At 42.2% G+C, this 72,089-nt stretch overlaps 1 protein-coding gene across 3 annotated transcripts; it reads left to right on the top strand.

Annotated features, from left to right (window-relative positions):
* The first annotated feature begins 17,307 nt into the window (after positions 1-17,307).
* nicn1 (nicolin 1) lies at positions 17,308-31,591 on the top strand. Of its 3 annotated transcripts, XR_007450127.1 has the most exons (8): positions 17,308-17,427; positions 20,291-20,440; positions 21,042-21,221; positions 22,848-22,961; positions 24,674-24,742; positions 24,955-25,059; positions 26,852-26,975; positions 30,672-31,591. XR_007450127.1 is itself a non-coding variant. In XM_049586733.1 (7 exons), the coding sequence occupies exons 2-7, from the start codon at positions 20,294-20,296 to the stop codon at positions 26,891-26,893; spliced, it is 657 nt and encodes a 218-aa protein (XP_049442690.1). In that variant the 5' UTR covers positions 17,308-17,427; positions 20,291-20,293; the 3' UTR covers positions 26,894-30,228. The 3 variants fall into 3 exon arrangements, 2 of the variants coding, with proteins under 2 accessions (XP_049442690.1, XP_049442702.1); XM_049586733.1 differs by lacking the exon at positions 30,672-31,591 and having other exon boundaries at positions 26,852-30,228; XM_049586745.1 differs by lacking the exon at positions 30,672-31,591 and having other exon boundaries at positions 20,294-20,440; positions 26,852-30,228.
* The last annotated feature ends 40,498 nt before the right edge of the window (positions 31,592-72,089 follow it).

Raw genomic sequence — 72,089 nt, forward strand, 5'->3', positions numbered from 1 at the left:
AGAAGTGTATTTTGAAAACAGACAATGCATGTAACAGGCTGAAGTTGACACGGCGTCCCAGAACGTCAACAACCAACACACCCAGGGTACCTTGGACGCCATATGTGGACGTGGAAAATCCATGACCAAACGTCAATATTTGTGGATTGAGAATTTGTTATGTCACCTCAACATGCAGAGCAGTTTGCAGTGTGTTTCCTCCCCTCAGTGGTGCAGGTGTAGTTCCGACCATCACCAGCTGAGGACAGGAGACCAGCCTCCATGTAGCGTGTCTTATTTTCCATCTGCTGCTTTAAGGTGTGTGAATGAGCAAATACTGACGGTCATCTTCTTTGTGCTCCCGTACTCACTGCTGCAGATGCTCTTCCTGTTGTAGCTGTTTTGTGACTGTTCACGTTGTTCTCTGTGATCAGTTTATTGCTAACCAAGCTAGCCACTACAGCTGCTGTCTACCGGTCTGTGTGGTGACATTTGATTGGATTACTAGAAGAGTGAACACCTGTAGTGGTGAGGTGTGGGGTGAGCGCATAGTAAGACTTCCTGAGTGAACTTCGGCTGAGCTTCATGAAGCTTCAGTATTTAGGTGTGTATTGTATCATGATAACTCGTCTGCCCTCAGGAGTGATTATGTGATTATTTTTACCCTCCTTCTATAAACTTTATACGCGGTTGCATTTTGTTGTTGATCATTCATTTTTACAGCGCACTCAGTCTGAGTCTTGTTTGTAGATTCTCATCTTTTCCTGATTTAATCTCATTGAATTTGTCGTCAAGTTTGTTTTATCAGTTTCACAACTGCTCCCAGTTAAAAGCTCAACAGCCAGCTGCTGTTTCAGCCTTTATTGGCGCCGTGTTTAGCGCGCTGCGTATGGCAGAGGAGCCACCCTGGGAAAAAGTCCTCTGAGCTGCAGCTCTGTGGATACTTCAGCTCTGTGGAAATCATAAAGGCTTCAAATGATGACAGAGAGCACTGCAGATCTGACTTGAGCTCACCCCCTGAACAAAGTTTGACTTTTCAAACATGAAAGAACTCCTCAATGAGAGAATGCATTGAGTTACAGAAGCTGGCCTTCAAGACAAAAAAAGGAGTCTGTAGAAATCTTAATGAGACTTTCCAACATAGACACATCATCATCTGTGCTGCAGACGTTCAGCTTAATCAAGGAGGGAAAATGGCACAAATTAAAACAAACTACAGAACACGACTGCTTCACTCCATCTCCACACGCAGCCGTTTTCAGACACTTACAGAAACTGTATTTCTCAATCTCTTACTCGACACTGACACCTCAGCTTTTAATAACTCAACTCCTTTTTTCACCATCATTTGTCTTTTCTTTTAAGGAGCGGAGGGCCCGAGACTGCTCCTGACTTGTCAGCTGTGATTTACCGCACCATTATAGGACCCAAGTATAAAACACGGGGCTGATAACAAATGCATGGAAAATAAAAATCTGCAGGTGTTTGCACTGGTGGCTTTGTGTGCTTCTCCAGGCGAAAAATCAGACGGAGTTCCCAAGATCATTTCTCTTCTTCTTTGACGATGCCACCAATCTCTTTCTCTCCCTCTCTCGATGCCATCTCTTTTTTCAGCCTCAATCTTTCACTGTTTCTCTCCTCCTCGCGCTCTGTTCTCTCTCCAGCAGCAATGTGCATCCTTCACTGTATGATTAAGAGGAAGCAGCAGTCAAAAATAGACCTAGACATCACTGAAAACCACAAAGATAATACATTTGCCAGAGGGGGGAACAATAAAGCATTGTTAGGGGATCTTATTCAGTGTGTGACACTGTGTAAACGCAGTCTGTCTATTAAAGGGGGCGGTTCAGGGCGGGCGTCAGGTGGACCAACCTCAACTCAGCAGATTCATCTTGTTATTGTGTCTGTGTCATAAAAGTGCCATGAAGTTTAATGTTTCCTCACTGTCAGGTCCAGGCCTCCAAACATATCAGACTGTCAAGGTTATGTTTGTTTGTTTGTTTGTTTGTTTGTTTGTTTGATATAACTGCGCTGCTGTTCCCCTGTCAGACCACCATACATGTTAACTGCATGTGCAGATGAAACGTACACATGTAACGTGTCTGTGTTTTGCAGAAACACTCAATGCAAACTCAGGCGACTGGGCTGGAAAGCATCACTCAGTGACCTGCTCAGTTTAAATTATGTTATGTGAAAGGACCCACACTCAGTACTGTCCCTGAATGCATCCTGTGTAAACACTGATGGAGCATTGAAGCTGTTGCTGTGTCCATGTCGTGTTAGGGTGCGAACATGTGGCTACTTCCCACTGCAGACCAGACGCATGGTTTTAAAAAAAAAAGATGACTTGGGGAGTTCCTCTGCCAACACGTCTCATAAAGTGGAATCCCATCAGTTAAATGTGGAACTTTGGTGAGAGACATAACTCAGGTTCTTCTAAGTAAAATGAAAACAAATGAACTATTTTAATTTGTCTCTTTTTAATGGAGTTCATGCTGTAAATTACCGATACATCACTGACTGGAAATAATCTGGTCATTGACTGTCTGCCAGAGATCCTCTGCTCGGTACCTTTCTTTCTTAGAGTGCTTTTCATTTCATGACAATCAATAAAGCCTTAAATCAAACCAGTCGCAGCTCTGCATTGCTGCAGAGAGGTGCTTGCAAATCATCAAGGTGTTAAGAAATGTTGATGGGGAAGAAAATTACACTGAGGAGGTGGCGGGTGGTGGCGGCGCTGCCAGGCCTGTTTAATTCGGTGATCTCTGCTTTCACACTGTGCCACGAAACATTTTAACAAAATCATGATGTAAAAAGAAAGAATTTAATTTAGTTGTGCACATTTTGTGACAGAAGTAAATCAGATGTTGTGAATGAACTGAAGATAAAAAGAGAGCTGGATGTGTGATGGAGAGGCAACGTCTGAAATTAAGTATTAACCTGAAAACATTCCTGCGATCTTCAACAGGTCGCAGTGCAGATTTAAGAAAGCTGAAGACAGGATGTGGACCAGTGTCCCATTCTGTAGATTTATCATGACTCGGCGCCAGAGGCATTATGTTTTAGGGTTGTCCATATGTACGTAAATTTGTCTGTTCCCTTCTCATGAATGCTGTAACTGAATGTCTTGTTGGAATTTCTCCTAATTTGGCACCAACTTCCACTGGGACTTTTGGTCGTCAAGGGGCAAAGGTCAAGGTCCCTGTCATCTTGCATCCATGTTATTCTCCTGAATGAGATATCTATCAAACATTGACTTGGACTCATTAATGAACTGATTAGTTTTTGGGGGTCAAAGGTCACCGTGACCTTGCATCCATCTCATTCTCCTATACGAGATTTCTCAAGAACAGCTTGAGGGAGTTTCTTCAAATTGGTCAAAGGTCAAAGGTCAAGGTCAAGGTCTCCGTGACTTCAGCTGTCTCATTCTTGTGAACGCAATATCTCAATAACGCCTCAAGAGAGTTTCTTCAGATTTGGCACATTCAGTTGTAGTCAGTGATGATCTGATTAGATTTGTCAGTCAAAGGTCAAAGCCACTGTGACCTTGCATCCGTCTCATTCTTGTGAATGCAGTCTCTCAAGAACACTACAAGGCACAAAGAATTAACTGATGAGAATTCTGTGGTTGAAGGTCACACCTTCGCACCTCACAAAATGTGTTTCAAACAGCTAACTGTGACAAAACTTCTAACAGGATAAAATAATGACATTTTATATCCAAGAGGTCAAAGGTCAGCCTGACCAGCTGAGTGTCAGGTGACACCATCAGCCGGCTTGAGTTGAGCTCAGACCGGCCTGTTCACACCGCTGACACTTTTCTCTGCAACGTTCTAAAACTGCTTCATCTCATCGAGAATCTTTGGTCTGAGCTGGACTAGAAAGCGGACGCTAACTGTGACAACACTTGACACAAATGTCTGACAGGATAAAATAATGAAGGTCAAATTTTCTCAAATTTGGCAGTGAACTGATTATAATTCAGTGGTCATAGGTCAAGGTCACTGTGACCTCACGAAACATGTTTTTGGCCAAAACTCAAGCATTCAAACAGTAATTATGACAGAATTTCACATGAATGTCCGTCACACTTTCAAGTACCTTTGAACACTTTGCAGATACTGAATTGGTGACTCTAATCTTGAAACTATGCTGATTGTGTAGACTTTACAATCCACCATGGGGCGATAATGCTGGATTATTTTATTTGGAAGTGCATCTTGTCACTTGTTCTACTTCACTTAATAAAATATTAGTATTTTCTAGTTTTTTGACTGAGTAAGTAAATATAAATAACAGTGGCTCATTTGAAGAAAAATATCACAGTGGCTCTGTCAGATGATCTTCACCTTTTATTCTCTACAAAAAAAAAAAAAAAACCTGTGATGGAGGAGCGGGGGGCGCAGCACTGAGGAAAAAGTCTTGAGAAAAAAAACACAATATCCGTCTTGTTGTAGAAATGACAGAAAAACTTGGAGGAAAACCCCTGACGTGTCCCTTTAATGAGCCCACTGCATCCACAGGCGATGCTCTAAAGCCACAGATCGATAGCAGGGGAGATGGGCCTGACAAGGTTGACTCACTGAGGTTAAGACAATCACAGCATTTTTCAATCTGCAGGCCAGAGCTCACTGATCTTTACAATGAAACGGGGACTCGCTGCTTCTGCAGAGTTCTTTGTTACTTGAATCGATGTTTCAGTTTTTTCCTCTCATATGCCCTCTGTGTCTGTCATAGCGCTCCCATCAAATTGTGACCTATTGCTGCACGACGCTGGCACTCTTCTTCACAGCACTCACTTTGACTGCCATGGTTATGAAAAAACATGACAAGTTCTTTGTTTCTTTTGTTTTGTCATTTTCAAAGTGACCAAATCACCAGAATAAATGTTGACATTGTTCATTTCTGCAAACCACAAATATGTTTCATTTGTTCATTATTATATAACAGATAGATTAAAACTCAACAATTTTCAGGAGGGCTGTCAAACGATAAAAAAAATGAGGCAAATTAATCACATACATCAATTTTTGCTGTGAAAGTCTCAAAAAAATTCAGTTCAACTGAATGTTGTCAGGTGTGTCGTAGTGAAGCTGCTGGATGTTGGACACAGTTGTCCCCCTGTCCTCGACCACCCAAACTGTCTGCAGTCCATTCTGTGAGGGAGTCAGTGAGTCGGTCACAGGTAGACTGACTCAGTCTGAACACCTGGTCCAGGCTGGCTGCTAGCGTTAGCATCAGAGGCTGTGCTAGCTCTGACCTAAAGTCTTTGTGCTAAAGTGATATTTCAGACTGAAGTTCTCTGATGGTACAAAAAATCCTAACTTAACGCTGCTCCTATCAACAGTTCCATCTGGGCGTTTGTAAAATGTAAATGTTTTGTTGACGGTGCGGAGCAGTGTCGTCTCGTCTGCCTCCATCATGTGACAAAGACACTGTGGCCCTCAATGACGCACAGGATCAAATGGCATCAAGTTATATTTTCAGAGTTTTTTATGTTTCAACAACTCTGTGGTTAACATGGTTAGGGTTAGGCAAAGAAAAAATTAGTTATGTCCAGGAAAAGATCATGTTCTGGCTCATCATACTCAGTTTTGGTGCCACAATCCTGGCCAGAAAACAAAACAGGTTGCCAAAAAACATTCCAGTTTAGTGGCTAAAAAGCAGCTGGAAACAGCAATGACAGGTTTTGGTATTTTGTGGGTCTCAAGGTGGCGCGCCATCCACCATCTCCTCCACCCCCTGATGACAGAGTCAGCTCATTTACCACGTCACTTCACAAACACTGATATGATACGTATGAATCATACAGATGGAGTGATGGTTTGCAGAGACGTAAAATGCAATACAATATTCAAATTTTTTTTTGTCTGTAACTTGTTGCAACAATACACATCATTGACTTTAAACTTAAGTCCAGCTCAGACCAAAGATTCACGACAAGAAAAGTTGAAACAAACAACTACTGTCAACGCTCCGTTCTGTAACGTTGAAAGGAAGTGACCACCACGAGACGATGTATCATCTCTAGTCGACAACTCTCTGTGCTTCTGATCTGTAACGTTGACAGGAAGTGACCGCCATGAGACGGCGTATCGTCTCTAGTCAACGACTCTCTGTGCTTCCGATCTGTAACGTTGACAGGAAGTGACCGCCATGAGACGGCGTATCATCTCTAGTCAACAACTCTCTGTGCTTCTGATCTGTAACGTTGACAGGAAGTGACCGCCATGAGACGGCGTATCATCTCTAGTCAACAACTCTCTGTGCTTCCGATCTGTAACGTTGACAGGAAGTGACCGCCATGAGACGGCGTATCATCTCTAGTCAACAACTCTCTGTGCTTCTGATCTGTAACGTCGACAGGAAGTGACCGCCATGAGACGGCGTATCACCTCTAGTCAACGACTCTCTGTGCTTCCGATCTGTAACGTCGACAGGAAGTGACCGCCATGAGACGGCGTATCATCTCTAGTCAACGACTCTCTGTGCTTCCGATCTGTAACGTCGACAGGAAGTGACCGCCATGAGACGGCGTATCATCTCTAGTCAACAACTCTCTGTGCTTCCGATCTGTAACGTCGACAGGAAGTGACCGCCATGAGACGGCGTATCATCTCTAGTCAACAACTCTCTGTGCTTCCGATCTGTAACGTCGACAGGAAGTGACCACCATGAGACGGCGTATCATCTCTAGTCAACAACTCTCTGTGCTTCTGATCTGTAACGTCGACAGGAAGTGACCACCATGAGACGGCGTATCATCTCTAGTCAACAACTCTCTGTGCTTCTGATCTGACACACTCTCAGTTACAGCAGGTAACATCACGATTATCCATAAAACATTTATATGGCAGATTTGCTCCCAACCTCCATACCATATTCTGTTTCCACGTGTTCAGACCTCCTCACTCCTCCTGTGCAGCCGTGTGGTTTATTACAACACCTCAGTCTGAAAGGTTTCTTGGAAATGCCAAGACGTGATTCCAGGAGTGTTTCTGTGAAGAGGTCAGGGTGCAGCATGAACAGCCAGAGTCTGTACAGCTTTAAAAATGTTTGGATGTGTGTTGTGTTTTTGTACTTTTTCCCTGCTCGTGCATTTCGTATATCACAGGAGCCACTCGCTGTCCAAAACAATTTTTCGCTGTGGGGCAATAAGATATACCTTATCTAATCTAATCCTCTTTGCTTCACTTAATCTTTACTTTGCTGCTCCTCACTGTGTGTGTGTGTGTGTGTGTGTGTGTGTGTGTGTGTGTGTTGTGACATATAAGAGGTTCAAAAGGGGCCAAGGTTGAACAACGGCTGTCAGGCCTCTGTAACTACACCGCCCCCCTTTAACCCACCTGACCTACATCACAGAGGCCGTTCAGTTTGACGAGCGCATCATTTTTGTCGTGATTATTTTTATCTGTGGGGATAAATTGAAAGCTGTGTAGAGAGATTGTTGTGTGAGGAGGTCGAAGATGTGCGCCCTTCCATGTTATCCACACCAAAGAAACAACAGAGTCAAGAGTCAGAGCCACGTCTCTGTTAAAGAGGCTCTACTTCCTTGTCTCACTGCTGTATGTGTTATAATGATTAACCAAATCTATACTGCATATGAGCTGTGTGTGATCAAATATCTGTTCCTTTTGTAAACTTCAGATTAGATTTTTCCAGCCCAGTGATCAGAAGAAAATGTTGGCATAGTACATTTCATACGCATCAAATAAATATTTCTAAAGTAATGCAGATCTGATTACATGTTTATGAGCTGAATTCATGGTGGGGAGGTGGAGGGGATGATGGATGGTGAGACACCTAGGCAAGATGGCTGCCAAGCTGCAGACCACTGTTAAAGACCAATAAACAACAAAACCAGTTGTTTCTTTTTGGAGAGAGTTCCTGCCTCAAGTGAAGGAGTTCTTGTATCTCGGGATCTTGTTCATGAGTCAGAGTAGAATGGAGCGTGAGATGGATCGGCAGTTTGGTGCAGCATCTGCAGTGATGTAGCTGTTAGTCGTTAGCAGCTGATTTAAAGAAGAACAACGGCCGAAAATGTCCACAAATCAGGAAACCAATGAGGTCCAGGAGCTCCTTACCCTCTGAGCAGAGGACCAGCTCAGCTGCCATATAACAGACCGTGAATGATTGTTATTGACATGTTATGTCGTTGTTATTGTTTATAAAGCACTGCCGACATGTATGTTATATGTCACACTACAGGCTGAAGCTGTTGTGTTACATGTCACACCTGTCACGCTTCTTTTGATTCCAAAATGTGGCATGCTGTCTGTAATCACACACTGCAGTGGCATGATGTTGCGGTTTGTTTGGGTCAGTGTAGATATGCAAAAAATGTGTAAAGAGTGGACTAGTTAGCAGCTCTATAGCGCCATCTCTGTGTAAAAAGGGCAAATGAGTGAGTGCCACCCTCTGCTCCTCCACAGCTCCACCCTCTCATCCAAATACAGTCACATCTGGCTCCAAAATCCAAGATGGCGACGGCCAAAATGCCGAACTAAAGGCTTCAAAACCTGAGTCCACAAACTAGTAGGTGACGTCGCTGTAGCTCATTATTTATACAGTCTGTGGTGAGATGTTAGATATCTGTGGTTTGCAGAAACGTTCAGTGCAGCATTTAATTTGGTGTTTGGGTTGATTTTTCTTTTAGACTTCCTACATTTAAAGCTTTCTCTGCACTAATCGGATCCACGGATGCTTCAGGTTTCGTTTTTAATTGTTTATTTTGGCACCTTCAGGAGAGTCTTTTTATAATTTCACCATGACAAATATTCTCTCTCTCCTTCCTCATTTCACTCCTTTAATGACAGTACAGAAATTACCATAAAGCACTTTTACAGTATTTCACCAAATACAGGAATAAGTCATGTTTTATATTTTATATGTGCGATGTGTGAACAGATTGGTATGTATCTATTTTGTTGCCAAAAGTCATTCACAGTCAGATGGATGTTCAGTTTGTTCTCCTACACTGTGACAGTAGACCCAGCAGAGGTCGTTGTGTTTAACCTGGTTTTACAGCCGGAGACACAAACGGAAGTAAAACATCATCTTTCTGCTGCAGACTTATGAAACATGTCAGCAGGTCAAAATCATGTTTATAAGAAATTCATAGAAAAATGGGCAAAGTCATACGGAGCTGATAAAATAATTTTTAGAGCTTTTAAACGAGGGCCTGAGATCTGCTGGAGCCCAAACACATGAGGGTTAACATGTAAACATGGTTCCAAACTGTAGTCTAAAGCTCATGAATTCACTCATGTAAATTACTGTTAGATTTTAGAATCTCCCAGTGAACTGTCTCTAATGTTTGAATCATTTATGATACTGTACATGTTGAAGTTTTTACCAAAGATGGGGAATAAATACACAATAGTATTGTGATATTTTGTGTGGCAACATTGTCCGGGTACATGGAAGTTAAGTATCAATTTTTTATGCCTCCTCACTGCTAATAGCCGGCACAAATGTCCACGTAGACTTCACAATTCACTAATTTTTTTTAAGATTTTGGTGGTCAGAGGTCAAAGGTCACTCTGACCTTGTCTGTCTCATTCTTGTGAACATGATATCTCAAGAATGCCCAAAGGAATTTCTTCAAATTTGGCACACACCTCTACTTAGATTCAATGATGAACTAATTGGGTCTTGGTGGTCATAGGTCAACGGTCAAGGTCAATGCCACCTCATCCTCCTCATTCTTGTGAACGCAATATCTCATAAATACCTTGATGGAATTTCTACAAATTTGGCACAAACGTCCACTTGGACTGAAAAATAAAGTGATTAGAATTTGGTGGTCAAGTGTCAAAGGTCACTATGACCTTGTGTGAACTTCTAGGATTTTTTCCAAATTTGGAACAAACATTTACTTGGGCTCAACAATGAACTGATTAGAATTTGGGGTCAAAAGTCAAGGTCACTGTGACCTTGTCTCCATCATACTTTGTCTCACATCTCAAGACATCCTTGAGGGGATTCCCTGAAATTTGGCACAAATGGCCACTTGGACTCACAAATGAACTGATAAGATGGTTGAAGGTCAAAGGTCACTGTGACCTTACAGACATGTTTTAGGCCATGACTCAAGAGTTCATTCACTTATTGTGACAAAATCTTACACAAATGTCTAACAGGATAAAATAATGAAGGTCAAAAGGTCAAAGGTCAGCTTGACTGTGACATCATCATGTTTTAACGTCATATCTCAGGAACAGAAGGGGAGACATTTGGTCAGATACTGAATTGGTGACTCTAATCTTGAAACTGTGCTGATTGTATAGATCTTCTGTGCGTGAAGCATCCATGTTTTCACTGACATGGATGGAGACTGAATCTGCAGCTTGGCGGGTTTTCGGAGGCAAACAAACAAACACAAGGGGGTAATTTTAGTTTTATCATTTTGCATTTGTACTTTGTACATTTCACTCAGCGAGTCTCTTGCAGAGTTTCTTTTTCATTTTGCTTTGTTTATTATATTTATTTTTATCTCACCGGTACAAATTTGAAGGTTGTTGTTTCTCTGTCTCTTGTGTATTTGCATTGGATTTCATCATTGTGTTTTTGTTTGCTTTCACTTGAACATTTTTATCTCTTAAACTCTTTTGACATGAAGCACTGTAAACTTTGGAATTGAGTTTTTTCTTCTTCTCCAAAACCAGCTCACAAAACCCTGTGGCGGCCCCTCTGTAGCAACTGGATCCGTGGATGACTTCAGGCTTTTATTTGAAATTATTTTGAATTGTTTTCACATTTTGGCACCTTAAAATGTGTCAAGGTGTAATTTCACCATGACAGTATTCTCCCCTCCCCCCTCCTTCCACTTTCATTTTCTCAAGGTTGTCCTCTGTTGCTAAAAGGGTGAAGCAGCAGAGCTTTGTCAATTGCATGTCTCTTACATAAGAGAGACACCTCAGTGGTGCTCTTATGTAAGAGACATATCATCGACCGGGCCGAATGAATTTTCCCTCCCTCCCCCGTCTCAGAGGTGCTTTACCCAGCAGGGGAGACGGGTTCAAAAACCAGAGAGAGGAGGGAGACAGATAGAGACAGTCTCCCAGCACAGGAGCATATCCTGGTTCTGGTTTGTCTGGCTTACAAACAAGTTCTTATCGTGGAGAAACCAGACAGATGGCACTGACAACTGGCAGATAGACACACGAACCGAGAGAAGAAGAAAGACAAGAAAGGAAGGATGAAAGAAAGGAGGAAGAAAAGAAGGAAGGAGACGGCAAAGAACAGAGTCAGACAGACAGCCAGGCAGACAGAGTGAAAGCCAGGGGTATGGGTCTCAGAGATAAAAACCCACTGGACATTGCTACTTGGACGGGTAGGAGTTTCTCTCTCTCTCCGTCCCCTTCCCTCCTTTCCTCCCTATCTCTCTCCCCCTGCCTCCTCTAAGCCCCTGCAGCTACACGCTTGCTTGCGCAGACCATCTGGGAGTAAGGGGATTGTTTTTGCAGAGGGACCCATGGTGCCAGCTTCCTACACTGACTGATCTGGGGGCTTTGGAAAGCCCTACTCCCCCTGCTTCAAACACAATAAACAGAATGGATGAATGTATGCCATTGTACTGTATCTCCAGGGGTGGGGGGGGCAGAGTTTTAGAGCTGGAGTGATAGAAACACAGGGATAAAGAGACTGTGCAGGAACAACTGAGGAGCTGAGTGACAGGTGCAGTAAGACAGCCACACTTCACTGCTGTGTGTGTTTTACACAGTGTTGTGATCTGAGCTGGTGACCTAATGTTTGGTGCTTTACTTTGATAAATACATGGTTTTGTATTTTGTGCCAAAAATGTAAATAGAAGTGAATTAGTGAATTAAGGAAGTCATTTTCATTTCTGTCATTATCTGTCTGTCTGCATCTAATCTCACTAACTACTGGATCAGTCAGCCTAATATTTTGTATGCACATTTATGCTCACAGACCTCTTGTAGCTGTGGTGATTAATGGTCATGGTGAAGAGGGAGCTGAGCCTGAAGGCAAAGTTTTTGATTTCCTGGTCCATCTCCGTCCCAACCCTCACCTATGGTCATGAGCTCTGGGTAGTGACTGAAAGAATGAGGTCACGGATACAAGCAGCCGAAATGAGTTTCCTCTGTAGGGTGTCTGGGCTCAGCCTTAGAGATAGGGGAGTAAGGAGTCAGACATCTGGAGGGAGCTCGGAGTAGAGCCGCTGCTCCTTCACGTAGAAAGGGGTCAGTTTTGGTGGTTCAGGCATCTGATCAGGATCCTCCTGGGCTCCTCCTGTTGGAGGTGTTCCAGGCACTGGTAGGAGGCCCCGGGGCAGACCCAGAACACACTGGAGGGATTATATGTCTCATCTGACCTGGGAACACCTCGGGGTCCTCCAGGAGGAGCTGGAAAGCGCTGCTGGGGAGAGGGACGTCTGGGGTGCTTTGCTCAGCCTGCTGCTCCTGTGACGCGGCCCCGGATAAACGGATGAAAATGGACGGATGGATGGATGGATGTATTGACTACCAACTCCTTACTCTTGACTAGCTGGTAGGGGCAGCAAGGTTTTTGAAAATTGTCTTGGCTAAAAACACAAAACAACAAGCCTTACCGCAGCGGTTGTTGCTCAGGCGGTAGAGTGAGTCGTCCACTACACTAATGTGCGGGTCAGGGTTTTTGTAAAACCTGCACCAACGCAGCCCGTTACAAGAACCAATCCGCCCCACCCGACTCGTAGACATATGCAATACTCAATGGCCCGAACCCGACCTGCAAACCAAAGCTGGAGGTTTCTCCTGATGACATACTTGCTGTTGGCTGCACCGTCTGTCTGTCCAGTAAATATCACAACATAAAACATTTTCTGTTTTAATAAGAATAATATTTGCAGAGGGAAATATTTTAACCTGACATTATTTCTGAAGAGATTTCAATATGTCGGACTTCGGTGGATTCCCCTGGTCAAAGCTGAACAACAGAAAACCTGAGTGCCGCAGTGCTGACGAGGGAAGAGAAGGTGGAAGTTGGAATACTGCACAGTATTTGTGTAAGTTATAATGACTTACTAAGAACACTGCTCTGTCACTGTAAGAGCTGCCAACCTGAAACCCGCAACATTTTCTAACGAGCTTATCCGACCCACGAGTCAGGTTCTGCAGGCTGTGGGTCAACACGAACGTCACTGGTGTCCACGATGCTGTTGATGCTTTCCACGGTGATCTAAGCTAGACAGAAAGAGAGTGTTGTTCAAAGTAATGAGAACTGACTGCAACATTTCCGACTCATGTTGGTTGTAAGCAGCTTCTTCTTTAGCCAAAGATTCAGTGTCACAGCTCAGTGTGTAAACCTGCTGAAAGAGATCACTGATTGTCATTGAGCTCCTGGTGCGTCCAAGTTGAAATAAACTAGACAGAAAGTCGCAGAGGGTTAGGATCAGCCATGAATCAGAAACTGAGAATTTTTGGTGGAGAAAAAGAGAATGGGAGTGAGTGGGTGCATCAGTATAGTGAGCACGGATTATTTCAAACAGAATCTCTCTGAGTCTGATCAGTTCTGTAATATTTGTTGTTCCTGCTTTAAACATATGTCCCTAAAAACATACCTGTCTTTCTGTCTTTCTATCCTCTGAGTGTCTCTCTGCTTTGATGGATGTGAGCTGGTTATATTCAGGCTTATTAACAGTTCACAGATAGAGTATGTACTACAGTGGAACATCAGCTCATTTGTCTTCTTCAGACCTGATGGGAAACATTGTGGAAAACCTGTTTCACTTTTACAGGGATATCATTACAAGGCCACAGAGAAATACCAGCTGATTCCTGCTGCTGCCTGATAAAGCCATAGGTGTGCTGTCTCACCCTGATACCGCCGCCACACACCTGAATCTCATTCTGACGGGAGATTGTGCCTGCTGGGGATGAACATATATCATTTTTTGGAGATGGGATGTTTTCAGAGGGGTGTGTAGATGTGAATGAGGTGATGAGCTGAGTGGAGGAGAGGCCTTTAAATTTTAACTCACCACCTTCCTCTGACTGTGTGAGGGAGGTTTAATGCATGAGGTCTGATAGGTGGAGTAATGCTGCCCTCTGCTGGGGGCTTCTTGTAATAACGTGTATCAGTAGGTGACTGCTGTTTATGGTCCCATCCAGAAAAGAAAAGGTTGCATTTATTTCTGCTCGTCTATGTTTTGGAGGATAATGTTTATTTAAGTGGTTTTCTACAAACCATCTGACAGGTGTTCCTGTATTTCCTGCTGATCTGGGGTCAGACTCTGTGCTGTGGTGGCACTGCCCCCAGAATGTAAAGCAGTCAAAGCCCACAGCTGTTATTGTGTTAATTATTTTACTTTATAGACACATTAATATGAGGGAGTGGCTGTGGCTCAGGAGTGTAGGGATGCAGCACTAAATCCTGGGCCCCATGCATCAGCAGTCTCTGCAGGGCCCTTCATCTCTTTATTAATTTCTCTCTCACACACCTTTTGAATTTCTTTTACAAAGTCACTTTGCTTTCTTTTCCTTTTTTTCTTTCATTCTTTTCTTGATGTCCCTATCATGGGGAACGACATGACAGTGTACGTTGATGCTCCAGCAGCATAAGCAGCCTCTCCTGCTGTAGCTGCATTTTGTGTGCGGGGTGAGAGGAACCTCAGGGAGCTTCCACCATATTTTTGTACAAAGTTCAGTCTTTCAGCAGATACATTAAACCCATTGCAGTTCAGGTGTGTAGAGCAGGTTGTCCACTACTTGGAAGATTGCTAGTTTGATACTTTGCCATGCAGTCTGGAGGAGCTGGGGATCATTTACAGATTACCCTGCAGGTCAGGGGTCAGAAACTTTTACTCAGATAAATCTATTTGGATCCACAAAACATATTTGAGCCTCATTATAAACGTAACACAGCCTTAAAAGTCATATTCAGCCTGTCAACATTACATATAGATGTAAATGAGCTTTATGTTTTAGCCCAAGGTGGCTCATCTGCACGGGGCTGTTTATGATTATTTGGTACTTTAACTTTGCAGTAATCAGTGTGTAGCTGCTGCCATGTTGAGGCAGAGGGTGCTGTCTGTAGCTCTGGTTGAGGGTGAGAGGCTGTCAGCAGATAAACAGAGATCTGTGTGGGTACATGAGACCCTAAAAAAGAGGCTGGATCATGGGGAGTACCACCAGTTGGTCCAGGAGCTTCTCCTCCATCATGGACGTTTACAGTACTGCACTTATCTGCTGTTTTCTATTCAGATGGTGCTAACTGTGCTTTGTAAAGTCGTATAGCTCTGGGTATCCAGCAACCACTACCACCAGTTTCTCCCCCATTGGTTACCAACTGTAAACTGGTTGTCGCGACCACCACAGAAGCCCCGCCTCTCAAATCATCCCATTGGACAATGGGAAAAAAGATGAGATGATGTGGGGTGATTTTCTGCTCTGAGCTGAAGTTTTTTAGACTCTGAAATGGTATAATAATAATATTTATCTGTATAGCACTTATCTAAACAAGGTCACAAAGTGCATAGAAATAAGACAACAAAACTTTACAAAGGAAATAAAACACACAAGTTACAAATCACAAAAATACAAGTCAGCCATTAAACAGGGAAGCTTACCTTTAAAATATGCTTTAAGCAATGATTTAAAAACAGGCAATGTGCTAGCCGGCCTGATCTCCTCAGGCAGAATTGACCTATGGCTAAGCCCCGCCCCCTCCAGTCACTCAGACAAACTATCAACATTCAGTGCCCGGCGCTATGGCAAGTGTCACAGTACACATATGTCATTGAGAAGTAACCAAAAGGGCCTAAACTACGCATTGGAGGGATATATTCATCATTTTATTGTTGAGAAGGTCGATGAAAAGCTTAAATTACAAGCCAAAATTTACAGGTCACAGTGTACGCTTGTGAACCGCATCTGGTTGCCGTCACCATCAAAGACAACAAGTTAAAGTGCCACTGAAGTTAAGGTTTTTGGCTCAGAATATGAGAAAAGGATAACGGCCTTTTTACCATCTTTACCAAGAGTGTCTCTCCGTTAGTTTGGTGCTACAGTATTTACACTGAATCATTCAGCATAACGTTTGCCAACCTTTGTTATCTCTGCCATTACAGATAAGTTAATGAAGCTAAGCTCCAGAAGTTAACGTTAGCTTAACTAGAGCCCTTTGGACAACAGCTAACAATGATGTACCATCACCAAAGTACAAAACTAGAACAAAATAGGCTAATGAACTCCCAGCAAACAAGGTGACATGATGAACAACGCAGCTAGGAGCTAACGTTAGGCTAACTTTAGCTAACGTTAGCTAGAGATGTTAAAGATAACTTTATATTTCTTTCCAGCAAAGTGACAATATGTTGCCTCAAACACAATGTTGACTTACCTTAGAACAGATGTAGACATCATTGTTAATCTTATTCACGTTGAGTTGATGTTGTGGTCTAACGTTACCACACAACTTTATCCAAAGGAGACACTTTTCTCGCTTGAGATGTGGTTTAAAGTGTAAAAATACACCTGGTCGCCCAGCCTCTCAGGATACCTTGTGTCAGAGTTGCATGTACCCCATGCACACCGTTTGACCATTTTTAAACTTCAAATCTCAGAAAAAGCTCATAAAACCCAACAAACTGACTTTCTGTAATGCATTTCAATGGACGTCCAGGCAGAGAATGTCCCAGTGTATGGGAATGGCTATACGCACTGTGATTGGCTCATCGTGTTTGAGGGCGGGGCTTAGCCATAGGTCAATTACAGAGCTTCGGGTCTTGACAACAAAAGCCCGGTCACCTCTAGTTACCAGCCTTGATCTAAGGACGACAAGTGAGGGCTGATCTCAGGTCATGACATGGAGTGTAGGTAGTCAGAAGCTCAGCTATGTAATGCGGCGCTAAACCACGTTAAGCTTTAAAAGTTATTCAAAGTGTTTAAGTTTGAAGTGCTCCGGTAAAAACACCAGGCATCTAGAGCGCAGAATCACAAGGTGCATAGCGGCGCAAAACAGCGCGCAAAAAGCTTCATTCTCATTAACAACAACTACAAAAAGCTGCCTCCAGCTGCTCAAACACTCTCTGTGTGATCTGAGCTGGTGTTTTTCCAAAATGGCCGACCTGTTCCCATTTCCATTGTTGTGCTCAAAGTGTTGAATATGTGCACACGTGACACAGCTCTGGTGAACACTAGAGATGCTCAGTTAGCTTTAGAACAACTAATCCATTAACTTTATAAATCTACCAGAGAACAGAGACAGAGGTTAAAGGTCAGCAGCCTGGAGGAGTTTTATTATCATCCAGTCCAGGTTGAGTTCATCAGACTGCTGCAGCTCAGAGTGCTGCTGGCCCTTTAAGACTCTCTCTGTCGCCGTGGTTACAACCAGGAAGTAACACAGTGTCTTTAGCATGTGAACAGATGTGACTTTAAACGTTTCAGTCCTGTTGTTCTCTTTGCCCTCAACTTTTACCAACTGTAGCTCCTCTCTGACAGACAGGTGAGTGCTGAACACACACAGCGTCACGTCACGGGTTTATTCCGCTCCTCTTTCACCGATAACGCCGACTCATCTGTTAGCTGCTATGCTAACACCTGCCTCTGCTCCGCTAGCCTCCGTGCTAACGCTAAGCTAACTTGGAGTGTGTTAGTTTGTGTCGTCACGGCTCATGTGCTGTATGACAACATGAATATAGGACGTTATGGGTCTTCAGTGTTTCTGTTCAGTTTCACTTCATGAGCTCTGCTGTAACGTCGCTGTCCATGGTGCTAACACACACACACACACACACACACACACACACACACACACACACACACAGCAGTCAGCTAGCTGAGGAGCATCAACATGTTACACTGGGATCATGTTATGATGTTAGGTTCATCAATAGATAAATAATAATCAATAATAAGAGGCGGATGTTGTTATTGCACTGTATGTATGTAATGACACTCAGACTGGAAATGAAAATTAGGACAGTTAAGAGATATGGGAGTTCAGAGTTGTGAGAAAGTGTGTGTAAGTCTTTATTGCTCGTGCACCGCCTGAGCAGAGAGTGACCAGGGTGGGAGGGTCCTTGATGATGTTCCTGGCTCTGCAGAGGCACTGGGAGCAGGAGATGACCTCCAGGGAGCAGATGATCTCTGCTGTGGAGATCACCTTCTGCCGCGCGTGTTTGCTGACAAGGACAGATCTTCAGAGGTGCAGGTCCTCAGGAGCGTGAAGGAGGACTTGAAATCTAGCAGCCACTTGCAAATTGTAGAGTTATTTTTAGCTGAGCAAATGTTTTATTACATTGAAAACTTGTGTAAGTGTAAAAAGTCTCCTTTTTGAACACAACTACAATAAAGGTGAGATTCTCCATCTGGTTGCATTTGTTTCCCCCCAGTGTCATAGTTAAACAAATGTACACGGTATGATAACCATCATGGTTTACCTTAAAACCAGTATACCACTTCAACCCTATTTGTGTCTGGTATGATAAAAAAGCTAAACTGATGTGAATGAATGAATTTTGATTACTAAACATGCCTGCGTGGGCTTACAAGACACCATAGAATCAAAACAAACCAGAACCAGCGTCCGACGTGTTTTATCAAAGTAAGCACTAAGTAAACTGTCTGACTTCCTTCACAATCTGAAATCTGGTCAGATTACCGTTGAACAACTGAGTTCTCAGCACCAGAAAACCTCAGGGTTTACACCAGCCATCTCAAGGAACATTAACTCTCTGTAGTCATCAGAGTTTGAACAGCAGGGCTGCAACTAACGATTATTTTCATTGTCGACTAATCTGTCGATTATTTCTTCGATTAGTCGACTAATCATTTTATCAAAAAATGTGCTAAAATGCTGAAAAATGTCGGTCTGTCTTGTCCAAACCCCAAAATCGTGTCATCTAATGTCTTGTTTCGTACTCACGCCAAAGGCTTTGAGTTCACCGTCATGGGAGAGTGTGTAAAGCTGCCAATATCTCAACGTTAGAAGCTGCAGTAAGAGTACTTTGGGTACTTTAATAGTACTATTCTAAGAAAAATGACTCAAACCAATTAGTCAACTACTAAAATAGATTATTTTAGTAGTCGATTAGTCATCAATTAGTGGATTAATCGTTGCAGCCCTATTGTACAGTATAAAAGAAAATGGGAATCACTTTCCATTTTGCCCAAATCACACATTCTGTTTTCCTCCTGAATGTATTTAAGTGTCCAGAGGAAGGACACCAGCTCTCAGCTGTGCTGCAAAAGATCTTTTGCTTCGAAGTGAATAAGATGTTACACACATTATACTGTATGCACCTCTGGACACAAGATGTTGCCAGAAGAAGATTTAGTTTGTCCCAATACAGAGTACGTCAAATGCAGCGTGCCAAAAATACCAGTATGTTCTACTATATCCAGTCTGATTGTTCAGTCTGTTATTCTGACCCACAACCCTCTGCACAGCAGACAACACCTCACATAGACTGAGCTGCAAACAGATGACAGTTTGACAGCTGATTGACAGCTGTCAGAGGCCACAATGATGAATGACAGCACATTCAAGTGACTGATGACAAGTTGAATAGTAATAATAGAAATATTGATTGTTTAAGTGAACAAAGTGATCATTAATATTACAAACAACAAGAGGAAATAACTACAAAAATAACATTGACAGAACATCAGGTGTAACTTTTAACACTGTCATAAATATAACATGTTGTAATCTACAATCTATGAAGTTATAACTTTAAAGTTTAACACCAGCAGAGCTCTCTGGGTTGAACACCATCTCTGGTGAACTCAGTAAGTGCCATTTGTTTCATCTCCAAGTTAACGGATATAAAAGCAACAAGGGTCAAAGTTCAGGGCCTGATGTTAGAAAGTATCCACATTGTGTGCATAGTGCATGTAACAGCATGTAGTTTTTAAGGGCAGCTGCAGCAGCTACTGAAAGTAAAAAGAAAAATTATATGATTAGAAACGCTCCCTCAGTGTTTGTGGAGGCTTTTAGTTTCCACATCACACTTGATGTTTAAGTCTCTCACTGGTGGCGATTTACCAGATTCTGCTGTGGTCTGAAGGACAAGCTGATAATCAGAATGCAAGAAGCACAACAACATGCAAACACCATTACATGGGTATGCACACACGGTAGTGTGCAAACAAATATGCAGGTGCATGTACAAGTAGCTCAGGATGGTGAATCTGCAGGGAATTGTAATGATGCCTTGTTCAGACATCAACATGATGAATCGACATTAAGACCTTGGTGGGTAGTTTTCACCCGTACAGAAAGAGATTTCAGGAGCACAGCCAGTGTTCACTCCTGCCACTTAATAAGGTGTCGAATTTAAATCTGATGTCTGATTTGTTTCCAGAAGATGAGTGGGAGCTGTGACGACATCAAACCTGTGAACTGCACCATCAAACCTCCGGTCTACCTGCAGATTGGAGACACCAAAACAGACGCAGCTCACTCTGGAGTCTGTGTTGTAGACGTCGCCCTCCCCTTTGGAAAGCCCGTCAGTGTAAGCTAACACCTACCACAGACAGCTGCTGATTTAATGCACAGCACCAACGGTTTCCATGTCAGACACCACATATTCAGTCACATCAATAAACTCTTTTCATCCTTCATCTCCTGCAGCCTGCCGTATGAAAAACTGTCTAATTTAGCAAACAGACCAGAGTTAACCTCAGGTGTGGACACATGCTCCTCTTTACATGGCTACATGAGCTGCAGGTGGTGTAACACTGATTTGGAGGTTTTTAAAATAGCGGCCAGAGATGAGCAGAGACCTGTGTGACCCTCAGGGTTAACTCTGGGTTTTCAGCGCCAGACACAGGTTCACTTTTTGCCAGGATAAATCACAGTGGTAACTTATGCTGAACAGCTAACCTGCAGCACCAAGACTCCTGCACCCACCCGTACCCATGAAGCTCAGTAATGTAACCAACTCGTTACCCGCCAGTATGTCTAAGTCAAAGCTGCACCTGTTAATAAAAGTCCTGTGACCCTCCACCCATGATCACACCCGCCTCCCCTTTGACTGGATGGTGAAAACATTCAGTCCCTGCCAGGTTGGATTTAACAGATTTTATAATCCACGGTCGCTGTCTGTGTTTCAGATCAAGCAAATCACCTTTAAGAACTACTACACAGCCTATGTGACTGTACGGTTGCTGAGGAGGAGTCCGGGGCAGGAGGCCCCCGCCAAGTGGTGCACCGCCCTGAGAGACCTTCCTCTGATGGACAACCCCCACACTGAGGGCGGCTCCCAGGACTACTGCTCCATCCACAGGACACAGGTGGGCTGGAGCAGGTGTGTGTGTGTGTGTGTGTGTGTGTGTGTGTGTGTGTGTGTGTGTGTGTGTGTGTGCGTGCCCGTGTGTGCATATGATTCACCATCATTAAGCCAGTTTTATACTTGTGTCGAGTCAACCCTGTCTGAACCTTTATGGGACACGAGGATGTGTAAAAATGTGATGTGCTAGTGACCAGCTGTCCCTTGGCAGCACTCAGATATTGTTTATTCCTCCAAAGTGTGTGAACGATGAGTGCTGATCGCGAAATACAACATTAGAAGATGATGTCATATCGACCTCGTGGTGGTGGTTTTGTTCAGCCGCTGACCACCCCTGAACATTTCTATCTAGTTAAACCTTCGTCTTGTTTCCTGGTGAACATGAAATGACGGCCCACTTCTCTACACAGCCGCAGCTCAACTTCACATCCAATCTGTGAACCAACAGATCCCACTGGGCATTAAACTAACAGGCTGTCGGAGCTCGGCGCCATTTATTTCCCCTCTCAGTGGCGTTGGAGATGAGCCAACCAACCCTACAAGAAAGCCTCAGTCTGCATTGTAATGTTGATATATGGAGACAATACAAACAGAGTGATTTCTCAGTTCTTGTTTATTCTCTATGCAAATAGAGGCAGATGGTGAATGGTGAATTAATTTTTGTTTACTTCAGATGGTCTCATATAGTTTAAAGGGTAACTGAAAGTGTAAGTGATGTTTATTTACTGTATATGGTTGTTTATCATATTCAGCCTGTTCAGTAGATCCTGTTAGTGCACTGCTTCTTTGTGTGGAGACTGAAAAACTGTCATGAAAATATTTTTAGAGACCAGCAGTGTCTAATCAAGACCATCTTCAGCCCAGTTCAGACTGATGATACATGATGAGACAAAACCGTTTCAGAACATTGCAGAGTAAAGTTGCAGCAATGTGGCCGGTCTGATTGACTCAAGCCGGCTAATGGTGTCACCTGCAATTCAGCTGGTTACATCACCGGCGGCTGGTTTTAAAACGTAAAGCACGTCAGAGTCCTGCATGGGTCCATTTATGAAAACCTGTACCCACCCATACCTGTAAAGCTCAGTACCAGAAGTGACCCGTTACCTGTCATTATGTCTAAGTCAACCCCCCCCTCCCCAGGCTCCAGTCCCTCACATGAAGCGGGTTCTCCGTTCTTTTTTTTTTTCTCATTCAATTTTTATTGAATTTTCTCAAGTGCAAAACAAACCATCCTACACACAAAAACATCCCCCCCCCGCCATACTTACACTTACTAGTTTAACTGAATTGGCCACAGTGCACTCAAGTGTTGTGTGTTCTCAGAAGAGCTTTTTTTTCTGAAACGAGCTTATTTGATGAATTCCTTGCACCGGGAATGCTGCATATTTACACTCTGCTACAAATGCCCGCAGAGTTGAGGTCACACAAGTCACTGCAGCAAGCTGGAAATAGTTCACAGCAGCAGCAACACACGCGAGCACTGACCGCTGAAGCTGCCGTCACGTTCAAAATAAACCGCCGTTCACTGTTTTTGTTTGTTGTTTTCCTACATGTCTTTTTCATTTCATTCCATTGAACGCTTTTTGTCTGGCCTTCCTCATGCTGGTCTCCTGTGTTCCTGTGTGTGCAGATGCAGGTGGCGCCGGATCACGTGGTGTCTGTGAGACTGATCCTGAGACAGCCGTCCTCTGCCTGGCTGACCTTCAGCCTCGAAGAGATCAAAATATTCCCTCACATGGAGCCGGTTAGTTTTTATTACTGTCGACAAACAGAAACTGTGTTCAGAACTTTTGACAATCAAAGTAAAGCAACATGACTCACAGAGTCAACGAGATGGCAAAGGTCGAATAACATACTTGATGAGGTCTGAATGCCACCAAGAGTGGAGTAGTTATTCAGTCAGGTAACTGCTCCCCAGCTTTATGTACGTAGCATCAGTGTAATCATCCAGAGACTGTTTGATTTGTAGTGTAATTATGCTCCTGGCTTTAATTTTCTTTTTGCCAACTGTGCATCCACCACACAGTTTGCTCTCCAAACAAAGTGGGAGCCATTAGTTTGTCAGCTGGCTGTTACACGTAATGTGTTAGTCAAAGGAGCACCGTGTCAGCTGAATGTTCAGAGCGCACACACATCAGGGCAGTGACACTCAGTGCTGACGTGAACTCTTATGATACAAAGACATATTGCTTCCACCTGAGTGAAAACAGTGCGTGACTTCATCGGTCAAGTTTATTAGCAAATTCAATCTAACATGATCCACAGGCAGACAAGATGGGGGGAGTCAAACCTGTAATACACTCTTCTGTAAACACAACACGAACATGTCATTGCCTTTAAAGCTGATTTGGTGAACTGAGACTGTTCGAGCCAGAGGTGATCCCAGCCGACATTCCTGTCTTTCCTGTCTTTAAAGGGTAACTTCAGTTTTAAACTGCATCCTATTTGTTTTTTGTGTCTAAGTGACAAATGGGAACAATAAAAAAAACAAACTGGTCCAGTATTGAGTGAGAGGGCTGCAGCTGGCAGTGGCAAAACCACTCCAGGCATCTTCGCACCGTCAGTGTGAAAGTGACACTGAAAGTGTTTCTGTCAGTGACAGGCTCAGATTGTTATTCTAAGTGTCTGACAACATTATGGAAAGGATCCCTACAGAGATAGAGCTTTGTGTTAAAGCCTGAGATTCTTTTTGTTGAATCAGAAACAGCCCTGAAATCACTCACATCCAACCCTCCAGACTCCTTTTAAATATACAGTCATTTTATGATCGTAAAAACTAGAGCTGCCTCCTAACAGTCGACCAAGTGTTAGTCAGCCAGAGAGCACATTAGTCGGCAAGATTTCATTGGTCGCTTAGTTGCAAAAAAAAAAAAAAAAGTGAAACTCTATCAGGAGCTGCATCTCGTCACTGTCTCATGTTCTGACATTTTATCGACCAAACAACTGATCAATTCATGAAGAAAAAAAAATGGACGGATTAATTAGCTGCAGCCACATAGACACGATGGTGTAGTGGTCCCAGGGGGGAGCCCTTCTGTGTATGTTCTCTCCGTGTCAGCGTGGGTTTTCTCCAGGCATTCCGGCTTCCTCCCACAGTCCAAAGACATGCAAGTTGGGGATAGGTCATTGGTGACTCTAAATTGTCCGTAGGTGTGAATGTGAGTGTCCCTGCCTCTCACCCAGTGTCAGCTGGGACTCCCCCCACGACCCTCAAGAGGATAAGCGGTTACGAAAATGGTTGAATGGATGCAGCCACATATCTGTGAGAAGGTCAGAGGGATGATCAGCAGCAGCACACACAGCTGTCATTCTGAATAGAACCACTAGATGGAGCCAAAGTAAAGACCTTTTAGTCCACACAGTGGATTTAACAAACACATATTTAATAAAGCTGAATGATAACACCGTTAAACTCAGCCGTACACTTTAAATGACATCAGCTGTTCCTCCTTCCAGGACCCAGAGAAGGAGGTTTCTGATTGGCTGTCTGACCTGACGCTGGTCGACCATCATCCTGACCTGGAGGTATACATTTAGTTGTGTGTGTCTGACTGTCTGTGTGAACAGGGTGGTTGCTACCACTAAGGACACTGAGGTCATGTGTTCATGTGTCTCTTCTGGCACTGGATCATCTGAAACCTTGTGTAAATGAATGAGTGAATGAAAGAATGAGTGAATGGGCTGCAGTGCACCGTGGCTTCCTCTGCTCTACATCTGTGTTCCTGTGTGTCTCATAGGGCCTCCCAGACCCCCAGACTGTATCATCCAGTATCCAGCAGATGTGGGCTCTGACTGAGGTGATGCAGACCAACCAGACCACAGCCTCCATCGGACGGTTTGATGTGAGTCTGAAACACACTGATCACCACCACTAACAGCCTGATACTGAACAGAGGACACAGAGGCAGCTCAGTGTTCCAGCCAATAAATAAATAAGGGGGCAGTGGAAGTAGAGGCGATCTGGGTCTTTGTGGGGTTGCAGTTTGTGAAGCGAGCACTTGGCCAACATCCCACAGAGGCGGGAGGAGGACGTAAGGTCAGACCCAAGGGAAGGCAGCAGGGGCGGCACAGTCCATTCCAGAAGTGTATTTATAATATTACTAGAGTCTGTACCTGTTCAGGGAAGTCCCTCACCTATCTGTTATTTACAGTTTAGTCACCAAGTGCTTTAGGCCACCCTGTCTGTAAACCTCTCAGCTTCTTCTACCTTATCCTCCATGAAGGCAATCAGCGGAGAATTCTGAACAAACATTAAATCCTTCTGACACATTTCCCTGAGAACCAGAATGGACAGTGGATACATTTTTTTTTGTATTTCTACATGACCTGATTGAAGACAAAGGCTGCTTTGAATAGTCTGAGAAAAAAAATAAAAATCATACTATTAAAAAGGATGGGAAATAAGTAACAAATAAACACGTTCCGCAAACAAGGATTTTGCCAAAAAGACATTTCCTGGTGAGTCATAGCTCTGGAGATCACCTCTTCAGGTGAGAAATCAAGTTTGATTAGTGGGCGTCCACTAGAGCTGGCCCCTAATAGTCGAGCAAATGTAGGTCGACCAGAAAGGTCATTAGTTGGTAAGATTTCATTGGTCACTTAGTTACAGAAAAAAGAAACAACAAACAAATGAGAAACTCTATCAGGAGCTGCACCATGTCAAAAAAAATGAAAACCTATATGACTGGAGCATGTGTGACTTTAATGTGAAAGGACAGACACAGGAAGTGTCCACGCTCAGCAGTCAGACAGGAGTCAGGTTAATTTCCAGGGCTGGTACCTGCGGTTATTCCACAGGCTAGTTAATAACATGTCGGGCAGGAAATCCAAAGTGTGGGATCATTTTGAGAAGGTGAAGGACGAACCCAAGGTGATATGTAAACTCATCTTCATTGGTCGACTACAAACATGACGTATCATGTGAAACATGGAAGTAGCTACATGCCCATTAGCCCACAGCGTCATTAACAGGCGGCTCGCTCAGTGTGTGACGTGCACTTGGAGATAAAATATAGGCCTATATTAATGAAGGTTCATTAGTACGGTTTGTATTTCTCTGTAATGTAGCACAGTGTTAACAATGTTACTGATACTATTCTTTCTCACACCTTCAACTCAAAATATATCATTTAATCATTACGTTCATATCAGAAAAATGCAGGAGACTAGTCCACTGATGGACCCTGATGAGGACTGTTGGTCCACTGATGGACCCTGATGAGGACTGTTGGTCAATGAGGAACAGTCTCAGTCGGGGGCAAGCCCAGTGTCCACACATGATTTTAAGCTAATGCAGAGGTGGAGAAAATACAGATCTTTAGTAAAGTAGTAATAACTTTGTGTGGTCTTCTGTTGACGAGCTGCAGTGCAACACGTTCTGTGTGTGATAGGCACTTGATGTGTGATAAATCAACTCATTCCATGTGTTTAAGAGTTCTGAGTTGTGATTTGCAACACATGCACAACACATCTACCATGACAGCATCAGTGAGATGTCAGTCAGGTGTGACCTATATGTGTCTACAAAGAGATCTGATCAGTCAGAATAAGTGAGATCAGCTGTGTGAGTGTTCACAGCTGTTATGAAGACATGAAAGGAAATAAATCATGTGTCTCTGTTCTGTGTTGCTTCAGGTGGACGGATGCTACGACATCAACCTGCTCTCCCTGACGTAACATGGCCGTCGTGTTCTGACATGGAGCCCTCTCTGGAGCCACTGAGAGCAACAGAGGAAACGAACAAAAGAAAAAGTTGAATGTATGTGTTGCTGGAGTGACGAGGCATGATGTCACTTTAACTAATAAGAGAACTGTCATGATTTAAACCTTGATCACACCAAGACGCATCACAAGAGACACGGCTGCTTCAAAAACACCTTGGCTGTGTGTCAGGCAAAACAGAGTGGTGCAGCTGTAGAGCGGGGCAGCGAGTGCAACCAGGTGATCAGATGTGATGAACAGAAACACAAATGTATCTCCTGTAATCTCTCCTACATGTTGCGTTGCTCGCTGTCTCTCTACAGTAGCCCACATGACATTATCACAACATGACATATTTATTTCCTCTGACTTTGTAACTGTCTCAGTGTGGCTGTAGAAATTCAGAGTCCATGACTACACCAAGATTTCTGGCTTGTTTTGCAGTTTTCAACATTGAGCGGTGACTTTTGATTGTTCCTCTTCGGCTCTAAAAACAATGTCCTCAGTTTTTTCTTTGTTCATTTGGAGAAAGTTATGTCCATCCAGTCGTTCATTGTTTACAGCCCTCAGTCAGAATTTGTATTGTACCGTAGTCCCCTGGTGATATAGTTATCTAAATTTGTGTGTCGTTTGCATAATTATAGGAACATAGTTTGTTATTTTTTCATAATCTGAGCCAATAGAAGCATGTAGATGTTAAACTGAAGAGGCCCCAGTATGGAGCCTTGGGGAACTCCACATGTCAGTTTTGTCTGCTCCGATGTGAGATTACCTACAGACACAAAGTAGTTCCTGTCCTTTAAGCAGGAATAGAACCTGTTTAGTAGAGGGCACCCAGTTTTCCAGTCAGTTTAGTAATACGTTGTGGTCGACCGTGTCAAACACGGCACTGAGATCCAGTAATGCTGTGACTGAAATCATCTGAATCAGTCACTGAAGACTATAACGAGAGCCGTCTCAGAGCTGCGGTGTGGTTGAAACCTGCCTGGAAGACATTAAAACAGTTAAAAAACACCAGAGAGGTTCTCCTGGCTGCTCATGCAACTCTGCATATGTTCACGATTCGTTTTTTAACAATGGAGTGCCCTTTATCGTAAATAGATACTGCTGTCTTTATAGTTCCTACCTACTACATCTACCAGCATCAAAACAGCAGTAAAGCCTCTTGCTTGATTTAATTGGCTGCCTGGGTCAAATGTGACAATGATGAGCGTTGCGATTCCTCACCTTGGGCTCAGAAGTCGGAATATTTTATCTCTTACGTGCGCCAAAAAGTGCTCAAAAAACGCGACATGTGGTTCAAACAATGGTTTTGCTGGCAACACGTTTCTAGTGACGCATCTTGCTGTGATCGAGGTCTTATTGTGACATGTTTTTATTATTTTTTTTTTTTTTTAAATTTTGGTCATAAAACTACTTATATATATGCACCGAAACTACAGCATGTAAGGTGTTTAAATTATTTTCAGATAAAAGTCATATGTCATTGAGACGATACAATATTAACTGTGTTTTTGGGCTAAAAAGTATACTTACTCAGAAAAAGCTTTAATCCTGCACGCAGTGTCACTGTATAATTTTGACTAGACTCATTGTCAGGCATCAATATTAAGTATTCTTCTGTAACCTCCTGAAACCACTGGAGTACTTCATCCTGGTATTGTTTGACTGGTGTTTAGGTCGATGATGATGAATGTTAATGAGTCCCATTCATCGTGAAAACATTCTGAATACAATCATCTGTGGTTCTGACGAGACTCCAAATGTATAAAAATATCGGTAACAAGGGACAGAATTCTGCAGAGTGTTTATATTTAATGCCGTCCACTCTGAACACTGAGTGTGTCTCAAATCTCATACTTCCATTAGTACACTTCAGTGTAGTACACTATGTACACTACGTACCTCTTGCGTTGTGCACTAATTGCAACAAAGTAGTGTTGTCTGTAATCACGCTCTGCACTGACTGGACGTGACAACAGCTCTCTTTTTTAACCGCCTCTTCTTCTTCTTTGTCTTCTTTTTGAATTGCAAACAGGGTGGAGCATTATCGCATTAACACTTGATCTCCACCCACACATAAACCAAACTTACGCCACAACGTCAATGCTGATTGAGATGTGCCGCTGTAGCTAGGAGCAAGTTAGCTAGCTAGCGAATGCTAACATTAGCACTCGAATTATTGTTTGCAGTACCAAATCATCACAGGCCCAACAAACATCACTGACAGCTTCCATTCAACAACAGTTTTGGTACTTAGTGCAAAAAACATGTAGAACGACTCCTTGTTGTCTCCAGCCGCCATGTCAGAAGTTAAGAAGTTTGTGACGTCAAATAGATGGCAACCCTCGAGGGTGAGAGGTGTCTGTCATTCCACTCTCAACTTTTAGACCGTTTTGGGTGCGCCAGTAGTGCACTGCATTTTCTCATACTACGCAGTGTAAACACACTCGTGCACTCAGAATATTCAGTGCTTAGTACAGAAGTGTGAGATCTGAGACACACTGCAGGTGTTAGCACTGGATTATTTACCAGGTGTGTGTATCAGTACTGCTGACTTCTGTCTTTGTGAGGACCACCTCAGGTTAAAGACCCTGAGAGGACAGTTTTGGAATGTGAGGACGTTTTGGTCCGGTACAGATACAGACACAACGGAGCAGAACCACAGGAGAACATGGAGGCAGTTCAAGCAAGATACGACCGTAGGAGACGAGGAATACATTTAAATAAAGGCAGAACGAAACGAATCGTTAATATAGCGAATAGAATTTTCTCTCCATGTGTTGCGCTTTATTTAATGGCCTCACTGACCACCGCCGTCTACAACAGCTCTTGAAAGACACATTATTATTATTTTTTGTTGAAACTTTTGACTCCGCCCTCTGGTGCCATCTACTGGCCAACGTAACACACTGGGACTCACATGCACCAACATGCACACGCAGCCGAACTGTCTATCACAACCAAAACAAAGAACAGAGAAGCTCAGATTATTATTGTGTGTGTGTGTGTGTGTGTGTGTGTGTGTGTGTGTGTGTGTGTGTCTGTCTGTCTGTCTGTCTGTCTGTCTGTGTGTTTGAATGACAGGAAAAGGAGGCAGTATTGTTCTTTCTCTGTGGTGTTATTTGCAGCTTATGTTGCTACACACCAGTAAACACTAATACTGCGGTCTTTGCCGTGCGGAGCATCACTGAGCACTTATCAAACATTATTATTATTATGGTGGGATTCACGAGGGAATACGGCACATAGACTCTATTTAGCAGCTGCTGCTGGAAAAAAAAAAACTCTCAGAGGTGCTTCTTAAAATATTTCAGCTGCATAAAGAGCAGAGCAGTGTTTTAAATTCTCACAAGATTCCATCAATGAATCTGACGACGACAGGTGGTTGTTCTTCTTCTTCCTGTTTTACTTAGCAGAGAGCAGCCGTGTCACTGCTCATGTTGTTAATGTTCAGAATCGTTACTTAGAGGTAAAATCATTTCATGGTTTGATAGGACCTCACATACAGTAGAACATTAAGAGAATGAACATCCTGTACATCAAACATCCTTTCATTCATCCTGTCATTCTGTAACTAACAGTCGTATTTAAATCTTTATCTCAGTTTCAAATGTTAAGAAAACTTGAACAGCTGAGATGTTCTGTCTAAACTCAGTTTGTTAAAGGAGCTGTATGGTTTTTGAGTTTGTATTTATTTTGCATGGAAACACATTTGTTCTCCTCACAGTGATGTTTCAACTCTGCCTTACAGAAGCAGCAGAGACGACTGTGTGCAGGTTTGAAGCTGAACAGAACGTCAGTGTGACAGTTAATCCTGCTGCGCTCGACTTTGTTATTACGTTCTTGTCACTTTCCACAAAGTCTGTCAACCAGGATGTTTCCAGATACTGATGGAGGAGGAGAGGGAGGAGGAGGATGAGGAGGAGGAGGGGATGTGGGGTTACTCAGTCTGACCACGTCAGGAACAGACGATGAGGGGATTTCCTGTGGTCCAGATTCTCGAGCTGATGAGGGACTTTTCTTTTTCTCTTTTTTCTTTCTCGTTTTAAATGTTAGTTATTCAACTTTTTTTTCTCACTTTTTTGTATTAGAGGTGGACTTTAGCATACGCAGGTGGTGATTACATATAACACAACCAGCACACAAACAAACAGCATCACTACATCATCACGGAAACAAACAAAAACAACAACAGACAAAAACTAAACAACCTCATACAACACAGGGACAAATTTTCAAACTAGATAAACCACATCAAGAAAAACAAAACTGACGAGGGTTGCATCTTATCAGCAGTGGTACAAGAAATATCCAGATTATTTATTAAACTAAAAGTAGCAGATCCACACAGAAAAATGTGATTCTATAATTGATCAAGAGTTCCAGATGAAGCTGTTATACAACATTGTTAGAGATGTACAATTTACAGAAGAGAAAAGTACTCACAAGCTGAAAGTCATTACAAATGAATCAGTTAAGTGTTAAGAGTCTTTGCAAGTCTTTTACAGATGTTTGATCTGTGCACAACAGCTTCTATAACGTGTTATTGCTCTTATCACCACATAAGACAATAGAAATAACTAGATAAAATAAAGATTTGACGAAGGGTTTTTTTTTTTGTCTTTTCTTTGGGTGGCAGGTGGCCTTCTCTGGTGCTTTGTTGTAATTTGCTCAGCACAATAAAGTGATCCATTGTCCCACTCATGACTTTCTCCTCTCTTTTTAGCTACAGTTCGCCTCTTTATTAGGAAATGGGTGCACACAACATGCTGATGCAGTCAATTAAAAATTCATTTATAACGTATTGTATAGGCCCAGTTGAATACTGTGATGATAATGTGTGGTTACCACAAAATCCCACGGCACAGCTGGACTGGCATCACGACACACTATCTGAGAACCACTGGTTTAGATGATGTTTGTAGGGATGGAAGAAGGTTGTTCCTCAGAGATGCTCCTCTGTATTTATATGAATATTGATGAAGAGAAGCTCGACAGTACGGAAGATAAAATTCTTTAGAGTGGAATATATTCTATATAACTGTCGAGCTTCTCATCTAAGTTGACTTAAAAATGTTTTGGAAAACGCTCGGCCAATCATGAGTGAGATGAACATATTGTACATGAATACACAAATCTGGTTGGTGTTCACCTTAGAATTGATAAAAGTTGATATCTTGGTTTTGTCTTTGTTATAATTTTTAAATTTTGTTAGAAATATGATCAAGCTCAATTTTTTTTTTTTTATCGAGAGAGAGTTTGTTCATCTGAAACCATTTGGAAATAGACAATACCTCTTAATTTGCTTCTTGAATGAGTGTGCTAAAATTTTCATGTGAAGATACTCAACATGTATCATCAACAAATCAGGAAATCAAGAACAAAAGAGGTCCACGAGTGGAGCTCTGAGGTACTCCACTAAGTAGCTTTGCTCTGTGTGAATCATATGAATCGAGACATACTGTTCTCTGTCCTGTAAATAATCCAGCACCTTTCAGCATTAGAGAATCACAAAAGGTTTTACACCAAAACAAACAAGGAAAAATAAAAATAAAATAACTACTTTAACAGTTTTATGGTTCCTCATGGTGGGTTAAATCTGTATCAATGTATCAAGTAGCTTCTGATCATGTTTGTAAAATCTACAAGGTAACAGCTGTGAAATGAAAGTAAGCCAGTGAAAAGTAAATAAAACAAAATGCAGTAGAGCAGACGTAGAAAGTAACATAAAATGGAAATACTCAAGTAAAGTACAAGTACCTAAAATGAATTTTACACTAAATAAGCTTTTCTTTTACTGCCTAACTTTTTCAGCCTACATGATTGAAGTGAAACTAATATTTTTTGTATGTTGCCACAGCACTAAATAACCAAATGCCAACATCCTGGTGGGGTGGTTGTAAAGTATTGGTCAATACCAGTGACTCAGTTTGACTTTTCACAATGCTCAGGTTTGCTATCTGTAATCCTGACCTTGTGACCTGCTGCAGCTGCTCACAGACATTCCTACAACGTTCTACAAGACTCATCAAACCGAAAAAGGAACAGCAACAAAGTGTTGTGCATCATGATACATGACCTCTTTACCAGGTTCTGTCAGGACTCAGATGTCAGATGTATTGGTAGCTGACCTGCCAGCAAAGAGAAAGAATCAAAGAAATGTTCTGAGTTTGTTGAAACACATATTTGGTTCTTTTGAAATCATTTTCAACAATGCTCTGTGTATCTGTATTAAATATTAATTCTGTTCTAATATTCAATGAAAGTCATGCACATTGTACAGTAAACAGCATTACTCATTTGACTTGTACTTCTCTCTTAAATATTGAAGCTGTACTTCAACTGACACAAATTTCTCTTGAAAATCCTCTGGACTGGCTGATTACATCACTTTAAGAAATATCCAGTCGACTCAAGTGACTGTACTTGTCTTCTGAATTTTATCCAGTTTAACAGGAAATAAATTATTTGAGAGGGACCCAACTGCAGTCAAGATGGCCGACTAGGGCGCCGCCATATATCTAGTCTATACCGGAAAGTTGGAAAGTCCCAAGCGGAAGTTTCTTCTTCGTGTAATTTTTTGCTTATTCGGCGGCCATACTGATTAGCGGGTTGTGTTCAGAGAACGAGAGAACGGTAAGAAAAATAGTCTTTTAATTATCATCCAACGAGTGTGGTATGATTTCTAAGATGTAATTCGTGCTATTTACAAATGCGATGCATCGAAGAATTAGAGTGTCATGTCTCGTGAAGGCTGTTTCTCCGCTTGACTTGATGGTCTGGGCTAACGTTAGCTTAGCCAAAGAAAGTACGCTAATGGATTTGGCAAAGTCGTATGGCAATTTTTTCAGCGTTTTTGGTGTGTGTATTACCCTATACACACACACACGCGCATATTTATTTCTTACATATATATGTATGTGTGTGTGTGTGTGTATAAATAGATATATATATATATATATATAACGGTAAGATATATAACGGTATATATATATATATACATATATATATATAGTTCGTGTGATCCTGGTCACATTATTATTACCATCAAGGAACATATCTGTTGCCCGGACATAGAACTGTTGGCTGTTGGACTCAGGCCGTGTTATTTGCCAAAGGAGTTTTCACATGCCATTATTATGACTGTGTACATCCCTCCTCATCCTCATCCATCCTTCAATCATGTCACCATGGAAACGACACTTTGGGGTTTTTTTTTACACTAGTATGTGTGCCACTGCTGTATATATTGTTGCATATATTCTATTGTATTGTATATATTGTTGTACATTTTATAGCTTTAGCTTGCTTGGGAAATGGAAGGACATTATTGGATGGTCAATTTTATTCCTTTGGAAAGCATAAAAACAAGAGTGCAGCTTTTACAGCATCACAAGCTATGATTGGATCATGTAACTATTTTTCAGATATTGATCAAAATCCTTCAAGAAGAAGGCATGAGGCTGAAGGCAGAGATCACGATGGCCAGTGGCAGCCTCTTTTAAGCCCCTCCACCACCACCCGCTACCACCCACCCCCCAGAGATCACCATGGCCAGTGGGAGCCGCGTTTAAAACCCTCCACCACCACCAGCTACCACCCACCCCCAAGAGATAACGCTGGCCAGTGGAAGCCGTGCGACCCCCATTAATTGTTTTTCATTGTTGTATGTTCATGTATTTGTTTGCCTGTTCTGTTTTATGCTTTTCCCTTGTTTTTGATTTGTGATTGAACTCAGTAAAGACGTTGTTTACAAAAAAGAGAACTCCAAGTGAAGTTATTATTGCCAGTGTGATAGTGTAATATTGTGTTTTTTTGGATTCCAGAAATAAAATAGAATTAACAGAAGACTGACAATAGGAAAATATAATTATTGCATTTATTTAATAGCTAAACTGGATAATGAACACATCTCTCGACCCAGGAAATACCTGTTCTGTTGCAGTAACAAATGTCTGGTGCCATTGTGTTGCCCATGATGTCCCCGCTCATCCCTGAAGATCCCTGGTGGATGAAAATACAACCAGCAGGATTGAAGTCATTTCTCTAAGCTGCTGTTCTGTGCCTTTGAACAAACGGGGTGTGGGGAGCTGTGTCTGCACAGTGTTTGAATGATATTTGTAGCAGAGGCAGATTAATACACCATGAATCTACAACAATTTTCCTTCCTCCCCAGCAGACTGCAGCATATAACAACACACTTGCCACCACAGACTGATAAAACATCTGCAGCATCTTACTACAGATGTTAAGAGATCTGAGCTTCCTTAAGAAAAAGAGGCGGCTCTGCCCCTTTTTGTAGAGAGCGTCTATGTGTAGGGACCAGTCCAAATTATTATCCAGGTGTACACCTAGATACTTATGACTTGGCACCACCTTGATGTCCATCCCACAGGTATTCACTGGCTGAAGAGCGGGCTTGGACCCGCAGAAATCTATAATCATTTCCTTGGTCTTTGAGGTGTTCAGTAGAAGACAGTTCTTGTGACTCCAGTCACTGAAGGCTTTTATCAGTTCCCTGTATTCAGATTCCTGCCCATTCCTGATACATGCCACAATAGCAGTGTCGTCCGAGTATTTCTGGATGTGGCAGGACTCAGAGTTGTATTTGAAGTCTGCTGTGTACAGTGTGAACAGGAATGGAGCCAGGACAGTCTCCTGTGGAGCCCCCGTGCTGCTCATTAATGTCCCAGAAGCACAGTTCCCCAACCTGACATACTGTGTGCTTCCTCTCAGGTAATCTGTGATCCAGGAGATAAAGGAAGGATCATATGATTAATGCATAATGTCTGGGCAGTACAACCCTTACACTGTACCACCAATGATTTACAGTGCCTTCTTTTTTACTGTTAACATAAATTAATATTAACCATATGCTAATGTGAAAGTAAATATGACATTTGTTGTGACCATGTGTGCATGTTGTAACTGCAGCCTACTCTGAAAGTGCTGTTTATTTGGTTGTGTAAATTCTCATTTTTTATTAATTCTCAGTTTATTTAATCTGAGAATTCAGTTTATTTAACTTTAGTTATTCTTCAGTCCTATTGTGAATGTGTGTGTGTGTGTGTGTGTGTGTGTGTGTGTGTGTGTGTGTGTGTGTGTGTGTGTGTGGCCACCACCACACAAACATAATATTTACATTTGTATTCATAACGTTGATATTAAAGTTAAATCCATGAAACGTTAGCATTATAACTGAGTGATATTATTGTAGGCTTTTAACTAACTTCTGAGTTTTACAGTAGCCTATAAAGTCGTGGCGAGACAATTAACTAGTCACTTATACCGTTACGATAAACATGTAACTGCACAAAATGCATAAAATTATGTTATGTGTAAATGTACGTGTTTTTTAAGCTTTTATTTTTGTTTTAGCTCGGTCATATTTCCGGGATCGAGTGGCGATTAACCAACTTCCAGTTGTGACTTCCGGCATGGATTGGATGTATGGCGGCGCCTTGTCGGCCATCTTGACTGCAGCAAGGTACTCTTGAATTATTTAGGTGTGTGTGTGTGTGTCTTATTTGAGTCCAAAGCAAGAGGAGTTGACAATGAACAATTGTAACAGAAAATGCCAACTATGAGAAAGTTTTATTGATCTTCAGTGGAAAACTAATCTAAAAACAAAAATATTAGTGTGTCTCAAACGTCAAGAATAATGAATCATAACAATGTAGTATAGAATGTCAGAAAAATTAGTAATATGTCATATGATTATAATGTCATAAAAAATACACTGTCAATAAAAATGTTGAAGTGTAGGATGTCAAAAATGTCAGTGGCGAGTATCAAAAAAGTCACAGTATAGTAGGGCATAAAAAATATTGTATGGTAGCTCAAAAAAACTAGCGTTTCATAAAATGTCATCGTAAATGATGTAAAAACAAAAAGTCAGCATAGTATTACAGAAAAAGGTCATAGTATAGTATGTTGTCCAAAATGATGAAAAAACGCCACAGCATAGTATATCCTTAAAAATAATGAAAAAATGTCATACTATAGTATGTTATCAAAAGTCATTGAAAAACAACATAGTACAGCATGTCGTCCAAAATCATAAAAAAAAGTCATAGTATAGCATGTCGTCAAAAATCATGAAAAAAAGTGATAGTATAGCATGTCGTCCGAAATCATGAAAAAAAGTCATAGTATAGTATGTCGTCCAAAGTCATGAAAAAAGTCATAGTATCCTATGTCGACCAAAATCATGAAAAGCCATCATGGTATAGTATTTATTTCAAAATCATAAAAAAGTCATATCATAGCATGTCGTCCAAAATCATGAAAAAAAGTCAGAGTATAGCATGTCGTCCAAAATCATGAAAAAAAGTCATAGTATAGCATGTCGTCCGAAATCATGAAAAAATGTCATAGCATAGCATGTCGTCCGAAATCATGAAAAAATGTCGTAGTATAGCACGTCGTCCGAAATCATGAAAAAAAAGTCATAGTATAGCATGTCGTCCAAAATCATGAAAAAAAGTCATAGTATAGCATGTCGTCCGAAATCATGAAAAAAAGTCATAGTATAGCATGTCGTCCGAAATCATGAAAAAATGTCATAGCATAGCATGTCGTCCGAAATCATGAAAAAATGTCGTAGTATAGCACGTCGTCCGAAATCATGAAAAAAAAGTCATAGTATAGCATGCCATTAATAATGTTACAGTATGTCAAGAAATGTCAGTGTTGTATGTTAAGAAAATGCAAAAGTCTAGGATGTTATCATTAAATATCATTGTTATAGTTTATAGTTATAGTTTAGTGTGGCAAAGAGTGTCATACTGTGAAAATAATTCAGTATAGAACAACAAAAACTGACATAGTATAGCATGTTGTAAAACTGTCACAGTATAGTATGTCAAGAGTTGTTAGACATGTCATATTATAGCGTGTAAGAAAAGTCACAGTACATTGTGTTGTAAAAACCTCACTGAACTAAGATTTTTGTTTCATATTGCTGAAAAATAGTTTAACTGATTATCTTAAAATTTCTCCAAGAGAAAATTCCCTCCACACTCCTCTGCAGGGTGGGGTCATTAGTGTTGACTGGTTACGGGCCCCCTCGATGTTAAATAGGCGATTACGGCCCTGGCGCTCCCCCCGACTCCTCTTTAATGCACAGCCTCCTGCAGAGCTGACAATAGGAGGGAAGGTTAAGAAAAGAACAGAAGTCAGATAGAGACGGAAATTGAGTGAAAATTGAAGGAACAAATTGAGAACAGGCAGGAGACTGTCTGTGCACCTCTCCTCAGCACACACATACACGTAAGCGAATACAAAACTGTGTAAAGCACAAATCTGCAGAGCCAGCTGCCTGCTCAAGTGTACTTGACATTTAAATTCATACAGCCGGCCCCTCTTCCCGCACGCTGCATATTGATGTATTCTGGAGCAACAAAACATTTGTTAGAGAGCGAGAGCGGTGTGAATGCAGGAGGGGAGGAGGGACACTGTGTTTATGTAGGAAAGAGAAAGAAAGACAATTAAAGAGACAGACGGACGGAAAGACGCAGCAGACGGGAGGATCTGTACCTGCGGCAGTGGAGTGATGAATCTGTTTGTTTTTCTTTCTAATAGAGCACACAAATCTCCTTCAACCACAGCCGAAGACACGGCGCTCCACCCAGAAACCATCTTTTCTCCCTCACCTCATCTGTATCTCTCCACATTAGAGGCAGCTCCAGACTCACACACACACTCCTTATTAACCAGGTGTCATTCAGGTGTGTGTGATGAAACTATACAGGATCACAGGAGAAGTGTATCTTATGAATGTGTGTTGTGTTTCAAATGAAGAAACCAGATCACCTCTGACCAGCAATTGTTTATTCTGAGTGTGCACATTTCTGCACTCTTCATTAAGGATATCTTTATTTTTCAGAGCATGTTGAGAAAGAAAGTTGAAAGTTGTGAGTCACTTTTAGGGCTAAATTTACCGTGAAACTTCAGTCAAATGCCCAGGCTATTATTTGCTTAAATCCCTGAAATCAAAAGGCCTATGTTTGGGACCAGCCTTTAAGTCCTTTCACACAAAAAAGATCGGGAAATACAATCAAATTGTCTGTTTAAACCGGTATGAATATTAGGCTTTAGAGAATATATGCGTTCAGTCAGGAACACTTCAGTTAAAGAAAACTTTATTTCCATTTGCAGTATGACTCTGTTCTGGGGCCTCTCTGCCTGTCCTCGGGCCTACGCAGAAAGACTCTTCCAGACGCCTACGTGGAAAACCTAAGGCAGAGAGAGCAAATCTACCTGCCCTTCCATTTGTAAACAAAGAAAGCTTGAGGCAGAGAGAGCAAATCTCCCTGCCCTTCCATGTGCAAACAAAGAAAGCTTGAGGCAGAGAGAGCAAACCTCCCTGCCCTTCCATTTGTAAACAAAGAAAGCTTGAGGCAGAGAGAGCAAACCTTCCTGCCCTTCCATGTGGATGATTCTGATTTATAAAGCTCTTCTTGGCTTGGTTCCTGCCTATTTATGCACTTTTCTTCAGAGAACTAAAAGCCATAATGTCTAACAATCTAATAACATTTTGCACATGTCTGCTCCTCGTGTTCGGACTGAAATGGGAAAAAAAGCATTCACTTTCTCTGCCCCCTCTGCTCAGAATACTCTGCAATCTGAACTAAAAATACCTGAACTTATTTCACCAGAGGCCTTTTGTACTATCCTAAAAGACTGAGAACGGGAATCCATCAAACAGTGTTTTTGTTCTTAAACTGTTACTGAAACCATAACTCCTGCACTTTATTTGTCAAATTGTTTAGATTTCTATATTTCAATGTTTCTATCTTTTTATCTGTCTTTACATTTGTAGTATTTATTATGACATGTGCTGCTGCCTTTCTTGGCCAGGTCACCCTTGTGAAAGAGGTCTTGATCTCAGTGGGTCTTTTATCTGGTTAAAGGTTAAATATATGAATAAAAAATGTGCAAACAAAGAAAGCTTGTGGCAGAGGGAGCAAACCTCCCTGCCCTTCCATGCGCCTACTTTCAACCCTAAGGCAGGGAGAGCAGCAGCAAAGACCCCACGGGAACAGAACAGAGCAGCATCAGTGACAAACAGAAATGACATTGATAAGTCAGAGAGCATGAACAGGAGGAGCTGGGGTGGAGGCAGGTTGGATTCATTTTTATGTAAAACCCTTTTGATTCTTTTGACCTGAGGACTCTTATGGACTAAAGGCTATTCAAGGACTGGACACTAATCTAACATCTGAATAACTTCTATAAAAAATGAACTGCTTGTCAAAGTGTGTCGCCACACTGGCCTAGTAAAAGGGACTGGGTGTTGAATTAAAGTTTTACGGTGAATGAAAAAGATTTAAACCAACCATGACAGTGCAGTTTCCACTCACCATCTTGTTCTTTTCTTCCACTTCAATGTTTGAGTCTCTCGACTGTCACTTCTTTGTGTTTTACAACATTCAGCAGCCGATCTGTTGCGAGCTGTCCAAAACAAATACTGAAGCTTGAGCGTATCTTCCATCAGTGAAGTATGAAATTAGAACAGGTTCATAAACTATACTTCTGGCCAACTGGAGCTGTTTCAAAGGTGCTGTATGGCTTTAAATAAACTTGATTTGAATTGCAGTGGATTGTTCATCTTTGATTTGTCTTATGTCACCAAGCACCTGTTTTCGATGACTTCGGAGTAAGACTGGGTTGGCAGGTAGTGAGGCAAAGTCACTGTGGGATCTGTGGGCAAAATGTACATAACAGAGACACAGCATGTGTGGACTCTGTGTCGTGGTAGGTTCCAGCCGTTGGTTGACATTAACAGACTCCATTTCTTAGCTAACGTTAACTAGCATTGTGTACTATTATGCTGAAGCACAGCTGAAGAGAGGCGAGGCGAGTCCTTCACATAGAAGTCTGTCCACAGGCTGTTGCATGCAACTGAGAAATTCTGGTAAAGTCTTAGTTTTTAAGTTTCGTTACAGTCTGTTTACTGATTGCCAAAAAAAAAAGATTAATACATGTAACAAGTTACATACACAACCTTTAAACATCGTGGGACTACAGGGCGTCTGCACGAACAGGAATCCTAATAATAATATAGACGTACTTGCAAATGACAAAAAAAAGTCCCTGACGTTTGGTGCACGGGTCTGCCGAGCGAAGTCGGAGATTTTCTGTACTAGTGGCCTAAATCCTTAAAAGTCCACCTTCACATCCTGACACTGCAGTAATCCTAAATGAACTTGGAGCAAGTTTGAAGCATCAGCCCAATGAAATCCCATCAGGAGACTTTCTGTTGGTCTCTTTTAGTTTTGTTGGAGGAAACTCACTGTGTGCCTGAATCATTCTTTTCCCCTGCTGGCTGCAGTTTGTGTGTTATTGATGGACGGGTTTAGAGGTATATAATGTAAATGGCATTTCAGCAGTTCAGACAAGAGTGTGCTTTGCTCCTGACAGGGGGAAACAGTGTATCTGCAGATGGATGTTATTGGACTGAAATGAAATGGTGAGAAAACTTTGTCTGTCTCTGATTAGCTCCCACTCCGTCTTTGTCTCACCTCCTCCCATCAGCTCCACTCAACACGTACACAAGCTTTCAACCTCCACCCGTCACTAACTTTTCTCTCTGTGCTCTCCGCGTTCAAAATGTGATTTGATCCTCGCAACATTGCATCACTTTCCAAGTTGAGTGATGAGCGATGCAGCTTTTCAGCCCGACGCCATGAATCATTCATTCTGATGAGTCTGTGACAGCGGTGTCATCGCCTTCCTCTAATACCTGACAGCAAGAAAAAAGATTCTTCATGCTGTGAATGGAATATTTTATGCTGCTCCATCCACCTCCTGACACGACGAGCTCACAGGGAGACTGACTTTTTATTTTATTTTATTTTATTTAAATAAAAGTGTTTAATGAGATCGTTTAAGCACAAAGTCATTTGATTTTTTTAAGTCAGGTGTGCTCTAGATTCACATAAGGCTGGCTTATAAGCCACTGAATCTTTTAATGTTAAAAAAAGGCCTTAATTGACCCTTTGCTAAGCTCTGCCCCTTTGTAATGGTCTGTCAAGCTGTTGGAGATGGCACGCAGCCCACCCTGTAACTAACTGCCCTCCCTGAAGAAATATTATCATATTCTTGGAAAGACGAAGAGAGCAGCAGACAGAGGGGTCTGCAGTCTGTGTCTGAAGGATATATCCAGGATGTCAAACTGACTCAGCAGCAACAACAGGTTAAAAAGACAAAGAGAGTTAGAAGCTAAAGCCGAACTATATATACTATAGAAGGGTCGTAGTGATCGGCACATCTGAGACTGTGCGTTGTCATGTTCAGTGTGTTTCCATTAATACACATGGAACACATGTCATGTGACCTTACATTACATCAGTAACCATCACACTTATTTTAAGCCAAACCATGACTTTTTTTCTAAACCTAATCACATTCGTTTTTGTGACCTAAACTTAAGGAAGAAAACCTTAAACAAACAAGCTGTTTTACCTACACTGTGAGTTTATTTTCAAGCAGAAACTGTACATTTCCTGTGGAAAAAGAAAGTTTATTTTGAAAAGACACAAAGTACGTAATGAGTGCACATTGACAGGCCGTCCCTGAACATCCAGAACCGAAGCAGGTAGGCGCCTAGCACATCATTTTGACAAGTATGGCCACTGACAGAAAGAGTTGAGACTTTTTTTATACCAAAATGTAGAAAACATCATCATCCTCACTGTGACCTCGTCACATGTCCACGTTTGGTCATGGACTTTCCACGTCCACATATGACGTCCAAGGTACCCTGGGTGTGTTGGTTGTTGATGTTCTGGGACGCCGTGTCAACTTCAGCCTGTTACATGCATTGTCTGTTTTCAAAATACACATCTGTTTTCACAGGAAATGTACAGTTTGCACACAGTCTCTTTCAAAATAAAAGCACTACGGCAGTACAACACCGCCAACTGTTTCTTTCCTTCAACAACACACACACATGGTAGTTGAAGTTGGGTTTAGGCAACAAGAACAGGGTTTGGCTTTAAAATCTTACAGGAAGTGAACACCGGCGTCCTGGGTGAAAGTCGGCGAGTGTTGGACCTGTCTACCACTACCACTCCTGCCCGCCCCACCTCGACTTCTGCCGCCTTAACTTTTGTTAAACAATTGTTAAACAATAAAACCAGCCACCACTAATCATGCCAATGTGAAAGGACGGTTTTGTTCGTGAGTGTCTGATGCCAGAAGTCACTGACCAAGTGCCGGTTTTCAATGACTTCGGTTTGAGACTGGGTTGTAAAAAAAAGGACAACACTTGCATGATGAAACTGTGCCTCCTGAAAAACACGGAGATTTTGGCCTTTAAAAACTCTTCTTACCTTTGGCGTGGACATTGAAGGAAGTTGCACATACTGAAGGTGAAAATGTAGTTAGCTAACTAACATTAACTATGTTCATTTTTCATATGTATATGTAATTTTTGATGATGATGATGATGATGGACAGAATTTTCTTTGAGAACGAAGGAAGAAAAAAACCCATTTTTTGAAGACTTGTGGCGGAGGGCTCAGAGTTGTGAGAGCTGGACTGTGTCTGTAATCAGCTCCACTGCAGGAACAAGGAAACACAGACCCAGGATCAGCCTGTGCCTCTCTGTTTAATTATCTAATGAAGAAGTTTTACAGGGTGTGTTTATGCAGTGACATTCATTGAGTCATATCTCAGTGGATAAAAAGCTAACAGGCATCTGACCAGATCATTTATAACCCAGTCTGATGTTTCACAGGAACAATGAGTGATGTGTTAACAGACGGGAGCTTCTCTGTTTCAGATACATTAATAACACACTAACTATCATACATTTGTCTCCAGAGCTCTCGCTGTAACAGCTTGCTGCTGAGGATAACTAATGCATAATTAAAGTGATGAACGTAATAATGTTGTCTTCCTCCGGGGCCATGAATTGTTTCTTCTCATAATTGGAACGGAAGTGATTGTTTTTGTTTCCAGGGTGTGTGATTTGCTTCAAAGCCGATTCATATACTTTGTTTATTTGTTTATTTTTTTAGCGAGGAGAAATGCAAATAGCTTCCAGATTAAACCGCAAGACAATCTGAAAGAATAATAAACTCTTAATAGAGAAAAAACTCAATTTAGACTTCCTGAGAAACAACGCCACAACACAGACTCAGCCTTCACCTGAGCTCTCTGACACCCTCCGTACAGACCAGTCACCGTTATGAAATAAAAATAAGTGAAGACTTGTGGGCTGAGAACATTCAGGAGTGCATTAATTAATTACAAAATTATTCTAGTGTGTATTTCAGAAGACAAAGCAGCTTGTCATAATTAGCAGCCTCGTTCCTGTGAAGGCTAATTTAGGATGTGTCCATGAATAACAGCAGCACCACCTCAGCAAAATAAAAACTAGATTTGGGTTATGTTTCAAAACAGGAAACTCTGCACACGTCCCAAGACAGTTCAAGTTCAGCCAAAGTCATCCAAGAATGAATATCACATTTCCTCCAAACTTGTGAGCTCAGCTGAATCCACCTGAGTGTCTCCGCATAGTTTCTGTTCCAGCCGTCGCTCGGCTGTTTTCCCTCTCTGTTCCTGCAGGAATCCCATTAGCCTGCAGGACGGAGCGGTGCACATTACCAAGCGTATCTGCACAGCCTGCAGGTGCTGGATCTCTGAATATGGAACGAAGCTGATTACTAAACACATATAAAGATAAGCAGGTGCTGTGTATTATTATTTTCTGTTTTATGCTTCTGTCAGAGTCGATGAGACTTTTTATCTGCAGCAGTGACCAGCGGCTGCAAATCTGCTTGTTGACACAACATTCAGTCTCAAGACTAAGCTGAGTTCTTTTGTATGAAGAGGAGACACAGTGTGCTGATCCACAGGAAAGTATGAACACACTCAGGGTGACTGCTGGTGGGACTGTGGAGCTACAAAGAGTGAAGAGACGCAGGAAACAGACACATTTTCAACAGTTCATTCCAGGCAGCAGAGAGGAGAGGAGCACAATTAGCCTCAATAAACAATAAAAGTCTGTCTGAGTGTTTGAACGACAAAAAGGTTCAGAGAGAGAGAAACCACCTAGAGAGTTTATTACAGCAACTCTCGATACTGCATTTTCATTCTGAAGATCAATCCTGGCGTCAGCAGGATCAACACTACAAAGAGATGTGTTTCTCTTTTCTATGTCGCACACATTTGAATGTTCAAGAGTAAAACTGTGCAAACAGCTCACTTGTTGTGAACACATCTAGGGCATGCACTCTGCTCTCTACCTAATACCTTGTCTTTGGACTGTCCTCAATTTAATATATGTCAAAAACAATTTGCACATCATTACATTCTGTTTGTATTTACATTTTACACAGAAAGAGATGTTTGAATGGACTGAATGAAAACTAAAAATAAGGAATTACAGGAATGAGAGATATCAGGCGGCAATAGCAACAAGTCACAAACAACATGAGACAGATGAGACAAACAATATGCTAAAAACAATCAGGATGAAACAGAGATGTGATTATCAAATCATTTCAAACACAGTCATGTGAAAGACTCCACTGTAAGAACAACAGAGGAGAGAGCACCCAGGCTCTGCAGCAATATTCTGCAGAAGGTTCCAGGCAGCAGAGCAGCTCACAGAAAAACCTGTTCCGCCCAGTTCAGAGCCAGCGTGGGGAGCTGCTGGTGAGACTGAGTCCTGGGACCAGAGCGCACAGCTGCTGGTGCTGCTGGTGAAGAAATGTACATGGTTACGCTCAGTGATATAAATCCAGCGTTGCCATCAGACTGGAGAGGGTGGACGTGATCCACAGGTGTCAAACACATGTTTCAAACATTAAAACCAAAGATGTGGTTCAGACATTCATGTTCCCTCAGCATCATCTCTGAAACATCTGCTGACTGCTGGTTATACCGCTGATGACATCAGGCTCAGACGCGTCCAGCCGCCTCTCTGTCAGCGCCGCCACATTTAGGCTCTCATGTCGATCTATCTATGTTGGTGGTGCCCTCATCAGGACGAGGACATCAGCTCACCTGTCTGTAAACTCTCCATTTGCTGACTTCTAGCGAGCTGCTAGCCAGGTCGAGGTTTTTAAATGTTAACGTCAGGAGCTGTAATATCCTCAGTGCTGTGTTGAAGCTGTTTCACCTCCCATACACCAGACTTCTTCAGTTCAAACTGACTCGCAGGCTGGAAGCCATGTGTGGGAGTGAACCCTTACAGAGTTGTCGACGTCACTACAGCCTGCAGTTTTCTAGTGTTTTTCTTGAAAAATCTGTGGTTAATAAGAATTCAATATATTATAATAATATAATAAAATCATTATAAATAATGTCCCTACACTTGTCTTCATTTGGTCTGTTACCACAGTGTTACAGAAAATAGGGGGAAAAATAAAGTAAAATAAAATTAAATTTAAAAAAAAAAATTAAATAAAATAAGTTTGGAAGGCTTGTTTTCTTTAACAGTCTGTGGTAATTAATAATAATAAAACATTTAATAAAAAATAAAATAATTAAAACAATATTACTGCACTTTTCTTTAGGCTACTTATCACAGTATTACACAATAAAAGGGGGGGTAAAAAAAACTAAAATTAAAAATAAATTAAATAAATATAGTTTGGAAAACTAATTTTCTTTCTAAATTAGTGGTGATTATTATTATTATTATTATTATTTTTACTACTACTAATGATAATAATTATTATTATTTTAGTATATATAGAAATATAAAAAAAATAATGTCCTTGCACTTTTCCTCACTTGTTCTCTTATCACACAATTAAGGGGAAAAGAAAACATTTAAAAAATAAAAATTTGCAGTAAAAATAAATACAACCATTTAAATGTGTATGCTCCTCCCCTAAGCCAAAATAAAAAAGTCCCTCTCCAGTGCTTAAAAAATTATTTGACATGCCTCCAACTTTTTGCACCACCCACTCCCCCCTCGCAAATAACGAACAGTCCCTAAAGTTTAACTGCAGATAAACAAATGATGGACAGGACATGTAGAATATTTCTCATGTAATGGAGCAGCAACAGTAAACATGCAACTAATATTTCAGTTACTGCTTATTGTTTTATTAAAAAGGAACTTCAGAGATGAAACCTGTGATCTTCAGTAGTCTGATATTCAACACATTGAGCCACAGGGACAGAGGTGCCCACTAGATGGAGCTGCTGTTCCACACACCACCTGCTCTCCAGCCTCCTCCTCATGATTTAGCACTGAGGGGTTTTTTTGTCTGAGATTCTACTGTGAATTTTTCAAAGGATAAACTCTTTATTTTTTTCTGATCACCATAATCAAGTATATGGATATGCCATGAGGCAGACGATGTATACAGAGCCCCAGCTTTGACTGAATAAGCGATCTTGCAGCGTCAGAGCGACGGTGAGGGTTTTATGAAAACCACTCTGGACCAAAAATCCAATTTCCAGAGCTGTGATGGACTGTCAGAGCGATGCTAATTGCTCTCTCTCCTACTGATAGACAGAACAAAGGCTGGCAATCAAAGTCCACTTTTGTCACACTCATTAGCCCAGTTACTGCCCATTTATTTCAGATGGGTTTTCTCCCCTTAAAGTGTCACAGCTGAGTGTTAACAGTGTTATGTGGGGCTGCTATAAATACTGCCACAGCCCGGGATGAAATTTGATGTAACAGGAGTGTTTTGAGTCACACTGCAGCATCGTTTCATTCAGCCCCACCTGCCTGAATGTGCTCAGGTACAGCTGGGATCAGGAATAAGCTGCTGAGTTTGGACGGTGATGTGATGCATGAATACGGCAGAACAAACAGTAATGGGATCTTTCACAATGTATAATGCCGTCTAAAATGAATGGTTTACACTATCCAGCAATTCAAATGTGCGAGGAGAGCGTGAAGAATGGTGAGATTAGTTTTCCTCTAAGCCTCTCAGAAGGAGAGAAGCTCATCAGGAGGAGATCATGAGGCAGCACTTTCTGCTCAAACCCCACGACGTACAACAACACCTGTGCCCACAGATGCAGCCATTATTCTCACATTATCCTCCGTACTGTGCACGATGCACCATCCTATATACGGACATGTTGCACACAAGGTGGGACACAAAAATTAGTTTATTACAGTACATATAATTGAAGGATCAGCAAGAATTATTCAAAACAACAAAGAGAATCACAGCAGGATTACAATGTGTTGGATGTGTCGGGAAAATCAGACGTTCTGGCCCATCGGAAGGATCATGATCTACGTCGTTCATCCGGTTCAGTCGCCAGAAGAAAATGTTGCATTGTGCATTTCTGCAAACGACTAATACGTTACATTTGCACTAATCATATCAGTGTTTAAAGTGATGTAGTATATGACCTGACTTTGTCACCAGGAGGTGGAGGGGATGATGGACGGTGTGACAAAATCACTCCACACTGACCAACTGTAAAATGCTCCTCAAACATGAATGCAACAGTTAACATAATTCAGCTCTGAATAATAATAATAATAATAATAATAATAATAATAATAATAATAATACATCACTTAGACCATTTTCTGCAGTACTTTCAGTTTTGATAATTTAAATATGTAACTTGATAAAATTGGACTTCTTTACTGTTTTTGTGCTTTTAGTGAAGGATCTGAACACCTGATCACCACTGATGAATTCACACTCAGATGTAGGTGTGAAGATTCCTGTTATACACAGTTCACGTGGGATCGATGAAGCAAACATGCTGCAGGAGAAATCACCGTGGAGAACTGGAAGTTTTATTTCTTTGTGTGTGTGCATGTGTGTGTGTGTGTTTAGTGGCCTTCACTACACTTCATCAAAGTGCAGCACAGTCACTGCTGTAACGGCTCTGCTGCACATCATTGCTTTTTGGGTGAAGGGCACCGCGATGTCACTAAGAAGAGGATGAAAAGGACAAAGGAGAGCAGATGTGTATCTGCTGAGAGGATTCTCAAAGTCTGATCCTGACCTTCCCCCTGACCCTGGAGGAATCATTCAGTCCCACGCCTCATAAACTTAAAAAAAATAAATAAAAATACTGCCTTGTGGTTGTATGACTCCACCCACCAGTCCACCCTGTGGTTGTATGACTCCGCCCACCAGTCCAGTGTCTCTGACAGTCTCCATCCATGTCAGTGAAAACATGGATGCTTCACACACAGAAGATCTATACAATCAGCACAGTTTCAAGATTAGAGTCACCAATTCAGTATCTGACCAAATGTCTCCCCTTCTGTTCCTGAGATATGACGCTGAATAATGGACAGCAAAGTGTTCAAAAGTACCTGAAAGTGTGACGGACATTCTTGTGAAATTTTGTCATAATTACTGTTTGAATTCTTGAGTTTTGGCCAAAAACATGTTTCGTGATGTCACAGCAACCTTGACCTATGACCACTAAATTCTAATCAGTTCATTGCCGACTTTGAGAGAACTCCCTCAAGGCCTTGGTGAGATATTTTTCTCACAATTATGAGATAGGTGCAAAGTCACAGTGACCTTGAATTTTACCATCAAATTCTAATCAGTTCATTGTTGAGTCCAAATAGATGTTTGTGCTAAATTTGCAAGAAAAAAAAAATCCCCCTAAGCATTCTTGAGATATTGCATTACCAAGAATGGGATGGACAGACGGCAACCCAAGAATATAATGCTCCTGTCTACGGCTATCACCGGCTAAGAGGCAAAAAATGATATTTAAGCAAGTGAAGGTTTACTTTACTAACAACAATCTACTCTTCATCTTTAAGCACACATACAGAGGGACATTCAGCAACCACTACACTTCCACATGGGACCATGAATGAGAAGAAGTTGGTGGCAGCAATAATGTTGAATTTGAAGAAATTCCCTCAAGGTGTCGTTGAGATATTGTGTTCACCAGAATGTGACAAAAAGGGTTGCAGTGACTTTGATTTACCACCAAAATCTAATCAGGTCATCTGTGATTCAAAATGGATGTTTGTGCCAAATTCAAAGAAACTCCCTCAAGGTGGTCTCGTGATATAATGTTTAAGAGAATGAAACGGACACAAGATCACAGTGACCTTGACCTTGAGAAAGTAGTCGCAGACCAGCTGTGTGATTTTCTCCATGATGATAATTTATTTGAGGAATTTCAGTCAGGATTTAGAGTGCATCATAGCACTGAGACAGCACTAGTTAAAATTACAAATGACCTTCTCATTGCTTCAGACAAAGGACTCGTCTCTGTACTTGTTTTATTAGATCTTAGTGCGGCGTTTGACACTATTGACCATCAAATTCTGCTGCAGAGACTGGATCACTTAATTGGCCTAAAAGGTTCTGCACTGAGCTGGTTTAAATCTTATTTATCTGATCGTTTTCAGTTTGTTGACGTTCATAATGAATCGTCCTTACGTACCAAAGTTTGTTTTGGAGTTCCGCAAGGTTCTGTGCTCGGACCAATCCTATTTACTCTATATATGCTTCCTTTAGGCAACATCATTAGAAATCACTCTGTAAATTTCCATTGTTATGCGGATGATACTCAGTTGTATTTATCGATGAAGCCAGAAGAAAGTAATCAATTAACTAAACTCCATAACTGCCTTAAAGACATAAAAACCTGGATGAGCACCAATTTCCTGATGTTAAATTCAGACAAAACTGAAGTTATTGTTCTTGGCCCCAAACAACTCAGAGACTCTTTATCTGATGACATAGTTTCTCTAGATGGTATTGCTCTGGCCTCTAGCACTACCGTAAGAAACCTCGGAGTAATATTTGATCAAGATTTGTCTTTTAATTCTCATTTAAAACAAACCTCACGGACTGCATTTTTTCATCTGCGTAATATTGTGAAAATTAGGCCTATCCTGACCCAAAAAGATGCAGAAAAATTGGTCCACGCTTTTGTTACCTCAAGGCTGGATTACTGTAACTCTATTATCAGGTAGCTCTAGTAAGTCCTTAAAAACTCTCCAGCTAATTCAGAATGCAGCAGCACGTGTGCTAACAGGAACTAAGAAACGAGATCATATTTCTCCTGTTTTAGCTTCTCTGCACTGGCTCCCTGTAAAATCCAGAATTGAATTTAAAATCCTACTGTTAATTTATAAAGCTCTAAATGGTCAAGCTCCATCATATCTTAGAGAGCTCATAGTGCCTTATTATCCCACCAGAACTCTGCTCTCTGAGAACGCAGGGTTACTCGTGGTCCCTAAAGTCTCCAAAAGTAGATCAGGAGCCAGAGCCTTCAGCTATCAGGCTCCTCTCCTGTGGAATCATCTTCCTGTTACGGTCCGGGAGGCAGACACCGTCTCCACATTTAAGACTAGACTTAAGACTTTCCTCTTTGATAAAGCTTATAGTTAGGGCGGGCTCAGGCTTGCCCTGGACCAGCCCCTAGTTAGGCTGACTTAGGCCTAGTCTGCCGGAGGACCCCCCTATAATACACCGGGCACCTTCTCTCTCTCTCTCTCTCTCTCTCTCTCTCTCTCTCGTATTCTATTACTGCATCTTGCTAACTCGGCCATTCTGGATGTCACTAACTCGGCTTCTTCTCCGGAGCCTTTGTGCTCCACTGTCTCTCAGGTTAACTCATATCACAGCGGTGCCTGGACAGCGTGACGTGTGTGGTTGTGCTACTGCCGTGGTCCTGCCCTGTGAGGCAAATTGTGATTTGTGATATCAATCAATCAATCAATCAATTTTATTTATAAAGCCCAATATCACAAATCACAATTTGCCTCACAGGGCTTTACAGCATACGACATCCCTCTGTCCTTAAGACCCTCACAGCTGATCAGGAAAAACTCCCCAAAAAAACCCCTTTGACGGGAAAAAAAAACGGTAGAAACCTCAGGAAGAGCAACTGAGGAGGGATCCCTCTTCCAGGACGGACAGACGTGCAATAGATGTCGTACAGAACAGATCAGCATAATAAATTAACAGTAATCCATATGACACAGAGAGAGAGAGAGAGAGAGAGAGAGAGAGAGAGAGAGAGAGAGATGCAGGTAATGACAGTAGCTTACAACAACATTAATGAAAGTAATAATATTATAGTTATGGTTCTGGTTACTGCGGTACAATATGTTGAAAGTATGTATTAATACCTGGCAGTATACATGTGTGACAATAATCATATGTGTATAATAACAGAAGAAGTATGACTAATGACTAACGATGGCAGCAGCAGCAGGAGGCATCTGGCAGGACCACGGCAGCAGCACAACCACACACGTCACGCTGTCCAGGCACCGCTGTGATATGAGTTAATCTGAGAGACAGTGGAGCACAAAGGCTCCGGAGAAGAAGCCGAGTTAGTGACATCCAGAATGGCCGAGTTAGCAAGATGCAGTAATAGAATACGAGAGAGAGAGTGAGAGAGACAGAGAGAGAGAGAGAGAGAGAGAGAGAGAGAAGGAGAGAAGGGGCCCGGTGTATTATAGGGGGGTCCTCCGGCAGACTAGGCCTAAGTCAGCCTAACTAGGGGCTGGTACAGGACAAGCCTGAGCCAGCCCTAACTATAAGCTTTATCAAAGAGGAAAGTCTTAAGTCTAGTCTTAAATGTGGAGACGGTGTCTGCCTCCCGGACCGTAACAGGAAGATGATTCCACAGGAGAGGAGCCTGATAGCTAAATATAGATATAGATATTGGGCTTTATAAATAAAACTGATTGAATTGATTGATTGATCATGTTCTAATCAGTTCATCCATGACTCAAAATGGACATTTGTGCCAAATACACATAAATTCCCTCAAGGTGGTCTTAAGATATTACGTTGACAAGGATGAGACAGATGCAAGATTTCTGTGATGTTGACCTTTGACCACTTAAATCTGATTAGGTCATTGTTGAGCCCAAGTAAATGTGCCCAAAGAAGTATCGCTTGAGCTGTTCTTGAGATAAAGGGCTCTAGTTTCCTGGCGCGGCGCAGGGTGGCGAACAGAGCTAGTTTCGAGCAGCGCAACCCGAGGCGCGCTCAGTTTGGTAGTTTGGCAGACCGAGGTGCTCTGAGATGGGTGTGGCGGCACAGCAGGGGGAGGTGTCCACAGATCCAGCTTGGCGCAGTGACAGTTTCGTGCCAAAAGGCTTCGCTGAAGGTGCGCTAAAAGCTCGCCATCTGAAACCAGGTCTACTGTCAGCGCAGAGGGAGCACAGCTGGCGTAAGCGGAAGTTTGGCTGACCGGCGGACAGTGCGCACACGTCACCAAAACCTCACAGGCAGGTTTCCAGAATATCAGGCACATTAACGATGCAATAAATACCCAAAAACCACTATTCAATGCAACTATCTGCAATCAGCACATAAATGTATCTCTATATCGACTGTCCCGTCACATCTGATGTCAGATCAAAGGGGATTGGCACCGTTTGGCACGCCTGGCACGCGTAATGGAAACCCAACCTGATTTGATTAACACAGCTGCAAACTAATGAGTTCACATCCCTCTCAGCCAACCACAAACAGCCACAGCATCAGATAGGGAGTATATATTCAGCATCTGTCATCTTAGAAAAGCCAAAAGAAAAGAAACAGAGTGAGACTGCGAGAGAGAAAGAGAGAGCGCGCGCACGAGAGAAACGCAACATTGATTTACAATTGTGGTGACCTCCTCCCAGGCTACCTTTGCATCATCAGCCCGTGGAGGTCTGCTCGCAGTTCCGTATATTCAGACACTGCGAGCTTGGACCTCCCGGACCAAAACATCAGTTTCCTCCTGGGAGAAGTTTGGCCGTCTGACGCTGCTGCTCTCTTCTGCCATGGCAAATTGAGTAAACTCTCATTACGCCTTCGCACGGCACATTTAAGGGCGAGGAGAGGGGCTCATTTGATTGGTGTGATGTGTGTAAAACCCACTCCACGCCTTCTCTCCTCCCTCTTTCTGACTTGCGCAGGTAGGAGGGAAGGAGGTGGGAAAGAGGAGTAGCTGCGCCAGGCGCACGGTGTGCCAAACTTACAAAATCCGCCTGGCCACACTCAGTTCATCATCGAGTGTGGACGTTTGTTCCAAATTTTAATTCCCTCAAGGTGTTCTAAAGATAACTGGTTCACAAGAATGAGACAGAGGACTCTACAATCACTTTTAAAAGACCTATTTCAAAGTAAAACGTTGTGAAAACAAATTTTTGAAGAAAAACTGTGAACGTAGAACTCTTCCTTGTCTCTGAATGCTGCCTTAGATGACTGTGTCCCACCTAAATTATCTGACTGACTAAGTTCAGCCTGATCTGCAAACCCCAGAGCTGTCTCTTTTTCTTTGTATTGGTCTTTTATCCTTGTATCAGTGTCACAGTCAGTCAGCGCCCTCCTCTCGGGCTTCCTAATGTTGTGTGTCTCCACACAGCTTTAGGGAGGAGATCATTCAGTTGATTGACTTTGTGTTTTCCTTTCCTTCCGTTGGGATTTGCAGCAAATAGAGCTCATAATTGAGTAGCTGGGTCTTAGAAAATGAGCTCAGTTACTATCTAAGTGGTTTTGGTGTGTGAGTGGTTGTGGATGGATGCTGGGTGTCTGAAAGCGGCAGTTAGTGTGACACTCTAAAAATTGAGCACCAGTGTGATTTGTGAGTCCCAAAAGTGCCCCGCTCCTTTAACAGTTTGTGTCAAGTGCTTCTCAAGCAGAACGTAAGACTCGTATAGATACAGCAGGCTCCATATGTTTAGACAGAGATCCTGAAAAATATTCCACTTTATTCAAAGGATGGGGGTAAATACAATCTTCGTAGTGAATACAAACTATGTAAACCAACAGTCTCCTGGAAATATGTCCATAAACAACTGATTTGGGAAGCAAATACATTATGAAGCAAATATAATGCTGCATGGATTATGTTTTCTCCAAACATCATGACGAAATCAGCACTCTGTACTTCTGATCAGCTTGACCAGCTGAGTGTCAGGTGACACCATCAGCCGGCTTGAGTCCAACTCAGACCAGCCAGTTTACACAGCTGACACTTTTCTCTGCAAAGTTTGTCGCCAGTTTTGGTCTGAACTGGAGGTGATGAAAACACAACAATTTTTATTTTCAGCTGATTATTCACTAAAGAAACCAGACTTGTTATATTATATTCCATTCTGCCAGTATATCTCCCTGAATCCTACACTGCACTTCAGAGGTTAGACAGATGGTGTTTGTGGTTTATTAACATTAAACCAAAAACACAAATGTTGCCTGAAGTGCTGTAGTGGCCTGGTCAGTCTGGATCAAAGTGGTGGAGTGACTGACTGACATCCCTGAAGCCACGTCACTACCATAGCTAACAAAAAGCCCAAACCATGTTTATTAACCCAAAACAAAGCTCAGTAATCATGTAGTATGTCGTCATCTGTGATAAGATCCCTCTCACAGCACTTTATACAGTGTTTCCTAAACTGCACATCAGGCAGCAGCTTCATGGCCAAAGTTATTCACTTGCAGAGAGCTATTTATTATTTATTGACGTTACAAGGCTACTTTGGTCGCTGTCTGCTGTTATAAACGTCGCTGTCACTACTGCATTGCGTTGTGGGACATTTCTAGTTTCCAGTGTTTGTAATATTTCACTGGAAATAATATGCAGGTCATATATTGCTGGTTTATACTAAGGCAGGGCTGCTCAATTACAATTTAAATATGGCTGGAATTTTAAACCAGGAAATATCAATAGGCGAGTCATTTTCCTCTAAACGCTAAAAAAAAAAAAAAAAAAGAAAATTAATGTAATAAAAAATAGCAATGTTTATGGTTTCACTTTTGAATAGAAAATGTGTATTTTGGTCACATAATCACATAATGCAGAAACAAAAGAGCTATCAATGCACAGAAGCACAACTAGTGGCACTGACAGTAACCTGTACAACTCTATCACTCTATGTCTATCTAATGTTTTCCTCTGAGGTCAAATGTTCAGGAAAAGTCGTAGGATGTTTTTTGTATAATCTATATTAGCATCAGTCATGCTTACAACAGCAAAGTCACTATAAAAACTCAGTAATATCTCACTGGAAACAAATCTAACATGTCAATAAAGTAAATATCACTCCTGACATCACAATACTGAGCGAGGCAAACTGGTAACGTGATTAAAGAATGAAAAATACAGGCGTCAGTCATTCTTCCTGTCCTCTGTTCTCCTCCCTCTGCTCATGTGATTTACTGTCTGCAGGTGCCACTGGTAAATTTTAAGATAAGTGGGAAACTAAGCTAAACAGTTAGTTTAAATACAGACAGATTTCATTTTTAGCATAGGTGAGGGTTGGGACGTAGATAGACCAGTACATTGAAAGCTTTGCCTTCCAGCTCAGCTCCCTATTCACCACGCAGAGCCTGCATCACTGCAGACGCCGCACCAAACAATCGATCCATCTCACGTTACATTCTGCCCTCAGCCGTGAACAAGACCTTGAAATACTTGAAATCCCTCGCTTGGAGCAGCAACTCTCTCCCAACCCAGAGAAACCATGTTTTCAGACTTGGAGGCACTGACCCTCATCCAGACTACTTCACACTAGAAGCAGTCAAGATGACTTCCTGTGCTCGGACGGTATGATGATGTCATTCTGCTTAATAATTAACCATGTGCTTCAGTTCAGGAGGGTATATTTGGAGAAATGGCCCTCCGTAAACAGCGGGCATTTTTTGGGGGGATAACGGGCTGCGGTATAAATGAGTTTTCAGTTCAGTAAACACAAGTTGGTTGCCCGAAGTTCACGAATGAATGCTCGATACAGAGAAATCTGGACGTGCTTTGTGAATTACTGTAATTAGGTGTGTTTTTCCAAAGTCTAGGGGCCCTGTCAGCAGCTGCTGAAATACTAATTTTGTGACACTGAACATAACAGAACTGTGGATTGCGTGTCAGATAATATATGTATATGTGAAACAGTGTCATTTGCAGCTACAGGGGAAAAAAAGCTTTTATTCACTTCAGAAAACAAAGAGAAGCTGTCATTAGTAATTGGATACGATTATCACGGTGAGGTTCACAAACACTTCACAGACTTCTAAACAGCTTCTCACTGAGCTGCAGACGGAGTTAAAAATAATAAGGTGGAAAGATTTGGGCTTAAATACAAATCTAACGTGGTAGGTCAAGGTAATGAAAAGGCCTCTTTACGATCTGTAAAACACAGAGGGGTTCCAGGTTCGATCAGAGGAGAGGCTAAACATGCATCTGCACACATTATGTTCCTGTTGATGTAACGTACCTGAAGCTGAATATGCACATAGGCTCTGAATCAGAGGAGGCTCTCAGTGTGCATGCAGACTCATCGGCAGGCTGCCTGCTGTACTACAGACTTCATGAGAGCTGTGGAGAAAGATCTGTGGATCCACGGGGCTTACTTACACAAATAGGTCTCACCTTTAATGGAGTTCTATAGCAATATTTAAGAAAGGTCTCGGAGAATCAACACCGCTCTCTGACATGCTCCGAGCACAGTCCATTGATCTACGGCTGTAGACCTTATTGAGTCACTGCGGGACACACTGGAGGAATACAGAGGTGATTCAACTTTTGATGAGCTGTGGCAAGGCTCTGTAGACACAGAGAAGTAGTGCAATGCTGCAGTAAAGATTGGTCAGAACAGGCTACAAAGAGGCAGCTCTGCGCTGAGAGGACATGTTGTGGAATAGGCAATCAGACAGCGAGCAGGAGATTAAAAGAAGGGCACAGGGACAGGATCAGGAGACGCTTATTCCATCCCAATTTGAGATCACGTAAATGCAAATATGCAGAAAGATTTCAGCAAACAAGATGAGAAATTAAAAAGGCTGCAAGATCACTTACAGTAACAGGTTTCTGCGTGGAACGTCTTATTGGCTCAGTGTTAAGTACTTCTGTGATTCTCTCGTCCATCAGGACCAATGCGAAGAGTCAGGTAACTTTAATACAAGAGACTGCAAGTCTTTTCCTGTTCCCTACCAACAGTGACTGTTGGCTTCTTTTAACCACGATCACAATTCCTCAGCAACCCTGATAACATCCATCCATCCATTTTCATCCACCTATCCAGGGTGGGTTGCAGAGGCAGCAGGCCAAGCAAAGCACCCCAGATGTCTCTCTACCCAGCAAAGCTTTGTAGCCCCTCCAGGTGGATCCCAAGGTGTGCCTAAACCCTCCCTAACCTAAAGCCAAGGTCAGACCAAAGATTCGTGATGAGAATAGTTGAAACGTGCAACTATTTGCAATGCACTGGTTTGAAGCATTCTAAAAACCGGAGAGTTTACACCAATGCGACTGGACGAGACAGTGTTTCGTCTCCATAGCAACAACTCTCTGTGCTTACGTTCTCATTTCAAACTTTTAAAGGTTATTTTGTGGCTGAATATAATTTGTAGTATCTTAAAATATCAGGATTGCCACACATTTTCATGGACAAAATTTCAAACCTTTTCTATGACTTTTTTGTGACCATTCACGACCTATAACTGTGGTTGTATGACTCCGCCCACCAGTCCACCCTGTGGTTGTATGACTCCGCCCACCAGTCCACCCTGTGGTTGTATGACTCCGCCCACCAGTCCAGTGTCTCTGACAGTCTCCATCCATGTCAGTGAAAACATGGATGCTTCACACACAGAAGATCTATACAATCAGCACAGTTTCAAGATTAGAGTCACCAATTCAGTATCTGACCAAATGTCTCCCCTTCTGTTCCTGAGATATGATGCTGACCTTGACCTTTGACCCTTGGCTACCAAAATCTCATCAGGTCATCCTTAAAGCTATGGTCTACATTTAGAAAGACGATGAGAAAGATTTGAAAAAAGCATCCCCCCCCCCACACACACACCCCTCGCTCTGTGCTCCATGATCCCTCCCCTCCGAGCTCGTGTCCCCCTCCCCTCGGAGCCTCCTAATGACACACCCCCTCCCACAGTCATAAGCCAGCATTGGCATACACTTATCTATGTCACAACATCCACAATAAAAACAAAATATTACCTGTTCAACAAAAAGTCTGCTGTATCAGCAGCATCACTTTTCAGGCCCAGATCTTGCCGGAGCTTTCTCCATCGGTCAAAGGATGACCCGATGTTTACTCTGCTTTGAGCCCTCAGTTTGTCGCATTTCCTCTTTGTTTCTGCCTTTTCAGAGGCAGACTTACGCTTCCTTTTGGCCTTTGCCGGTGGAGCAAGCAGAGGCTGCTTACTGCTGTCGCTCTCTTTATTTTCCATATCGAAACTCGTGTAGCTGAATTGCTCAGGGCCCGGTACTCTGAAAGGCGGAGGGGGGTTGGGACGAGGCAGGACGAGGAGCAGAGGAGTGTCAAAATGGAGCAAGGGGATTGGATGGAGGGTAAGAGAGAGAGAGTGCAAATTTGAGCAAGGAGTAACTCCCATGCGGACCGGATGACTGTGATTGGTCAATTTCTTTGCAGGCCTGCAGCCGCCATGGAGAATGGATTTTTTTGGTTCCTCTTGTGCCAAATTTGTAGAAATTCCTTCAGGGCGTTCTTGAAATATTGTGTTCACAAGAATGGGACGGACGTATGGATGAACAACCCAAAAGCAATGCCTTCCACTGCGGCTGTTGTCGACGGGAAAACATAAAGGGAACGCTCCATATCTTAAAATATTTATTCTTATTATTAATGGAATATAAGGGTCCACGTGATTCGATCATTTTGCTTACAAAAAAGTACAAACTACTGAACCAAATGAGTACCAGCTGACAAAGTGATCTGTAATTTCCACAAAGAAACAAAAAACCTTTTTCATGTGTGAAAATGTGTTTCTGTGTCAAGGTGCAGTTTTATGATATTCTGTCTAACAGATGACATAAAGGACTTCATTTGAAGAGGCAAAACAGACACTGACGTCCCTCTGAAGAACTCCTCCTCACTCCCCTCCTCAGAATAAGCCACTTGAAGAGATGGCAGCCAATTTAGATGCATATCAACGTGGGTTAGACGGTCGGGAGTGATGTGTTGCAGTTCGGCATGTGGCAAAACTGGTTAAGTAGCTCTTTAGCTGTTTGTGTGGAAGCAGTCAAGAGGCGATGCATAATCAATCTACATCCTGCTTTTTAATTCTGAAGCATGAGCCCAGCGCCTCGTATCTCCACCGTATTAAAATGCAGCAACATGAAAGAGTTCATGTGAACCAACGCAGCATCGTTCGCTGCATCTGCTGCCGCCAAGAGCTGTGAACTGATCGAAGGCACGCAGACGAGATCTAATCAGACACTCCTGAAGTGTGTGTGAAGCGCAGAGTGTGAGTGTTTAGTATTTGGAGATCCGTCCTTGCATATGTGCTGCTGTGAGTGTGTGTGTCTGAAATCCAGCACAATCAGCTCTCCTCAGCTATCACGAGCCTGCTGTCAGATCACACAGATCTGAATGAGAGAGTCTCTGCCCTGAATGTTAAATCCTCCAATTTAGAGTGAGTGGAGGTGCAGAGCCTCGAACATCCTGGTGTGAGTTACAGAGTGATTCTGACAGTGATTTTCCCCGCTTGACTTGGGATGGGAGGCGGAGGAAGACAGAAAATAACAGGAAGAGACAGAGAGAGGCCGTGTGTGTTTATGTGTGTGAAACTTGTGTGAAATCGTGTTTGTTAGAGAGGTTGCAACCCACCATCGGAGATTTACTGCTGTTTATCCGTTCCTTTCACTCTTTGTCACAGCTCTCCTCTGCAGGCGTGTCACTGATTTCATCTCCGCACACAAAATAATCTGACTGACACAAACATATCTGAATGCTATTAAAGAAAAATCCATCATGAGGAGGGGAGGGAGGACATGATGTTCCCTGGAGGCTGCATTAAATAATATGACCTTTATGGACCTGCAGGTGAAGACAACAGAAATGTCCAAAAAGACACTTTGCTTGTTTCACTTTAAGGTCGACCGTCACATTCTGCTTTTAAAGAAAGTCATAAACAAAATTCTGTTTAATTTAAAGCCAGGTTCACACTACATGACACCCCTGTCCGTTCTGACAGTCACAGTACATGATTGTGGAGTCATAAAATCGTGCCGTGACTTGGCCGACAGACATGACACACTACATGATGGTACACACCAATTATCTCCGGTTGTCTTTCACGACGTGTGTGATGTCATCGGTTATTCTTGTCCTATTTTTATTACTTTTATTATTATTATTTCAGTCACTGTGTGTGTTCATGTGCCAGCTGACATGTTGTTGTAGTGATGTAAAAAAGTGCCACCAGGTGGGCGGAGCTACATTTGAAGTACCGTACGCAAAGTCACTGAATCCTCCACAGGAAGTTCCTGCAAATATTTCACAATAAAAGCCTTTTTAGAAAATGAAGGGATTCTCTCAGCTGAGGTTATAAGGGGCTTTTAATTTGAAACAGATACAGGAAGTGTTGAGTTTGAAATGACGGCACGATGCATTAACTTTATCAAGGCAAACGGGAGCGGATAAAAAGTAAAAATATAAAAATACAGAGGGAATAATAAATAACGTCCTGTTTCTAATGCAGTGTGTTTGAGATGCAGCTGGTAGCCTCTGCAGCTGTGCTGAGTAAAGGCCCAGACACTATCTGTGAGTCTGATTCCTTTATATCCTCCATTATGAAGAAAGAACATTCTTTGCTAGCTTGATGCTAATGGCAGTACTCAGCGGGTTGATAAAGTGCCTCTGCTGTTTCCTTTTCACTCTGCGTGCTAACGTCCCTACAGGAAATATCTAAAAGGCTGGGCTGTTGTTGTCATGCAGTTTCCATGGCAACAGGTCGCTCTGTGTTCCTATTGGTCAAAGTGACGACTGTGACAGGAGCAGTCGCGGAGGACAAAAAGAAAATCAAACATGGTAGACTTTCTGTCAGGACGTCGTGAGGCGTCTCAGACAAGGCGTCGGTTGTCGGCAGTCGACACACTGCATGAGATGAAACTATTGATTATCGTGTACGACACTCTTTGTCGTTCACAATCCATGCTGATACCATACGTCACTGCATCTGGCTGTAATCAGGCTGATATTGTGTAGTGTGAACCAGGCATTACATTTACAGAGCTGCCACAGTAGTTGGTCACTTAATATGTTTTTATAAATATTGTGCTACTACTGCAAATGTTTAAGGTCCAGTGTAGGATTCAGGGGGATATACTGACAGAAATGGAATATAAGTATGTTTTCTTTAGCGCATAATCACATGGCGATAAGAATTGTTGTGTTTTCATTCCTTCAGAATGAGTCATTTATATCTACACAGGGAGCAGGTCCTCGTCTACAGAGATCACCATGTTGCACCTCCATGTTTCTACAGTAGCCCAGAGCAGACAAACCAAACACTGACTCGAGATAGAGACATTTGCATGTTTGTGTTTTAACGCTGGCCGCTGTAGTTAGAGGACCCTCTGTGACAAGCTGCATTGGACAAACACGACCTGTCTGTACCTGGAAAAACTGAATGGACTGTAAGTGACTTGCCAACGTGTCAAGTTTGTAAAAATCACATTTGATTTGGAAGTACATTGAATTTTAGGCGCAGAGCTTTTATTTTGAAGTGTTGTTTCCTGCTGTAGAGTGAGTGACTAATGGACAGATACTGGACAGAGACAGAAAACTAGCTTGATGACATGGCCAAACGCAAGTATGAGTATATTCAGTGGACCTTGAACCAATGACTGAGGAGAAATCTGGAGCCTGTGGCTGGACCAGTTGGAAACCACTAATTTAATGCACATAAACAGTTAGTAACATTATTAATGTGTTGTTTTTATCTTTTATGGCCAAAAGTAAAAAAGAAAGGTGGTCCAAAGAATCCACTTAATAGCATATTGTGATGAAACTGGTGATTTACAGTCCTTATTTCTACATGCTGAACACGTGTATTAATAAAGTTTTGGCTTTTCACTGGTGAGGCTTTTATGGCACAGTCACAATCACAGTTGTCCCAATAAATCCAAGTAACGTCAGAGCTTATTATTACTGTGGTCTTGATTCATTTTGCCCCGGGCCATTTAATACTGGGTCTCTGTACTCATCTCTAGCCGGCCCACTCGGAGGCTGCTTCTGGGCTGGATGTGACCAGCGGGCCGCCAATTGAATTGGCCTGCTGCAGTCTCATTTTACAATGCTACATTATTAAATTTAAGCACATTGTAATGAGCTATACTTGTTATGATTTTAGTCCTGGTTGATTTTATGACATCTTTGCTTCCTGCTGTTTGTTTTTTGTGTTCTGTTACACGTATTATTTCAGCCTGTTTCTAATCTCCCATTTTCCTGGTCTGCTCTCCCTCCTGTCATACACTGACTCTGCTGTGCTTTCAGATCCTGCCACCCCCACCTGCCCTGCAGTAACCCCTGTGTTCCCGCCGTCCCCCATCATCAGACTTCCTCCGCCCACCTGCACACCTGCTCCCACTTCCTCATCAGCCCAGTAGCATGTATACTGGCCCACTTTCATTCATTCCCCACCACTCATCATGCATCTCTGCCTTTGTGGTCCAGCCATTTTCCCTTCCTGCCTGAGTTTCAGATGGCTGCTCTCCACAGAAGTCTGATCCGCTCTCTGACATGTTTGCCTTGTCTCCTCTTTCCGCCTGGCTTTGACTTTCATCTCTTTCTGAACTTGAGTAAACTTTTTGTTTTACCTGCTTCAGTTCAGAGCCGTGCTTTTGGCTTCAAACTTTATTCTTTATATTTTACACAGATAGAAAATTCTGAGGCATTTTAAAACACCTGTTGCATTAGTCATTGGTACTTTTACCAGTCCAGCGCTTGGTAAAAAGACTTGCATCAGATTGGTGTGTCCTTGGGCAGACAAACAAACCCAGGACCGTCTAGTTTCGGTGATGTTTTCAAAAAATTCAAATCAGTTTGCACTTTGAAAGGCTGCATTCTTGCTCGCTGAAGTGTCCTTGTGAGGAAAGCTTCATGCCACATATTGTAAGTGTGTAAGAGCATCCGCCATGCTCGAGGTGTGAATGGTGCGATGATGTGAACAGCTGGCCCCTCAGGATTCTGTGTCTGTGTCTGAGGTTAGTGGAGATAATCGTGCATTATGTTCAGAGGTGGACCGCCTACATGTTTGACTGAGGTCATGTGGCCAGTGGAGTGGACTTTTAAAATGTCACCTTGAGCTGTATCTTTCATTGTCTCCTAAGAAAGAAAGAAGCGGGGCAGAGTGAAGGGCTGTGAGTCACAAGGTTCCTTCTCTCTGCCACTGCTGTCTCACACTGCTTTCTTTTCTCATCAGACATCCAGGGCAACTCGTCAAAGCACCAACTGACAGCACGGTGTTACTCACATTCTCACTGCCTCGCCATCCCTCACACTCTGTCTGACTTTTTCTGAGACTCTGTACCTGTCTCTCTCTGACGCTCTCTGTTTCTGTTACCAGTCGTGCCTGTGCATCTCAGTTTTCTTCCCGGAGGCATGTCAGTTTGTCATCCCTCATTAATTCAGCGCATTTATTCACGAAACTCAAAGAAACAAAGTGTATACAACAACATTAACCCTCATGCATTTTACATCATCCAAATGACATATATACCTGTTGGAGAGTACCAGCGACAGGCACACGAACTAACAGTTGTAGTGTTTCACACATGGTGATACACACATACGTAACTTAAAATAGGTCAATGTTGTCTTTGTTTCACATGTGAAATGACCTGGGTCAAAGGACTGTGTATGTTTGATCCATCCACCACCCTGACCTCTGACCTACGCAGACTAAGGCTGTGTCCGCTGTGTTACTTATTACTATAAAGTCCTCTCTATAGTGAGTCAGCCATTTTGTAGTGTTGTCTGAATGTATAGTGGAAATTATTATTCCCTATATAGTGGACTCAAAGTATCTTGCAATGCACTGTGAAAAGTAGTGTACAATAGACTGTCGCTCACCAAGCACTATCCCATCATGCATTGTGCCAAAGAAACGGATGGATGAGAGGATTGAGAACAGCGCCATTACAACCTGTAATGACATGTTGAAGTTTATTTTACCAGTTATCATTTGTCATGTAATGAACCGTCAATTTAAGAGAAAAAAATAAATCGGCTATTGATCTCTTCGGCGCTTCACAGTTACTGCGACCTGGGTCACTGCTAGCTCTGATCTGTGTTGTTATGGCATAACGCACAACGTTAACATTAAATTCACAAGTTATTCCATGACTGACTGGTAAAATAAATGTCAACACAACAAAGGTTAAAGAAGAAAATGGCTCATATTAGGAAGAGAGAATTAAATTAGAGCACTCTGGGCTGAGTGTTTCGTCATCTACTCTGAGTGTGTTACTGATTTGCCTTGATTCCTTCATATCATATAAATGAATGCCTTAAGTTATTTGTTTTACTTGTAATTTATATTACTGATATTACTGAAGTCTGCTGCTGAATTCAGTGTCATGTTTGACTTGGTAGAACTCCGATTTAATAAATCAGCAGTGACAAAAATGTTTAAACTGTCATTAAGGCAGACAAGTGGAGGATTAGCTGGTAAACATCACGTTTAAGTTTAAGTTTAAGTTTATTTACTTTATTAATCCCCCCGAGGGGAAATTCAATGTTTTCACTCTTGCTTGTCAATTACACACAGGTCTGAAAGACACACACATGCACAAACAGGACCTATACATGCACAAAGTGGAGAGACATGTCAATTATATTATTATATATAATATATATATTATTATTCACTTTACATGGAGCTAAAATTAACACAAAATTATGTTAAATGTTACTATAATGTGTTACTGTCTGTTTATGAGTTAGAGAAATCATAAATCATCTTTTAGGAGCAGACGTTTGCCGTAAGCTACCTCGGGCTCTGTTTAATTTAACAATATGCTAACGTAGCAGGGCAAGCTAATCGCTAACACGCTTGGTTAAAAAGGAAAACAACAAATGCTTTGAGACGGCTGTCAGAGATGACAGAGGTATGATCACATTATACAGTCTGAGGTGGAACAGGTGGTGTGTTCCACGTTTTATTTCCTAATGGCTCTAGAAAAGAAAATTAGCATACTCTTAGAGTACTGTTAGCATACTGTTACAATAGGAAAGTTCTGGTTCAGCGCTGGAAGCCACGCTTATAATTAACGCAAGGTATCATGGGGGCAACGATGGATACAAAGCTCAGTTTTCCTGAGTAAAACACCACATATGTCTTTAAGAAGAATTTTTTATATCATTTATGTTGGATAAAAACACACATAGGCTGTGCCACGCTAATACTATTTGAAGTTGCGTCAAAGACAGGTGATCGGTACGTAGCCAAGACGTACCCACTAACAGGAGCCCACATTGGCCATCGCAGTCGCTACGTCAAAAAGAGGTGGGTATGTTGAAGCTTTAATGTTCTAAATGTCTTCAGACGGCAGAAACGCCTTGTTCACAGGTCATTTGATACGTTAAGACGTTATATTTTTACCTGTTGAGACGAACAAATTTGACTTACTGGTACAAATATCAAAATAGACGTTTGACCCTGCGTGTTCCATCTGTGGTGGTGATTCAGCAGCAACACAGCTGTGAACATGTTATATAAATGTGTCTCCTTGGTCCTGTTGTGTCCTTCACTCTGTCTTTATTTATCTTTTTAACTTTTACTCTCGTCCTGCATCTCCCCCTCCACACACACACACACACACACACACACACACACACACACACACACACACACCCTGCGTTACGCTGAACGAGGCTCAGCTGACCCGATAACTTTCTTTGAAATGTAAAAACATAGCTGAGTGGATCACAAATGAAGATGTTTTATAATTCAGCAGCAGCTGGTGCTCTTTTTTTGTTTGATTCTGCTGCTTGTTTCAAAGCTGCTTCGTATCACTGTTTGGCAGGTTCGGCTCTGTGTACGCTCTCTAACACGTTTCAAACCCATCTCGTCAGTTTCTCTCATGTCTTCTTCCTGCTGTATGTTGTGTCTGTTTTTATCTCACATCTCTCTCTGCAGGTTTAAGGGCATGAACTCTCTCTGCTGTCTCTCGTGGCTTTTTCACGCCGCCTGTTCAAGGTGGGAATGTTGCACCGTTATTCCGCCTCACCGTTTAAAGAGGTATGAACATGGGTTTGGGAGGGGCGGGTGCATTGCTGTTATGTCTTTAAGACAGCAGTGGAGGTAGTAACAGCTGAATCGACATCTGAGTAAAAAGTGTGAGACAGAAGGACGAGTGTGACGTTTTGGTGACGTAACTGTGCGACCCACCGTCAGGAGATTTAACACTTTGAGCTCTGCAGTAGAAATGGTCTGCCGGGCCTATTTTAAAAATGCTTCATATCCCTAAAGTCTGTACAACCTGAGCTAAAAGGTGAGTCAATGAAGCATAATAAATAATTAAAGTACTGAAATTGTGTCATAAAAACAAACAAAAATAGGACGTTTTTTCATCAGAACAAATTGATCCAAAAAATTTGAAAAGTGTAGAAACATGAACAAAATATTTCTTAACACTTCATAAGTTATTTGAACTGTGTACCTTATTTAGTTTCTGAGATATGCTCATGTTTATGAGCAGAGTGAAAAGGTGTTGATTTTGTTCCTCTGCATTTTCACACAGTTATGCACCACACATAACATAGCAGCAATTGTGCCATTACAAGTGTTCAAGGTGATGACAAAGAAGACAGAAATTAAAGCTTCCTGCTGTAAAATGAATGAATGTTCAGGCTATTATGGTTTTTATTATTTTAGATTGACTAGTCCATACCCACTGAGTGCACAGTTGCCCACGTACAGTTTCACATGGTGTGTGTTTGGGACACAGGTCATAGGAAACTGCAGATTAAATAGTCAACAACCACGTCAGTGAGTAGAAAAACGTGGGACAGACAGAATGACTGACTGACAGAATGACACACTGACAGTTTCCGTGATTATGTACAGCATACCATACCATGACTTAGTCATACCAAACATTAGACATTGGTCCACAGGGGGAGCCACAGCGATCGGTGGCATTTTAGCCATTTTGAAGCATTTTTCTGTTGTTATAGCGCCACCCAGTTGCCAATTAGAGTTAAATTTCTCCAGTCACCTTGAGGCGTCCTGTTCTACATATCTACCAAGTTTAGTAAAAATCCATATGGCGGTTAGGCCTAGATAAGAAATGAGCTCTCGAGCGCCCCCATTTTGTTTGATGGGGTCAATAATGGAGGGGTCCCCTCAGATTATGTGTGGTCATATGCCTACAAAGTTGCGTGGTGATGGGTGAAACCCTTGAGATGTTCTACACCTTTATGTGATGAGCCACGCCCTCTGCAATATTCATTGCCTTATAGAAGCTCAGTTTTAGGAAGTTTTCCAACTTTTGCCAAGAGGGAACTTTAGATATTGCTCCCTAGATTATGTTCACCCAGTTTCATGCAGATCGCTCAAACTTCCTAGGAAGAGATCCATTTGAAGTGTTTTTCAAACAATTCAAAATGGTGGAAAATCTATATAAGCGGAAGTTATGGGTTCTTGAGGCAAATGTGTTCCTCATGAGGAGAGGCATCTCTGTGCAAAGTTTCATGTCTCTACCACATACGGGGCATGAGATATGCCCATTCAAAGTTTGACATTTCAATGGGTTGCTATAGCGCCCCCTGTTACGGCCTTGAGCCGTTGGCATTGTTTCTCCACTCTGCGTGTGTGTTCTGTCCCGCTGTGTTGCAGCAGAGTGTCTCCAGCGGGCGTGTCCTTCCAGCACCTGGATGGATTCCCCGGCGACTGATTGGTGCGGCGGGTTGGTGCGGGGCTCCGCCAATCAGAGGGCGACGGCGCAGGGCTCTTGATTTGTGTGCTGTGAGCGTTAGCTCTTGATTTGTGTATTACCCAGATTTGGGCCAGGGGTAAGTTCATCACTGATTTCGATCACCTGCACCCACGGTTAGGTTTTTGTCACATTGTTTAGTAACACTAGGTTTAGGGGTGCTGGTCATTTGTATTTTTGTTTTCATCATTTCACTAGAGCAGTTAGTTAGGTTTTGTTTTAAGATTGCCTGATTTGTTGTTATCCCCGATTTAGGTTAAACATTAGACAGATAGCTCCATTTTATTTTAAGGAGTCCTCTTTTGGTTATATTTATTTGTTGATTTGACAGCACCTGGCGGCCCTTTTCTGTTGACTTCATTATTAATTTCCATTAGTCTTTATAAATAAATACACTTTAATTTGCAATCCTTCCATCAGGTTGTGTGTGTGTGTTACTTCCCTTTTCCCGTAACGAGCTGGGTTTGTAACATACGTGGGGGCTCGTCCGGGATTATTTACCCGTTAAAGGGGTCCTGGGATTGTGTATTTATTTATTTTTTTTTATATTTTTGGCCAATTGATGTAATATTGCTTCATTGGCATCCTCCCATGACCCTCTACCACTGTGCCAAATTTCACATGGATTGACCAAGTCAGTGAGGAGAAAAACGTGGAACACACACACACACACACACACACACAGTTTTCCTCGTTACATAGTAAGATAAACAGGATTATGCTGGTTCAACCAGATCTCATCCAAACCGTCGGTTCTGGTGGTGAAGCAGAAACACTGTGTGCAGCTGATGTCTCCCTTCGTTCATGAAGTGGTGAGTTTAAATGTAAAGTCGTCATTAGACCAAGCAGTGCTAACAAAACTTAAGCAAACTGGTCGTCCGCCATTGTTCGTGTTGTTTCCAGCGTTTGCTCATTACACAAAGCAACAGTAGGCATGTGTGGTTTGAGAAGATGACATCATCATCTGTTTTCCACGCCCACACAGATAAACAGTAAACAGGGCGTTTACAAAGATATGTGTTCTAGGTTTTGTAAACTCTGTTTGTGTGGACGAGAGGCACAAATGTAGAGGAATATACATTCCCCTCCTTCCTGTGACTTATCTCTTTAGAGCCTGCGACTGTTTTGGCCACGGCTGCTGATGCAAGAGGATCCCCTGTGCACATTAAGCACTGTTGCCTCCTACATCTTTCAAACAACCCCTCAGATCCGAGACCACTTTGAAGTGCCCCTTATCGATCTGTTCCTCTGAAGTGAGGGCCCCTTAAGGTTGAGGAGGTGGAGGAAGTAAAGAGACAGAGTAAGACATTGAGACTTTACCTCCACCTGACGTCACGGGCCCCAAGAAACAAATCCTGCTTTGTTGATGTGTTGAGATGCTCGTGGACACTCAGACACTCAATGTGGTTTATAGCTTCAATATCAGGCCTGAATGTTTCGCTGTGATTTTAACATTTTTACTTCCTGCAGATATATGTGTAACACACAAATACAGGCCTTTGCACGCTGAGTCTGTTTTTTAATCCATCACCCCCCCCCAAAAAATCGTAACCCACAGAAACCTTGCACACTGAACATCGTTCTATCTGTTGTCAAAATAAGCAATAAAAAGACAGACAGAGTTTCCTCCTTTACCTCTCTCCACTGCAGTTACCCATCTGTCTGTCATTTGGCACCACAGCTTTCCTCCTCCTCTTCATCATCATCCACCTGAATATTACTATCTGACCTGTTGAAAGTAGCTGTCTGAGTCATGAAATGACAAACAACATCAGAATCAGACCTTTATCTCTCATTCTGCTTTTATGTTTAATCTGCTCCCGTTTGTCTTGGTAAATTTAATGCAGCAGGATTTTATGACTCTGTGCTTGCTTAATCTGACACAGTGACTGTCGGAACGGACAAAATGTCAAGTAGTTTGAGCCAATAAACCTTGAAACACTCCAACTGGAATTCCTGGATATAACTCCAACAACTCGAAGCCCCCCACACTGTTTTAACACTGGGCTACTTTCACTTTCTCAATCACTGTTAACTGAAGAAACATGGAAAAATATTCAGCAAAAAAAATGGGTGTCTTGCTCGTAGCAAACACACAACACAGTGCCTAAAACTTAAACTGAATTATTAACAACAAACTTACTGTTCACAGACTGGCAGAATCAGAACCATCCTCACTTGTTTTACACAAATCTGCCCGGTTGAAGTGTTCAGACGTCGCTCTGCTCACAGCGTCTCCACTGAAACAGAGAGAAATACAGAAAACAGAGCTGCTGGCGTCAGACGTGAACGTTCACACATTGCTGTCAGCTGGGGTTTAAATACTGAATGATGTCATCTGCTCTCCAATCAGCATGCAGCAATTTCAGTACAATCATAAGACACCACCTGTAGCTCATCACACACACACACACACACACACACACACACACACACTCGGCAGAGGTAGGGGATCTGTCAAATGAAACGCCAAAGCCAGAGCATGCACGTGACTTTCACATGAGAAGAATCAAAGACTTCTCTGAGTGACGGTCTTCACACACTCAAGTCTGTTTCATTCGTCTGAAATTGTCACACATCTAAAGATCAACACAACCTCATGTTGTGTTGATCATGTCTGCACACTGAGTCCCAAACTTTCTTCCATCATTAAAATTTCGAACAGGTTTGATTTTCTGCGTTTTTTGCAGCCGTCAGCGCCTTTAGAGACGTTTGACCGAGCGTCACGGCCTTTGCACACTGCGTCTGTTGGGGGTGCATTTCCAGGCATATTTGAGGATGACTCAGGGGCAGTCTGACAACCTGCTGTGTATCGTTGGGTCATACAGCTCTGGGTATCCAGCAACTGCTACCACAAGTTTCTCCTCCATTGTTTACCAACTGTAAACTCGTTGTCATGACCACCACAGAAGGTTCGATAACACAAAAAGAGATGACGAAAGGAGATGACATTTTTCTGCTTTGAAGTTTTTTCAACTTGAGGAGTTCAGAGCGCTCCGGCAAAAACACCAGGCGCCCAGAGTGCAGAAACACGAGGCACATAGCAGCGCAACAACAGCGAGCAAAAAGCTTCATTCTCATTAAAAACAATTGCAAAAAGCTGCTAAAATGTTTTCTGTGCAATGAGGGCCTGTTGTTACATATATGACCTGAATGAACCTTTTCATTTTAAGAGTGTGAACAGGTTAAATAATGAAACTGACTTTGAAATGTTTCTGTGGATTCACTGTGAGAGGCGGGAGTGTGTGTGCCTCACGCTTGTGATGGTCATTTAAGCTTCAAAGGCAAAATAAGTTTTAAATCCGTCAGTGAGGACGTCTGTCAGAGAACATAAAAACAGTCTTCCTCCTCTTTATCAGAACTTTTCTAACTCAGTGCTGTCCTCTCTCTCAGCAGGTGGTAAATATCAGCAAACTGAGGCTCTTTCTGATGATTCCGTGTCTGAATGAAACTGTACCGAACTTTAAAGTAAAAGTTTCCGTCTGAGTAACAGGCAGGGATCCAGCAGTTAGATGGAGGCAGGTGTTATGTATTC

Source organism: Epinephelus fuscoguttatus, linkage group LG1 (genome assembly GCF_011397635.1).
Source record: "Epinephelus fuscoguttatus linkage group LG1, E.fuscoguttatus.final_Chr_v1".
Lineage (NCBI taxonomy): Eukaryota > Metazoa > Chordata > Actinopteri > Perciformes > Serranidae > Epinephelus > Epinephelus fuscoguttatus.

What these genes read in the sequence shown, in the direction of transcription:
- nicn1 (XM_049586733.1), top strand. Translation starts at nt 20,294, where the DNA reads ATGAGTGGGAGCTGTGACGACATCAAACCTGTGAACTGCACCATCAAA. An exon ending in GCTCCATCCACAGGACACAG is followed by an intron (nt 21,222 to 22,847) that starts GTGGGCTGGAGC and finishes CTGTGTGTGCAG; the next exon opens with ATGCAGGTGGCGCCGGATCA. An exon ending in CCTCCATCGGACGGTTTGAT is followed by an intron (nt 25,060 to 26,851) that starts GTGAGTCTGAAA and finishes GTGTTGCTTCAG; the next exon opens with GTGGACGGATGCTACGACAT.